This window comes from Bos indicus, chromosome 10, assembly GCF_029378745.1.
Source record: "Bos indicus isolate NIAB-ARS_2022 breed Sahiwal x Tharparkar chromosome 10, NIAB-ARS_B.indTharparkar_mat_pri_1.0, whole genome shotgun sequence".
In the NCBI taxonomy this organism is placed as follows: domain Eukaryota; kingdom Metazoa; phylum Chordata; class Mammalia; order Artiodactyla; family Bovidae; genus Bos; species Bos indicus.
The window spans coordinates 86,412,295-86,483,179 of NC_091769.1; the positions used below are offsets into that span (position 1 = coordinate 86,412,295).

The following is a 70,885-nucleotide window of genomic DNA, read 5'->3' on the forward strand; positions in this document are numbered from 1 at the left end:
GTAGGGTTTGCACAGGGTCGAGCGTAGAGGCCTCAGTGGCTGTGTGCATGCAGTTAGGTGGTTTTTATTTGCATAGTGGTTCCAGTATATACTAGCTGTGTGTCCCTGGGTGAGTTTCTTAACCTTTCTGAACCATGTGCATGCATGCTTAGTCGTTCAGTCATTATCTGACTCTTTGCGACGCTATGGACTGTAGCCCACCAGGTTCCTCGGTCTATAGAATTTTCTAGGCAAGAATACTAGAGTAGGTTGCCATGTCCTCCTCTAGGGGATCTTCCCTACCCAGGGATCAAACCCGTGTCTCCTGCTTCTCCTACATTGCAGGCAAATTCTTTACTGCTGAACCACCAGGGAAGCCCTTAGTTTCTTCATTTACAGACGGAGGAGGAGAATACTGTCTGCATTGTAGGACTGCATAGTTCAGTTTAGTTCAGTTCAGTTCAGTCGCTCAGTCATGTCCAACTCTTTGCAACCCCATGAATTGCAGCATGCCAGGCCTCCCTGTCCATTACCAACTCCTGGAGTTTACTTAAACTCATGTCCATCGAGTTGGTGATGCCATCCAGCCATCTCATCCTCTGTTGTCCCCTTCTCCTCCTGCCCCCAATCCCTCCCAGAATCAGAGTCTTTTCCAATGAGTCAACTCTTTGCATGAGGTGGCCAAAGTATTGGAGTTTCAGCTTTAGCATCAGTCCTTCCAATGAACACCCAGGACTGATCTCCTTTAGGATGGACTGGTTGGATCTCCTTGCAGTCCAAGGGACTCTCAAGAGTCTTCAACACCACAGTTCAAAAGCATCAATTCTTTCGGTGCTCAGCTTTCTTCACAGTCCAACTCTCACATCCATACATGACCACTGGAAAAACCATAGCCTTGACTAGATGGACCTTTGTTGACAAAGTAATGTCTCTGCATTCTAATATGCTATTTAGGTGGGTCATAACTTTCCTTCCAAGAAGTAAGGACTGCATAAGGAGTGATTAAATAGGATGCTGCAGGTGAAGGGCTTAGCCCAGGGCCTAGTGAACAATAAACTAACACCATATAGGGAATCCATACATCTGGGGATGAGGCTCAGGCATCCAGTTTGCATTTTTTTAAACCTACAGGTGATATTGCTGCACAGTCAAGGTGAAGAATTATACTTTGACATGGCCTCTGCCCTCACCTGTTGCCCCATGGAAGATCCAAAACATTAATTCTCTTCACTGGCTTCAAAATCACTGCAGATGGTGACTGCAGCCATGAAATTAAAAGACACTTACTCCTTTGAAGGAAAGTTATGACCAACCTAGATAGCATATTCAATAGCAGAGACATTACTTTGTCAACAAAATTTCGTCTAGTCAAAGCTATGGTTTTTCCAGTGGTCATGTATGGATGTGAGAGTTGGACTGTGAAGAAGGCTGAATACCAAAGAATTGATGCTTTTGAACTGTGATGTTGGAGGAGACTCTTGAGAGTCCCTTGGACTGTAAGGAGATCCAACCAGTCCATCCTAAAGGAGATCAGTCCTGGGTGTTCATTGGAAGGACTGATGCTAAAGCTGAAACTCCAATACTTTGGCCACCTCATGCGAAGAGTTGACTCATTGGAAAAGACTCTGATTCTGGGAGGGATTGGGGGCAGGAGGAGAAGGGGACAACAGAGGATGAGATGGCTGGATGGCATCACCGACTCGATGGACATGAGTTTAAGTAAACTTCAGGAGTTGGTTGTGGACAGGGAGGCCTGGCGTGCTGCGATTCATGGGGTTGCAAAGAGTTGGACACGACTGAGGGACTGAACTGAACTGAACTCCTTTTAGAGACTAGAGCAGAGGGCAGAGGGGCCTGCACTTTGGAAAGGGCGCAGTGATGCCAGAAGAAAGTAATTTCTTTCTCTCTCCTACAGATAGTCACTGACTGTGTATCAGGTGAGGTATGAGGGAAAGATAGACAGACTCCCAGGCATGACTCCTGTCCTTGGGGAGCTACCTGCTCACAGAGGACAGTGTCTGATGACACACACTGTCGGTGAAGGGGCACTGAACTCTTGGGCTCTGGCTCCAGCTTTGCCCCATCTGAGTGCCTCTGGGACTCATTTGTTATGTCTGTAAAGTGAGGAGGATGGACTGGTTGAATTCTGAGGTCTTTCCATCCCTGACATTCTATGAATCCACACTTTCATGCTATATGATAAAAGTCAACAATAAAAAAACAAACTTGATTATAGAATAGCCAAAAGCTCTGAACAGACACTTCACCAAAGAAGATATATCACAATTAACAAAATATCACTACACATTTATTGTGCGTGTGTTAGCCGCTCAGTCATGTCTGACTCTTTGTGACCCCCCCAACTGTAGTCCACCAGGCTCCTCGGTCCATGGAAATGTCCTGGCAAGAATCCTGGAGTGGGTAGCCATTCCCTTCTCCAGGGGATCTTCCCGACCCAGGGATCAAACACGGGTCTCCTGCATTGCAGGCAGATTGATTGGCAGATTGCAGGCAGGTGGTCTGAGCCACCAGGACACACTTATTAGAATGGCCCAAATCCAAAATACTGATGAACTCAAATGCTGGTGAGGACGTGGAGAAATAGGAACTCCCATTCATGGCTGGTGGAAATAAAAATGGTACAGTTTGGTGATTTCTTACAAAGGTAAACCTACTTTTACTGTATGATGCAGCGATTGTGCTCCTTGGTATCTACCCAAATGAGTTGAAAACATGTCTGCATAAAATCCTGCAAGGGGGGGTACTTCCCTGGTGGCTCAGTGGTAAAGAATCTGCCTGCCAATGCAGAAGACACAGTTGGATGCCTGATCAGGGAAGACCCCACAAGCTATGGAACAACTAAGCCCATGCACCACAACTAAGTCCAGAAGCCACAATGCTGGGCCCATGTGCTGCAACGACTGAAGCCTGCTCTCCCCAGAACCCGTGCTCCACAATAAGAGAAGGCACCGCAATAGAAGCCACACACTGCAACTAGAGAGTAACACTTGCTTGACCCAACTAGAGAAAAGCCTGCGCAGCAACAAAGACCCAGCACAGCCAATAAATAAACAAATAAATACATTTTTTTAAAAGCCTGCAAGCAAATGTTTACAGCAGCTTTATTCGTAATTGTCAAAATTAGGAAGCAACCAAGATGTCCTTCAGTAGGTGAATGGATAAACTGTGGTATATCCAGACATTGGACTGGTATTCAGCATTCAAAAGAAATGCGCTATCAAGTCATGAAATGACATGAAGGAAACTTAAATGCATATTACTAAGGGAAAGAAGCCAGTCTGAAAAGGCTACAGACAGTGTAATTCAACTATATGACATTCTAGAAGAAGCAAAATTATGGATGCAGTTAGCAGATTAGTGGTTACTGGTGGTTAGTGGGGAGGAAGGAATGAATAGGTGGAGCACAGAGACTTTTTAGGGTAGTGAAATTACTCTGTATGGTACTATAATGATGGATATATGCCATTATACATTTGTCTAGATCCATAGAATGTACAACATTAAGACTGAATCCTAAAGTAAATGATGGACTTTGGGTAAAGATGTGTCAATGAGGGTTCATCAGTTACAGTGTACCGCTCTGGTGAGGATACTAATAGTGGTGAAGCCTGTGCTTGCAGGAAGGATATGGAAGGATATGGGAAAGGATATGGGAAATCCTTGTGGAAGGATATGGGAAATCTCTATACTTTCTGCTCAGTTTTGTTGTAAACCTAAAAATGCTCTAGAAAATAAAGTCTATTAAGAAGCAGAAACAAATAAAACACCATAATGTATATGGTTAAGGGCATGTGCCTTGGAGCCAGACTATCTGTGTTTGAGTCCTAGGTCTGCCCCCTAACGAACTGTGATCTACAGCAACTGAACATTCTGTGCTTTTGTTTCCTCATCTGTGACATGGGGATAATAATATGCCTGCTTCATATTTGTATGTGTGTGTGTGTGTGATGATTTAAAGAATTAGTAAATTTTAAATCATTTAGCACAGTGATTGTTAATTAATTACTCAATTAATGTGAGCTACTATTAAAAATGTGAATCTTTTTTAAGAGTTGATTTCATTTGTTTGGCTGTTGCCACCACTGACCATAGCAATCCCTTGTACTTAGGAGAGACAATTAGTTGTCTGACAGAATGGAACTCTCTTTATTGTATGTTGGTGTACAAGATCTTTTTCAGAGCCAGAGCTTTCAAGATCACACGTGCTCTGAGATCCAGAGAAGATGCTTCTTAATAGGCCCAAGCCAATGGATCAGGCAGGGAAAAACAGCAAGGTACCTAAATTTCAGATTCCCTGGTGGCTCAGCTGGTAAAGAAACCATCTGCAATGCAGGAGACCTGGATTCAATCCCTGGTTTGGGAAGATCCCCTGGAGAAGGGAACAGCTACCCAGTCCAGTATTCTGGCCTGGAGAATTCCATGGGCTGTATAGTCCATGGGATCGCAGAGTCGGACACAACTGAATGACTCTCAATTTCAATTACCTACATTTCATTTGCCTAAGTGACCTGGCAGATCCCCCAGTCTCCATTCTTTCCTTCACCAGCCAAATACTCTTTGGTCTCTGATATCACTCTGGGGAAGAAAGCTCTGTGTTAGAGCAACAAAGACTGGTGTTCAAACTTGAGGTAATTTCATCATCTTTGACCATCACAAACACCCTTGAGTACTATGACCTTTGAGAGATTAGTTGAGAACAGCTGATGAACTTTGACATTTTTTCACATACTTTTAATGCATTTAATGTTTATTGGACATTCTCCCCAATAGCCCTATTAGCATAATTGAATTTGGAATTTACACATGTGCATTTGCACTGCAATTAGGATTGCTTTTTAAAGGACCTAAGAACTTTAAATGATATATATTGCTTTGGGATAGAGAATGAACTAGGTATTAATGTAATGAAGATCAAGTAGTATATACAGTAGTTGACTTCATTCAAAAAGGGTCACTTAGCCACAGCCTGTAAAGAAACCAAATGAGTGCCCTTAATAGGCAACTCCAGCCACTTCCCCTTCCATGAAGATCCACTTGCATCACCATTTCACTGGTAGTGATAATTGTGATAGAAGCATCTATCTCATGGGATGTTAAAGTCTGCCAGGAGCTTGCATGAATATTAAATTATTTCCTTTGACCCTCACAACAGCCTTGTTAGAGGAACCTGAGGCTCTCGGAGACCAAGGATCCCACTCAACTTTTTTCAGTTGGTAAGAGGCACCATTTGGACCCAGTTCTTTGGCTTCAAAGCCATGCTCCATCTTTTAAGTTTTAACACTTTCTCCCTTTGCTGGAAGTTGCATGTCTAATTCCCCACCTCTGCCTTCTCGGCTGGTAGAGCTTCTGCTTAGCTCCGGTACCCACGCAGCCTCGAAGGAATGAGGCCGATCACAATCAACCTAGCACCCTAGCCAGGGATTGGTCTAAAGATGGGCGTGTGACTAAATCTGGCCAATGAGATGCAAGGGTGGTGTCTAAGGAAGCGGTTTTTCTGACCTTAAAAACTGAGTGCGGAAGAAACCATCTTCTTCGATAGGTGGGCAGAGCGCTGTCTTTCTGCTATTTTATTTTGATTTCTGTTTTACTGCTCATGATGTCTTTTAAAGAGCACCTGACTAACTTCCTTTGACTGGGCCTGTGGGCCCTGGCTCATCTCTGTTGACACAGAGACTGAATCTGGGATGTAATGGCACCTGGCTACTATTCCACACTAGCCCAAGGCAGGGAGCCTTCCCCCAGGGAGAGGGTGCAGCTGTCTCTGCTGGATGAGCCTGGCCAAATGGGAGCCTGTGTGGACTCGGGTCCACCAGTTGCTCTTAGAGGAGGCTGGCAGCCAACCCCCTGACCACACATGTGATTTACTTTGATGCTTCAGTAACAGTGGTGGGGGGAGGGGTGACAGGCAATGGTGCCTCCTTAAGGGAGCTTTCTCTGAGACCATGATTACTAAGCCCTGAGGCTTGGAAAAGCTTTTTCTTCTTCGAGAGGCCAAGTCCCAAATGAGAAATCTCCAAGAACCAGAAACTAAGCTTTTACACATAGATATTAACCCCCTGGGACTTCCCTGGCAGTGGCTAAGACTCGGTGCTCCCAATGTAGGGGGCAGGGGTTCCAACCCTGGTGGAGAGACTAAGATCACACAGGCAGCATCAGTTCAGTTCAGTTCAGTTGCTCAGTCATGTCCGACTCTTTGTGACCCTAGGGACTGCAGCACGCCAGGCCTCCCTGTCCATCTCCAACTCCCAGAGCTTACTCAAACTCGTGTCCATTGAGTTGGTGATGCCATCCAACCATCTCATCCTCTGTCATCTCTTTCTCCTTCTGCCTTCAATCTTTCCCAGCATCAGGGTCTTTTCAAATGAGTCAGCTCTTTGCATCAGGTGGCCAAAGTATTGGAGTCTCAGCTTCAACATCAGTCCTTCCAATGAATATTCAGGACTGATTTCCTTTAGGATGGACTGGTTGGACTTCCTTGCAGTCCAAGGGACTCTTTGCCAAAAAAAAAAAGAAGAAGAATATTAACCCCTTAGTACCTTGGCCAGCTTCTGAAATGGGCTTGGTAAATCTTAACTGGATATGTAACATTAACAGCATAGAATAATTACATGGTGTTTCTGTTTTCAGAGTGAATCTTCTATTGCTTCTTTCATTCTTCTGTGAACCCCTGGAGGAGGGCATAGCAACCAACTCCAGTATTCTTGCCTGGAGAATTTCCATGGACAGAGGAGCCTGGCGGGCTACAGTCCATGGGGTTGCAAAGAGTTGGCCATAACTGAGCAACGAAGCACAGTGCATAGCTGGAGGTAGGTGAGCCCTGCTCAAAACCAGGTCTCAGGGCTCCCTTCTTGTTGCTCGAGCAACAGTCAGTCAGAATGGCCCCTGATTTAGGGCATTGAGATCCCTGAGATCCACACGCCCCAAGTCCAGCTGGCTTCACCGCCCTTGTCTATTTTGCTTCCAGGCAGTCTTCATTGCTGCCAGGATCTTGTCTTTTTAAGAAAGTTCCAAGCTCTTCTCCCATGCAAGCAGCACCCTGAGCCTCTGACCCAAGCTGGGTTCAGACCAAGGCTGGACACCTTGTCAGGGGAGATTCAAACTATAGCATCCAAGAACTCCCTTGCTGAGCCCTTACTGGTGCGAACCACTGTCCCAAGTGCTTTGCAGGCAGTAACTCTTTGAATATTTATATATTTAAATCTTTATAATACGCCTATGTTTGTGTGTTAGTCACTAATTTGTGTCCCACTCTTTGCGAACCTATGGATTCTAGCCTGCCAGGCTCCACTGTCCATGAGATTCTCCAGACAAGAATACTGGAGTGGGTTGCCAGTTCCTTCTCCAGGGGATCTTCCTGACCCAGGGACTGAACCCAGGTCTCTCACATTGCAGGCAGATTCTTTACCATTTGAACCACCAGAGAAGTCCCCAGTACCCCTGTGGGTTGGGTATTATCACACACAGCACCCTCCCCCCATTTTAATGATGATGGAATCGAGCACAGAGCCGTCAAGTAACTTGCCCAAGACCGCACAGTTAGTATGTATCAGAGAAAGGGACAGTCTGGTTCCAGAGTCTATGCTCTTTGCCACTGTGCTCTACTGCCCTGCATGATGAAATAATCTTTGAAGATCAGATAAGTAGATGAAACCCTTGTGTATGGATGGCCACGGGTGACAACCTGAGACCTCATGATGATGGAGATCTGGGAGAGTTAGGGCTGGGCAGTGGAGTCTGAGGAGACCCCCTGGAGCACTGAAACTGTGACCCGTGGGAGCAGGGAACACGTTCCTAGGAAGCTTTTGATAAGACACCTGCTCCTGTGATGAGAGGAAGAGGCCTGGGGCACCAAGCTGATTTGGAGAAGAGGCTCTGACCAGGAAGAGAAAGGCTGGTTTCTCTGTCGGTCCTGTCTATCATTCTCCTTTGCACAGTTGTAATTATTTAGTTAATTAGCTAATGACTTATTCACCAAAGAACTGGGCCAGCCTTGTTCACGATCGTATCGCCACATTCCTGCACCTGGAATGAAGTATTTATTGAGTGAATGAATGAAGGAAGGAATGAATGAAAATCCAGCCCTGTGGTCTGAAGTATACTTTCAGTCAGAGCGCTGGGGAAGGCTCCTGAAGGGGAGGGCACAAAAATAACAAGTTGGCATTTGAGGAAGTATTTGAAAGGAAAGGCAGGCTTTAAAAAGGAGGAAGGGGAGGATTAGGGAGGTATATTTAAGAGATAGAGAAACACTGGTGGGAGGCGAGGGTAGGGAAATGTGGGCATAAAACCTGAAAGGGAGCCTGTGAGGCTGGCCGGGGCTACCAAAGGCTCCTTGTCCGGACGACTCCTCCGGCTGCAGGGCGAGCGGCCCCCCTCAGAGCCTCATCTTGCGGCCAGCCCAGATGTGTCCTAACAGCAGTGAGTTCTATTTAATGACTGTAAATGTTTTCTCCTCCTTGCCCAGGGACAGCACCCCGCCTCCCAGGTTCCAAGTGCGGGGAACTCTTCTGGTTCCTGGGTTGAATTTCTGTGAGCTTGGCCTGGGGACAGGTATGGAGCTCTCTGGAAGGCACCCTTGGGCCAACTCAGGGTGGTGTGCTTAGGAAAGTAGGTGGCAAAACCTGGCCTGGATTGCCTAGAGCTGGAAGAGCTTTCCTAGAAGTGAAAAATCCCATCCCTCCCCCAACACTCGGGCTCACACAACAGCCCAGTCATAGGGCCCCCCTCCCCTTGGCTCCTTCCCACACCTCGGTCTGCCACACCACCAAAATTGTTGAGTGTAAGAGGAAACGCCACCTCCCGCAGAAAACCTCGGGGACGTTTTTTTTTTCCCCTTTGATAAACATTTGCTGAAATAACTTTTTTATTGGTGGTTGTTTTAAAACACAGAGCATAAAAAGAGTCCTGAGAATTAATCCCATCATAACTTTTGTTCAGCTGGATCTATGTCATCAGCGTGGGCCTCAATTTCCTCATCTATAAAATACAGCCCCTTCCTCACTTAAATATTCTACAAGTGTGTGCTGTATGAGGAGTAACTGATCTTTTACATTTGGCTCAGCATCTGTTTGATGAATATGCCTTAAGTGCTGGGAGCCCAGAGTGCTTTCGACATTATTGGGGATACAAAAGAAATTATATTCTGACTCTTGCCCACCACTTATTTAAGTGGCTGTTAAATGCAAACCTCAAAGTCAGTATATGACAAGTGCTATAAGAGTTTTAGAAATGTAAGATACCCCTGCATCTCTGGTAACCTCAAGCACACTGGAATGACACTGTGAATATGAAATAAACAGAACACTTTTAGGGACTTCCCTGGTGGCCCAGTGATTAAGAATCCACCTTGCAACACAGGGGATGTGGGTTCGATTCCTGGTCAGGGAACTAGGATCCCACGTGCTGCAGGGCAACTAAGCCTGCAAGTACCGAGCCTGGAAGCCACAACCAGAGAGTCTGTGTGTCTCAACGAAAGATCTGATATGATTCAACTAAGGCCCAGTGCAGCCAAATAAACAAAAAAATTTTAAAAGAGAGAACAATTTAAAATAGCATATGATTACTGATAGATGGGTGGGGATATGCTACTCAAGGTTGAAAGAGGGAGAAATCTCTCTGGGTTTGACAAATCTAAGAAGGTTACTTAGCAACAGGGCTTGGGTTGGCTAAAACGTAATGAGGATGGTGGTAAAGATGATAATGACGAATACAGGCAAACTTACTGAACTCCGCGTGTGGAAGGTATTAATAATAAGTATCACATTGAATCCTCACATCAACCTTCTAAAGTAGGCACTATTATTGTCCCCATTTAGCAGACAGGGAAACTGAGGTCCAAAGATTTTATGGAGGAATTTGACCAATCCATAGTAACACTTTGTAGGTATGAAGGGACAGGGGTTAAGAAGGAAGGAAAACGTGAAGAAGGGTCCTCCATTTCTCTAGAAGCAGAATTCCTTGGGTGCTAAGTGGAAACATTTTCATAGCATAATGTCAACGCTTTCAGATTAAACTCCTTCTTTTAAAAATGACTTGAGGCCTCTAGAGTCTATATCCCTATATTTATAACGTACTTTCCAGATCTGAACAAGTACAGAGGACTCATCTCAGATCTTCTCTATGTTACATGTGACCATACTGACAACCCATTTTGGCTTCCATGGCAGTGGGGAACCCACTCCTGTGTCAAGGGAGATGAGTTCTGCAGAAACTTGAGGTTCTGTGCTTCTGGGGGTACTCTTTGCTAACTTCTTTGCCTCCTCTTATAGCCCCAGTTTGTTAATTATCATCATCTCCTAAGACTGAGTCCTAGGCCAGCTTCTGTTTACTCATTCATTAACTCAAAATTTGTGAATCACCTACTATCTGAAATTCAGTATTTCTAAAGATCATCTTTAAAGGAGTTTGGTGATTCTACCTACAGTCCTGGTGTCAACTTCAGGGAGCACCTATATATGCATGACTTACACAGAAACATCCCCACATGGGCCTTTCATCTTCTCCCAGGTGTTTTCAAGACATATGCCGAAACAGAATATTCTGGGAGCAGAATGCATCAGCTCCTCCCTAGATCACTTAAGTCCTCATTTCCCCATTTTAATGAATATCATCCATCTTCCTGGTCCTCTATTGTGTCATTTTTATGGGCAAGGATGATATCTTCTTTTTGCTTTGCCCCCTCAAATAGAGTGGCATATGGTGTATGCCTCACAGCAAACATTCAAACAAAGGTGTCTAAATTATTTAAATGACCAACTGAACTCTGAACTGTAATAAGGCAGCTCAGTGTAGTTCTGTATTCGGTCTCAGATGGTTGAGTGGCAACTCAAATTTTCTTCTTAAATACTTCAGCCATGAATATATATACATACATATATATGGGAAATTTAAAAAAATTTAAGGCAGGCACACCCTACCCCAAATCACTACCATGTAGACTTCTCCTCCTATCCTAAGGAAGAGAGTGGAAGGCTCACTTCTCCTGGTCTCTCCTGTAGATATTTCATTGAGCCAGGGGAAAGGAGGAGGAAGAAACTATCATAAACAGGTCTCTGTATTTTGTAGACTATATAACAGCCAGTCTCAACTTCTTGTTTGATTTTATGATACCATCCTGCCCTTCACCTAAGAACTCTTTGTGGCATTTTTTAAGTTTAGCTAATTTTTAAAACCTTGTTTTTGAAAAATTTGTGATAAGCCCATGGATCACTAGGGCCACTGAAAGACTGATATTGACATTGGTTTTATTTATACCAGGAGCTGCAAAATCAAATGCTTTCAGAGGCCAGGCAAGCCATGTAAATTCCCCAGCAGGCTGGGTAGAAGCTGTGGCAAACTGGGGTGTTTAAGTCCCACCCAAGGGGCCAGCTTCAAGTAGGCTGCAGCCCACTGTTGGCATTAGACAGTTTATGATGGGATATATATTAACCGTTCACTAGGACATTGTTCTCTTCTTCTCCTGGTACATAGGAGGACTGAATTTCTCCACCTTTTTGCAATTAAGAATGGCCATGTGTCTTGTTTTGGCCAAAGAGATGTAAACTAAAGTGAGGTATGTTACTCTGGAAGGAAATATTTAACTGCTGCTGCACGGCCCTCTCCACTTCTCTCTCTTTCCATGCCATCTTGACCAGGAACATGTTTGCTGATATGGAGGTGCCATACTGAGCCATCACCTGCAGGACAGCTGCCCTGATTGTCACCTCAATCCACAGCGGTCTTGTGCAGTAAGAATCATCTCTTCTCATGTTAAGCCACTGAGTTTTGGAGGATGTTTACTACTGCAGCATAACCTGTCCTAACCTATATTTCTGTTTTTGGATTTTTTTTTCCAGGAAATAACTTTTTATTTTCTGTTGGAGTACAGTTGATTAATAATGCTGTGTTAATTGCAGGTATACAGCAAAGTGGTTCAGTTATACATGTATCTATTTTTTTTCAAATTCTTTTCCCATTTAGGTTGTTACATAATGTTGAGCAGAGTTCCTTGTGATATATAGTAGGTCCCTCTGATTATTCATTTAAAATATAGCAATGCATACACATCAATTCCAAGTTCTCTAACTGTCTCTCCCCGCTATGCCCCCCCAACCACGTTTCTTCTCTAAGTCTGTGAGTCTGTTCCTTTTTATGTACATATAAAGTTTTATTTATTTATTGTTGGCTGTGTTGGGTCTTTGTTGCTGCGCAACTTTTCTCCAGTTGTGGTGAGTGGGGCTATTCTTTGTCGTGGTGCGTAGGCTTCCCATTGCAGCGACTTCTCTTGCTGTGGATCTTGGGCTCCAGGACATGCAGGATGCCGTAGCTGCAGCCTGTGGGCTCAGGAGTGATTCCCGTGCTTTGGAGCACAGGCTCAGTAGTGTGTGCACTGGCTCAGTTGCTCCACAGCATGTGGCATCTTCCCCGACCAGGGATTGAACCCGTGTCTCCTGCATTGGCAGGTGGATTCTTTACCGCTGAGCCACCAAGGAAGCCCAAGTATATTTCTTAAACTGATTATTATATGTTACCTTTGATTTTTTTCAAAAGCACAGAAATGGAGATTTTTGAATTAAAATTTTTTGAATTTGCATTAGCTTCGCTCTCAGTAGACTCTCTTACATGGTAGCTTCTGGCAGATTCAGGCCCAACTTTTGGTAGCTTCTCTTCCCAGCAGGTCCACAAAATTGCTAGTCTCATCAGGCTCACTTGGGACCCATGGCAGGCTCTGAGGCAACGCACTGACCAGGGCTGGATATATTAACCAGGACTTTTTTAGCTGCAAGGAATAGGAATCCTAAATTTAAATTGCTTTAGGCTGGGTCACTTGTCCATCCCCAAGAGCCAGTGGTAGATCAGTTCCAATAGCAAGGCAAGGAGAAGCAGACCAACGTGAACATAAATAGGCCAATTTATCGTCTCTCCCTCCAGAGACTTCCAGAGGCAATGACTATGTAGAAGAGCCTAGTAGAGGATCATGTGGCTGGAGGTCTGTCAGTAATGCCTAACGCGGCTCCCATTAGGCATTACTGACAGAAGTCTTAAAATTTAAAAGCATCCATATCAAATAATGGAGGAGACCTAATGGATATTATAGGGAGATGGAAGGAGCTAAAGCCCTCCAAGTTACTGCTTGGTGCCACCCCTGTAGTGTATTTTATTTGTGGACGAAGCAAAAGCCCAATTGGCCTGCCAGTGGCCCAGTCAACAGTGGAGAGGACTGCTCTAACCACACAAACTAATTATTAGTCCCACACATAGATCAGCATCATCGACTGAATGGACATGAGTTTGAGCAAACTCCGGGAGATAGGGAAGGACAGGGAAGCCTGGCATGCTACAGTCCATGGGGCTGCAGAGAGTCGGACACGACTGAGCGACTGAACAACCCATAGATCAGTTTGTTTTTCCAAAGTCTCAGATGAAGACGCATAGAGTAACATTCTCCCTGTTCAGTGTTTTCTTCCATATAACTGTCCAGACTTCAGTCTCGGGGAAACAACGTAAGCTGGTTTCACAGTACCCAGCTTTGATCTTTATGCTATAGAAAAGGTGTAGTTGACCTTTCTGTAGCTGAGAGTCATGTTCTTTCACAAGACTATCATATTACCACTCATTTTCCGTTGTATCTTCTTTCAGGGCCTTACTTTCTTTTTACTTGCTAACTTCAATGCTTTGAGGGAGAGAGTTGTCAGTGAAGGTGAAAATGGTCAGTGTCATGGGGATTTGCTCTGTCTTTCCTGCCATAACACCAGTCCTCTGATCCAGAAATACTTTCCTGCACTGGGGCCATAAGGAGAATAGGACCTCACTGTCCTCCTGTTGAAGAGACCTGCTCGCTGGGCTCTGCTCGCTTGCTCCCATCTGTCTCAAGGCTTGTTGTTTCTTTCGCTCTGAGCATCTGCACTCCAAGAAGGCATGAACTTTTTCTTTCACTTCCTTTCTTCTGCGGGTGATGATCTGACATCACCCTGAGAAAGAGGCTGAAGGTCGCCGAATATAAACACTGTCACTCCTCGCTGGGTGAGGCAGAAAGGCAGAGGGTTGAGTGAGCACCCAGGGGTCTGGAGGAAGGGGACAGAAACCACGATGCCAAGGGCTTGGGCGCCACATGTGTGCTTGAGGGCTCAGGGTCTCTGTGCCTTTATACACTGAAGGCACCGGAGAGGACACATTTCCTCTGGAGTCACCCTTAACCATCTGCCACTCTAGGAGGATGCAGGTAGGAGTCCAGTTGGCAATGGAAGTTCTCATGGGGAAGAAGGCCATTTGGGGTGGGCTGAGGGCTGGGCTGCTCACAGGAGTGTCCCTGGGCGGAAAAGACTAGGGGGCAAACTGTGTGAGCCACTGGGACAGGGAAAGGGGTTCAGGTTGCTGCCCAAGGAAGGCAGGTCTCTCGCACTGAACCACCACCCTGGGGCTTAAGGACAGCTGAAGTGGCCAAGTGGGCTAGTGGGTCGGGGGGAGAAGCACCCAACAAACGCCTTGGTCCTCTGCCCATCCTTCTATAGAAAATGCAGCAGGCTTGCGAGATATTTCCTCACTCAGTGCTGAAGTGTCCAAGGATGAAAATGTGTTGAAATCTCTCTCTCTCTTTCTCTCTCTCTCGGTTTGGGAAAAAAAAAAAAAAAAGAGCTAAGGATTGAGGAAGATGGTTCAACACAGGCTACGTCTGCTCTCCAAGGGGCTCTGGACTTGTCCCGCCGCAGCCTCCTCGGCTCTCCCGGCCAGAGCTCGTGTCTCGCGGTGGAAGCCGGGCGGCGGTGCGCGGGGGATGCTCTTACATAATCGCCCGGCCGCGTCCTGCTTCCTCGCGCGCGCTCCGGCACCGCGCGGGCTTGGAGAGCCTGGGGGGAGGGGGGGTGGTGGACCGCGATGGAGCCGGGGCAGGCTCTGCGGGGCCGGGGCCGCCCCCGCAGGGGGAGATGAGCGTGAAGAGCTGCGGGAGGAGGGCGCGAGAGGCGGCGGGGGAGGTGAAGGTCAGTGGGTGTGAAGCGCCCGATGCACACCGCCCCCCCGCCCCCGGTCCTCCCCTGTCCCCTCCTTCCCTTCCTCTCCGTCCCCCTCTGACGTCTGGAGCTGGCAGCCCGGCCGGTTCCGCATTCCCGACCCCTCCCCGCCGCCCAGGGGCCGCTATATAGCCGGGGCTGATGCAACCCGTCCCGCCGCCCGCCACAGCCTGCGGGAGGGACGCTCGGCGGCCGCGACGGAGGGGGGGCGCTGCAGCGGCGGCGGCGGCGGCGGCTGGGCTGGCGCCGCGGCGGCTCCCGGGCCGGGACGGGCCTGGGCACCGGGCGGAGCTCGGCGGCCGGGAGGCAGAGGCGCTGAGCGGGCACGGCGCCTGCAGCAGGGCCCTGGCCCCGGGGGCGCCGCCTCCGCCCGCGGCTTCTGCACGGTGGGTGCGAGGGCGCGCGCGCGCCGGCGGGCGCCGGGCGGGAGGGCGGGGTGGGGCGCGCCGGGCGCGGGCACCTGGGACGGCCGCACACCCCACACCCCCAGTGCGGGCGGAGCGCGCCGGAGCCCCCGGAACCCGAGCCCCGCGGGGAGGCTCCTGCAGCCTTGGGAGCCCGCGCGGCCCCGGCGAGGGGGCGCTCTGCAGCCCGGACCCGCTCCCGCTAAGCGCCCGCGAGCGGGTGGCTTTCTCTTTGGTTCCCGCCCTGGGACGGGAGGCTCCGTCCGCTCCCGGGACGGCCGAGGCGCTCTCTCTGCCTCCCTCCCGCGCGCTCCTCCCCCGTCCGTTTTGCAGGGAGGTGCTCTCGCGCGGCGGGGAAGGCGGGTGAGTGGGGAGAAGACGGCCCTGGGGTGGAAATGGAGGGTTGAAGGCCTGGGAGGTGCAAGGGTGCCGGTGGTGGAGGGATGACAGGGACCTGCTGGCAAGTCGTGCCCGCCCCTCCCCTTCGCAGGGAGGAAGCGCGGCTCCCTGAGGACCTGGAAGAGGGCGCTGACAAGGGCTGGGCTCTCCATACAATGAAGAGGGTTTCCCTCAGGGCCATTGCTCGGGGATTCCCCCTTTCGGAGGGGGGCGTGGGGGGGGTGTCTAGGGGCTGCTGGGTCCCCTTTGGGCTCCCCCAACTGCCAAGCCAGGTTACATAAGGAGTCAAGCCCGCTGCGCTAGGTAACCAGCCCCTCCTCTCCGGCCCAGCCCAGTTTAGACGGCTCTCTCCTGCCTCGCCCCTCAAAAGAGCCTGAAAGGTTAGGACTTAACACGGCCTGGACCCCTGATCCCGGGGTTGCACTCGCAAGTTTTGCCTGGGTCAGTGGTGGGGTCGGGGGTGGGACAGGGAGTTTGCAGACCCGTGTGTGTTCCCAGGTTTAAATCTCGGTGGACTGTCCTCAGGGTCTTGGTTTGGGGAACATGAGAGACTGGAGCTTGGAACTATGCTTGGGAGCCCGCTTATCCTTTAAGACCTTGCAGAAAACTGTGTTCACATGTCATCTGCCTTCCCCCAGGGTTTTTAAAAACACCTCCCATTGCTTTCATCTTCCCTGCCAATCTGGCTGCAGTTTGGATGAACGCCTTATCTTCCTTCACAGGTTTCTAGGGGAGAGTTTAGCCAGGTATCAGGTGTGAGCATGGCTCTGATTTTATATAAACCTGACGACCAGGGAAGAGAAGCATGATCTGTTCTCGTGCCTCGGGCTGGTTAAGATTTCTCCTTGTTTAAAACACGGAGAACTGATTTCTCAAAGACTCTTCTGTTCCCCTTCTACTCTGGCTTTGGTTCAGAGCTGTAGGTAGCCCCAGAATCTTCTTGAAGAGCTGGGTGCTGTGAGATTTGAAGGGCAGCTAGAAAGCATGGATTGGTTGAGATGGTAAAGAACCTGCCTGCAATGCAGGAGACCCAGGTTTGATCCCTGGGTTGGGAAGACCCCCTGGAGAAGGGAATGGCTACCCACTCCAGTATTCTTGCCTGGAGAACTCCATGGACAGAGGAGCCTGGCGGGTACAGTCCATGGGGTTGCAAAGAGTCGGACACGATGGAGCAACTAACACTTTCACTTTCACTCAGAAGGCATGGATGTAGAGGCTTCTGACTTTTCTCCTGGGTTGGTTGCAGCCACCTCCAAGGAGATATGTTGATAACTGGTGACAGTGTCCCCCAAGGAAGAACTTGGACAAGAATCTCTCCATTCACTTGCTGCCTAGCTTTTGCAGCCACCAGCATCTGTCGTTGCCTCTCCCACCTGTTTGCAGGATGTGTAGGCATCTTTTCCAACCTGCCAGACCCTTGGCAGAACCCTGAGATGGGCTAGGCTCTCCAGGCCTTGTTTGTTGTGGGGTTGTTGGTGTTGCAATGGGGCTGTCTCTGACACAAGTGTCTCTGTTTCCAGTTCTGCTCTGGAAAGAAGGGGCCAGTGCAGACTCGAGGTTGGCCTGCTCTGTATTCATTCAGGCCCAGCTCAACTTCAGCAGTCAGAGCCAGGGCTGAGGGCAAGCTACATTCTTTTCTGCTTTTCTGCTGCAGGATGCAGTTTGCTTTTTTTCCATGTGAATGAATTATGTTGGAAACTGAAATAGGAAGAGAAAACTAGAGTGGTATGGGTATGTGTGTGTGCATACCTATATAGGCAGGGGGAAAGCAGCGGGCACATTATTTTTCCATTTTCCTTTAATTAAGGCTCTGTGGAGGTGTGTTTGAAAACAGAGGGTCTCCTATGCCTTTGAGGAGGGTGAGAACACTGTTTTGGCTGCGTCCCGGGCCATATGCAGCGTATGGTGGCCAATGAAACTGGGCCTGGCTCGTTCTGTTGCTTGTCTTGGCAGTAGGTTCCGTGGCTTGTATTACCAGCTCTGGAACTTACAGGCTGCCAAGCTCTGTATGCCTGTGTGTGTGCGCGCACACATACGTGTGTGTGTGTGTATGTGCGCGCTCGCTCTTGTGCATGTGTGTGGTTTGGCCTCTCAAAACTCAGCAGAGACAAATGCCTTAGCAACCCAGGGTTGGAATTTTCGGCCTGTGTTTCTTTACACTCGTGGCTGGCTGTGGGAGGCCCGGCCAGAGCCCACCATTCTGGGTTTTTTTCCTCTCTTTTTTTTTAGTCTGTTTTCTTGCTCCTACCCATGGGATTCCATTTGTGGAGCTCAATTTCTAAAGCTTTAACTGGCCGATGGCATAATTTTTTAAAAAAGGGCCAGAGGATTGGTCACAGGCTGTGTGTGTGTCTGTGCTGTGCGTCAGTATGAACTCCTGGCGCCAGGAACAGGACAGGGTGAGCAGGGAAGAAAGTCTAGGAGGCCCAGAGACAGTTCCTTCTCAGCTGCTTCTCACTGCTCAGAATAAGGATCCAGGCAGAAACGACTTACTGTGTATTTACTGAGCACCTACATTAGGCAGGAGAGAAAGCCCGTGCTTATAGGCAGGGCTTGTCTAAAGCATTTCCCTGGTCTCTGGGGAAGAACCTTTCTTGGGGAGACATTCTAGTTTCTTTCATGGCTGGGTTGGCTACGCAGGGCTCACACTATGTCAGGGGCTTCTTCTGACACCTACCACCCCTCATTTTTTTTTATAAAGATCTGAGGAGTGACCCCTTCTAAGCAATGCAGGGGTACAGTGAGTTGAAAGACACAGCCAATGCTGGCCCTCTTCTTCTGGAGGTGGGCATGGAAACCCAGCCATGGGAGCACCCTGTTGCCAGTGATCTATGTAGTTGTTGTCCTGGCTGGTGAGATGGAGAAGCACTTAGGAGAAACCGAGGCAAAGGGCAGGTGCTGGGTCTCATTCTCATTTCCACACTTTTGTACCCAGCCCCGATCTGCCACCTGTTGTTTCTCTTCTGCAGTAACTGCCTGGATGCAGGATGGTCCTGCCCTCTTGAGGTTTCGAGTTGGGAAGGAGAAGAGCAGAGAACCCTCTGGGCCGGGCTGGGGGTGATGGCGTGGATCCTCTTCTTGGCCGTAGGATAGGGAGATTGGTGTTCGATGGGAACTGGGAACAGAGCAGAAGGGGCCTCGAGGGCTCGCCCAGCACTGGTGTTGCTCCAGGAAGGAAGGCGCTCAGAGCCACACTGACGTCATGCTCACAGGTGCTGTTCCAGGTGCTTTCCAAGCATTAACTAATTAAATCTTCTTCTCAGCCTTACAGGGAAAGTAAGGTGACTAGTCCCACTGTGCAGCAGAGGAAAGGGAGGCACAGAGAGGTTAGGGAACTTGCCCAAGGTCACACAGCTAGTAGGAGCAGAGCTAGGGTTCATACTCAGATGATCTGGCTTTGGAGTTTCCACTTTTAACCTGCCTCACTCTCCTGCCTGCAGAGCTAAGCCAGCCGTCAGAGATGGTCTTCTGCTGCTTGCTCTTGTGCTCCATCTCGGAGCTTTCTCCACCTTTTCCTCCTTGCCTCCTGAATCTCCTTGTCTTTTGGAAGCTGATTGGCCTGCATCATTTCAGATTCCAGGAGAGAGGTCATCCCAGATAACTCCTTAGCTCCAGGGACAGATTTGGTGTTTGATTCTCCAAGATTCATGATTGTTAGTGCTGTGCTCTGTGATATCTGGCCTGGCAACTTTCTGGCCTCTCTGCCCTCTACTTGCTGCCATGGACTTCTGCCCTCCACAGCTTCTTCCTGGGAATCTTCTGAGGCTCCAGCTCCCAAGACTTCCAAGTCGCTCTTGTTGATTTCAATTACCAGGTGCTTGCTCTTAACTTCCAACCCCACTAGTGCTCCTGGGGTCTGACCCTATGAACTCCATTGCTCCTTGACCTGCTCTCACTCACCTCCACTTTCTGCACCAAGCCTTGGGCCAGTGGTACTCATTTGCACCCCTATTTCTGGCTCCCGATGCCTGCCCAGGCCAGCTATTTGCTTAGAAGGGAGCTAACCCCCAGGGATTTTAGAGCCGTCCTTAAACTTTTGTTTTTATGGGCAGAAAGTTCATGAGGCAGATCCTAACCTTTTCTTAACCTGTCTTTTTGGGGAAAAAAAAAATCTGTCTTTGCCATTTTAGATTGAGATGCCCATTATTGGGCACTTTCTAATAAGACTAGCCTTTCAGAAGTTGGGACTGTTGTTTATAGATACTCCCATTAAAAAAAACATAATAATATCTTGCAGGTTTACATACAGTAAACGAGGGAAGAAAATAAGAGGGAAAAACTTATCTCTACACTTCCTTCTTTTGGCTGGAATGACTCTTCATCTTAATGTCTCCCATTAGGGCCCATTTTTGGAACTTGACGTGTTTTGTGGTTTTTCTTCTACTTGTATAAGGCAGTGCCCCCAGACCATGTGCCTACAAGTCCCTGAGGAAGTCAGGATAGAGACATATCAGATCTTTTCTTTAGGTTCTTTTCCCCTTGGATCTACCTGGTCCCTGTTTCTTTCAAGCTGGCTTTTAAGGAGCTGCATCAGACCATCCCAAATCTTAGGCTCAACAACAGCGTAGGATCCACTGTGACCTCCAGAATGTTTTCTGTCTCATTTATGCCTTGCTTGTCTGTCTCATCTTGGATCTACGCAGTACCCAGTTTTTCTCCATTGGCTAGTTTCCAGGTCGTTCCTGGTCAGTGTCCCAAATTGCCAAAGTCTTTTTGATTCTAGGCCTGTCTTTTGAGGCACAAGAGCTATTTGCCAATATGGGTCTTCTGCCAGCATATAGAGTTTGCTCTTTTTTTATGCAACCCAGTTACTAATGAGACATGGAGGATGTCCTCCATGTCATGGAAGGCATGGAGGATCTTGATGTTCCATATGGACCCCTGGGCCCAAAGGGCAACACTCAGTTCTTCCCTTAAATCTTCTGCTGTTTAGTTCTCCTTTTCCCACTAAATTGTTTATGGAACAACCAGTCTGGGAGATGATTTCACCTCTTGTCATCTTCCGTCTGTCTTCCTTGAAGTGGGTCAATTCTTCCTGACTGTTGTGGGTTCCCTGCCACCCCTCTCCCCCTCCCACACACACCTTCTAGTCGATCCCTAAATCAGTGCAAGTTTTCAAATCGCCCAAGTTGCCTTTCAGCCAGGGCTTGTCAGCTAGCTCTTTCCAGTTAATGGGGATCCAATTATGAGAGGCAGCTGCTCCAGCTCCTCCATCTCTGCGCTCCCCCCACCCCGCCCCTGGAGCCATGTAGGATGACTTCTTGCTGGTGGATGTCAGCTGTTGTGGTTGTCTTCTTGGAATGGCATGTGTTAAGGACTTTGTGGTTTGTATCTGAGCATTTAGGGGCGCCCTTGAGGGGAGGGGCAGGAGAGGGAGATTTTTTTTTTTCCACTTTTGCAAAGGAAAGCCTGGTGCCTAATCCCCCCAAGTGAGGCTTGTCCTTGGGGTGTGTTTACAGGGGAGCAGGAATGGGAAGAATTCATGGGGCTGCTGCTTCCAGGAGGTGCTCCCTCTGGCAAGGGTGGGGTTCTCACGGTAGCAGAGAATTCATTATACTTTGGGATCATTTGTTAGTTTCTCATTTATACCATCTGTATGAAAATAAACAGAAGCTGCAAGCTGAGCCTATCGTTCCCGGAACACAGAGGCGTCTGGCTTCCATCTCCTGAGATGGCTTAGGCGAGGAAACATCCAGAAGCCTCTGGCGGATTTTTCTTGGGGGCTACTGTGGGAGCGCATGGTCTGGAGGTGGATGACAAGCGTCTAAACCTCCAGAGACAGATCCTCACCCGACTCACTGAATTTGGCTCCCCCATGAACGTATCCCTCGTTCATTCGTTCAGTCAAGTTTTTGTGGATTATCCTTTCTGTGCCATAAATGATGCAGGCATGGGGTCCCATGGGGCAACAACAGGCATGCCTGTGGCTCACTTTCCACTGGCTAAGTGGCCACATGGCACATTTTGCCACGTGCATGGGTCCTTACGCTCCAGGGAGGTTCTGGGGCTTTGGGCCACGGAGAGGACCTTGCACTCTATTTTGCTTTGCTCCACACCTGAGGCGTGGTGCCTCCCTCCCCTGTTAGGGGTTGGTGTTCAGCTGGAGCACCAGGTGTAGAACATTGTCAAGTTTCCCAGCTCCTGTCCACTGTGACCTGCTCAGGTAAACATCCTTCCTGGGATTGCTGACTCTTTATAGCATCAGTTCAGGTCTAGAAGGGGTGCTGGGGGTGGGGGTGGGCCGCTGTAGGGTTTTTTTTCTTTTCTGAGAAGAAGATATGAGTTTCCTTTGTCAGTTTGGCTCAGGTAGCCTGAAATTGGGCTTTCCAGGCATTGCTAGTGATAAAGAATCGGCCTGCCAGTGCAGGAGACGTCAGAGCCGTGGGTTCAATCCCTGGGTCGGGAAGATCCTAGGTATGGTTTACCCAGACAGGAGTGAGTCCTTATACTGGCCCTTTCTTATTCCCTGCAGGAGTCCCCAGAAGACATGTGACTCACCCACTGTGCCCTGGAGCAGCCTCTGGCCTGGCAGCCTGTTGCCCCCTCTGCACTGCAGGCCTGGCTCCAGAGGGTGGAAAGTGAAAGTGTTAGTTGCTCAGTCATGTCTGACTCTTTGTGACCCTATGGACTGTAGCTTGCCAGGGTCCTCTGTCCACGGGGTTCTCCAGACAAGATTTCTGAAGTGGGCTGCCATTCCCTTCTCCAGGGGATCTTCCTGACCCAGGGATGGAACCTGGGTCTCGCACATTGCAGCTAGATTCTTTATCATCTGAGCCACCAGGGAAGCCCCAGTGGGTGGAGGAAGTGACTTTATCACCAAACCTGGATTCCAGTCCAGCTCAGGCCTAGGGAGGGTCATAGCACATTGACCAACCACATATAAGAGGTCCCAGGGACTGTTTCTTCTATGTCTGGACTTCTGCCTAGCCTGTCATGTAGTTCTTCAGGGAACTTCTTGAACCTGGATCTCCATGGAAAGCAGAGTAGAGGGTCCTCTATGCAAGAGAATGATCCTCCACTGTGGACTGATGTCTGAAAATCCACCATTAGAAGGTCATTCCTTCTGCACTAACATTTCTTGGACCACCGGAGGGGAAATAAAAAGTGTGGGGTGAAAAAGCTTTGGTTCTAAAACCCAGGGCCCAGGAGTCCAGCTCTGTCCCTCTATAGCCGTGTGACGGTGGGCAAGTCATTGAACCTCTGAGCTTGTTTTCTCCTGTACAAAATGAGGATGTGGTTTAGATGAGCACAGGGCCTCCTCCAGCTCTAAGACTATAACTTGATGTGAATGAGCCTGAGATCCTTTTCTGAGAATGGCCCAGGGGACACTGGGTGCTGAGGAAGGGGAGAAAGGATGTGGGGTGGGGAACAGGGGCTGCTGAGAGGCCAAGTGTGGGAGGCAGAGCAGGTAGAGCACAGAGGAAAGAGCCTGGGGCCCGAGTGTAAACTGGGGTGCGAGGTGGGGCGCTGTGTGCAGAAGGCTTCATGGCAGATGTGGCTGGTGCTGAGGATGAAATGGCAGGTCCGCTGTCTGCTCACAAGTGCCTTTCTTTCAAGAAAGTTGATGTCCAGAGGAAGTGTTGGTGGTCTCAGGGTGCAAATCACCAACATGTTTTTCCCCCCAAAGCACAGAACCAATTGAGAAAGAAACACAGGGTTAGATAGGGAACCAAATTTCACCTTTAGAAGTGAAATGGAAATGGAGAAGGTGACTTAGGCTCATGACCCAAATGGCCTCGCTAATATGCTGCTCTCCTTGAAATCTAGACATGAGAGCCTGAGACCCAGACAGCGTGGCCACAGGAGTAACTGCCCAGCAGAGGCGTGAGGTCTGATGGACATCCCGTCTTCCCTGTCTCGCTAAATACACCCCTCTCCGTGGTAGAGAGATGGGCCAGTTTCTCCCCCAGGATTTCCAAGACAGATGAAGTGTTGATTTGATAGCCTTGTGCAGAGATGCATGAAGAGGTGGGGGGGTGGGGCGCAGAGAAATGATTTTCTTTATAGGACTAGAATCCAGAAGCATTTTTGTACTAAAATACCACTTATCAGGCTGCCTAGAAGCCAGGAATGTGTACAACTGATCTCCATACTATTCTCAGTGCCTCTCAGCTCATAGTAGGTAGTTGACAATTGGATGGATGGGTGGATGGTTGAATGGATGGATAGGAGCCCCGTAAGTGACCGGAAAGTCTGGCGTTACTGGCAGACAAGGTTTCTTCGCTGCCATCTGTGCAGCGAAGTGATCGTTTCTTATCCATGAGCTTCCCCCAGTGAAAGGAAGGAAGAAATAAGAATTCCCTGGGTGCTGACCTGTCTAATTTATGTCTTTCTTTCATGCCTGAATCTGTCTTCCTTTGCACACCTTCTGAGTCTGGAGGAGCTAGAATATGTGCTTGCTTTGAGAGTGAAGAGCCCGTGGAGGACTTTTCTTGTCCTGGGCTCCACGGGGAAAGCGCATGCTAATTAATTCCATCTCCTTTGCCTCAGTCGCTTCCTCATAGATGCCAGGTGCAAGAACTCACACACACACACACTGTTAACTTCAATTTGCTTCATCTTGTATTCAGAGTGTCTTAACAAGTAGGCAGAATGGGATGTGTGATTGGAGGGGAGGCACCATGCCAGCCTCAAAATAGCTCCCTCTTAAACATGTGCAAAGGTGCTCGATGTGCCTCCATTCTGATCCATTCCCTTTGGAGGCAGCGAGCTGCAGTCTAAATCCAGCTCTACCAGTTTTAAAGTGTTCAGTCTGGAGTGAGTTCTCTTTCTAAGCTTTCCTTCTTCCTCCATGTCCTGGGCTCTGATCTAGTCTTTTGGGGCTGGTGGAAGGATGACCGCAGTGCTTAGCTCAGAGCAAATACTGAATCCACGTGGCCTGTGATTGGGTTAAGCATTGCCTAGGTGCCAGTGATAACCTTGGTGTGAATTGACTGATCAAGTTTCTCTCGATAACAGAATGGATGTAAGGGCAGGAAGAGCAACTTGGGGTGGAGAAGGGGTGTAGGGGGATACTGATGAAAGAAAGGGTGGGGTCCCAGCAAGACTTGGGACTTAAGCCCCCCATGGAAGCTCTCACCCGGCTGACCGTGCCTGTCCTGCTCTTCTGTCCACTCCAGGCTGGACTGCCACTCCTCCTGCTATGATGCCTGGGCAGATCCCAGACCCTTCCATGACTGCGGGCTCTCTGCCAGGGCTTGGCCCCCTGACCGGACTCCCCAGCTCGGCTCTGACTGCAGAGGAGCTGAAATACGCCGACATCCGCAACATCGGGGCCATGATCGCCCCTTTGCACTTCCTGGAGGTGAAACTGGGCAAGAGGCCCCAGCCTGTGAAGAGTGAGGTGAGTGAGCCTTGTTCCCCCAGGCAGGATCTTGGGGAGGGTAAGATGCCTGGGTTAGCATCCCAAAGTGAAAGTGAAATTTGCTCAGTTATGTCTGACTCTTTGTGATCCCCATGGACCACAGTTCATGGAATTCTCCAAGCCAGGATACTGGAGTGGGTAGCCTTTCCCTTCTCCAGGGGATCTTCCCAACTCAAGAACTGAACCTGGGTCTCCTGCATTGCAGGTAGACTCTTTACCAACTGAACTAGCATCCCAGGTCTACTCTAAACTTGCCAGGTGACCTAAGCTTTGCTGTTTAATGTGGGGTCTGAGGACCAGTAGCATCCGTGTCACCCTGGGGTTGTTAGAAATGCAGAATCTCAGGCCCTACCCCAGATCTTCTGAATCAGGACCTGTATTTTTAACAAACTGCCCCCCAGCCCCCCAACACACACCAGGATATTCACGGCCACATTAACGTTTTAGAAGCACTGGGCTAGATCAGGATGCTAAACCTGTCTCTGGTTCTTCAAGGGACACAGGAAGAGTGATTAATCATGAAAGTATTGAATAATAACATCTGACCATCACTCCGGAGTGTTGAGGGGGGCTGTGGTCAGTGGAGGCAATGGAAATGTACACATGCTTTGAAAAGTATATAAGGCAAAGCCAATATTGGGTTAGTTTAAAAAAATTGTTATCATTGGTCACATCATTGTCTTTATTGCTCTTGGCTCCAGGTTGGAGCTGAAAGCAGGAACTTGGAGGAGGGTGTGGGCTCCCTTCCCAAAGTGCTGCCAGAGCCGGGCCTGGCCTCAGTTGCCCAGCGTCGCCCGCTTTAGCTGGTATTTGCAGAGGACCCACTGTGCAGCCTGCCTTCCTCAGGTCCCTTGCAGCTGCAGCGCTCATGAGCCTTCCTTGTGGAACAGCAGCATTTCCCTGGGGACTAGTGAGAAGCAGAAGTCCCCCAGGGTGGGTGATCATCAATGCTGGGCACGCCCTGGGTCACTGCCCCAGGGCTGGCAATTTGTCCAAAGGCCTGCCCTTGTGAGGTCCCCGTCAGGGCCATGTTTTCAGAGGCCAGACTGAGTAGCTGCCCACCTGGAAGGGAGAAGGAGCTGGTGCTGGGAGCCATGCTAAACATGCTTAAGTCACTTCTGTCGTGTCCAACTCTTTGGTGATGCCATGGACTGTAGCCCACCAGGCTCCTCTGTCCATGGGACTCTACAGGCAAGAATATTGGAGTGGGTTGCCATTTCCTTCTCCAGGAGATCTTCCTGACCCAGGGATCGAATCTACGAATCTACATCTCTTGTGTCTCCTGTGTTGATAGGTGGGTTCTTTACCACTAATGCCACCTGGGAAGCTGGAGAGGTGTCAGACAGCAGGGTCGGGTGGGGGAGCTGAGTCTCAGATGCTGGGCCACTCTCGGGGAGGGAGCATTCAGAAACGTGCTCCGGGATGGGGGCTCTTCCTGTAGGATGGAGCTCACAGGGCTGGACCTCCCAGAGAGGGGGACTCTAGGTGGAGAAAGGTGTCCAGGTACTGGCAGGGGTTGGGGGGGGCAGTTGGGTATTTCATGGTGCTTCTGCTGTGCCCTCTGCCCTTTGTCTCCCCCAAAAGCACCATAAAACTGCACAGAAGATCTGCTGGGAGCTCAGCTGGCAGGGGTGGCATGCTGGCCATTGGCGGGGCTGGCCATGGCTCTCAGGTGTGTTTGGTTTGGCCTGCACCATGTTTTAAAAGAAGCTGGAGCCAACCTTTCACTTGAAAACTTGGATTTTAACCTTTGATTACAAAATGGGGCGATCTGGCCACAGCCGGCCCTGTGCTGGCGTGGCCATAGCTCCCTGAAGGGACCCTCGTCACTTTCCTCTCTCTCGTCTCCCATGGGCCCCTGAGCCTCCCTGTTAACTCTCGATGATTTCGCTTCCCCTTGTTGGCTTGACTTTCACTGCTGCCTGCAGCTCTCATCTACCCTGGGCTACGTGGCCCCTGCTGTAGACTTTTGTACTGGAGACACCTGGGTTAGGTGCCCTGTAGTGGCTCCCTAGAGACTGTTGATGACAAGATAAGAGTGGATGGTAATGATATTCTTCTAAATTGACTTTGTCCGTGTGCTGTGGAATACACTTCCCAGCTTACTCGGTGCTCTCTGCATTCTTCGTGCAAAGACTTGTCTTGGGTTTTTTTTTGCTATTTCACTTCCCCAGAACTTGAAAGTATCCATTTCTGGGTCATTCCACAGTATTTAAAACCATTTAAAACCAGTAGCTGAGCAGGGGGCACTGAGGCTGTTGGGGTTGATGAAGAGCCTGGTGCCTTGGTCTCTGGGATCTGCCCTGGGGAAGGGGGGCAGGGGCTGAGTTACCACCTCTTCCCTCCACAAAAGGCGCCAGAGGAGCTTTCTTTTTTGGAAAATGCCTTTATTTGGATTGCATATTTTTACATTTCACAGCCTCCCCCAATTGGTGGCATATGCCCTGTACCTGACGGTGACGTGCTGTCCTCACAGGCACCCACAATGCGCACCATCCAGGCTGTGAAAATAACAAGCCTTTTTTTAGGGTGTATTTGCATGTCCTCTCCCCCGCTGTCAGACTGCAGTGTTGCGGGGGCGATGAGGCCAGATGGAGGAGCACAGAGGCGCTGGTGTGGAATAAGGTCAGCCCTGCACTGGGAGCCGACCTGCAATGCGCTAAGTCAGACCCAAGGTGGGTGGGGGGGTGCCTTCTGAGAGCAACTGAAAAATAAAGGGGGTTGAGAGAGAACCTTGCCACTGGGAACCTTACATCCTGAAGAGTCATTTGCATATGGCACACTGCCTTTGGGGAATTTTCACAGTAGCACCTTGGACTTGTAAAAGTTTCTTGAATAACCGTAAGATACGAATTTACATCTATGGAGTGTTTAATACGTAGCAGGCCTTTTGCTAAGGGCTTAACACGTATGATCTCTTTTGTTCCTTACCTGGTCCTGGTGATCCGATTCTCCTCCAGTTTAAAGAAGAAGAATATGGGACTTCCCTGGCAGTCCAGTGGTTAGGACTCCATGCTTCTGCTGCAGAGGGCCAGGGTTCACTCCCTAGTCGGGGAACTAAGATCCCTCAGCCCAAGAGGTGTGGACAAAAGAAATTTTTTTTTTTAATTTAAAAATAAAAAAATAAAAGAAGAGGTAGTTGAGATCCAGGGAGGAGGAAGTCAAGTCACGCAGGGTTGCACAGCTGGAGGATGGCAGAGCTGGGAGCTGCATGGGGAAGATACTGCTGCTGTAACTTGCGGGGTGCATCTGGCACAATGCTGGGCATGCTCCGTGAAGTGTCTCACCGAACCCTCTTGAGAACCCTCTAAGTCATTATTATTACTGTTGTTATTGTTATGCCCACAGTATGGATGCCATCAACAAGTCTTGGGGACATCCAAGGTCACACAGCTGGGAAACAGGCCTAAGCAGTCTGGCTTTTCAGCCAAAGCTTTAACCTCATGCTCTGCTGCCCTTTGTGCTCACTGCCTGCCTTCCAGGATTCTAATCAGTGCTCTAGCAGGCTGGGGAGGCAGATGAACCCGGTCCCAGAATGTTCCATTATTTTGATGACGTGGCCCGATTAGCGCTGAGCCCGGCAGTTCTGCAGCCGTCTCATCTCTCAGGCCCCCATAGAGTGGACAGGCCAAGCCGCTGTGCAGGCAGCTCCATCCCAGCCGGCTCTTGGGCTGTCCGCCTTGTGGGGGCCAACAGCCTCTTGGGCCATGTCCAAATACACAAAGCAGTTGCGTAAGAGAAAATCGGAGGAATTAAGTTAAAGGACAGGTTTTGTAATGATAAAGTGCTTCGTGCTGATGTTGTTATTATTATATGGTTGACACATCATGTGAAACTGTTTTCATGCTAGCTGCTTTCCTGCAGTCCGTTTGTCTAGCAGATACTTGCTAAGCACCCAATGTGTGCCAACCACTGGGCCAGACACTGGATACTGAACCGTAAGCCAAGTAGACAAAACCCACCTTCTCTTGGACTATGTATTTGGAGTGGGGACATCTGAGAATAAGCAAATTCACATACAATATAAAAGGCCAGGTAGTGGTCAGTGTCATGAAGACAAATTCAGTAGACCAAGTGGATGGCCAGTGGCCAGATTACGTGTTGGCTAGGGCATGTGGGCATGTTATATTGTGACTTATGGCATTTTTAGAGCTGATGCTTCTGTCTTGCCTCTTTGTTCTTCTTTCCTTTCCAATACTCCTTTTCAAGGCAGCTTTGCTCCCTGGCTTTCTCCAGAGCTTTCCTTCCTTTGTCCATTTTTTTGTTCTGTAGCCTCTTAAAGCTGGACTCCTCCACCAAGCACTCTCTACTGTCCTGGAGGTCTTGGCCTTTCCCAGCTGGGTCATCTCTGACTAGGCTACTCTGATTGTGGTGGCCACACCCTGCCTCTGGGCCTGGAATGCATTTCCGGTAGTGGGGGAGGGAGACTAGAAGCCCTGTCCTTGCAACCGCCCCCCACCCCAACCCCCGCCAAGCACTGCTCTACAGCCTGCTGGATAGAACCCCTCACCCTCTGTGCCACTCTGGGGTGCTCTAGTAGGGACTCAAGTTCGTGGGAGGTTAGCCTGGATGACCTTTTAAGAAAGAGATTGCAAATTGTCATTCCATGGGCAGGAGTCAGCCTACAGATGAATCTTGTTTGGCCTTCACCGTGTGGGTTTTTTCTTCCTTTCTTTTTTTTTTAATTGAAAGAGTTGCTATATTTAAAAGCCAGGAAATGTGGACTTTTTGGCTTCTTTAAAAAACCCAGAATATGTGGCCCCTCTAGGCCCACAGCCTTATATGCACCGGGAAGCTGGAACTGAGTAGCAGACACTCACTGTGTTGGCATGTGGGCCTCAGTTCTCTGCAGTCCCCACTGCCCCCTATTGCCTTCTACCCAGCCCATTTCACACCCTGTCACCAGCCTGCTTTTGAGCCTGTGTCCTGTGTTTAGGTTCCAAGGACGGGGACTACATCTTTCATTCCTTCCTTTTTATTTCCACCAGACGGTGGACAGTGCTTGGCCTATGAAAGTGCTAGTCGCTCAGTCCTGTCCAACTAGTTGTGACCCCATGGACTACAGCCTGCCAGGCTCCTCTGTCCATGGAATTCTCCAGGCAAGAATGCTGGAGTGGGTAGCATTCCCTTCTCCAGGGGATCTTCCCAACCTAGGGATTGAACTTGGGTCTCCTGCGTCACTGTAGGCAGATTCTTTACCGTCTGAGCCACAAGGGAAGCCCGTCTGGTCTATAGATTGTATGTTAAGATATGCTTGGTGGTTTGAACATTAATTAGCTGTATCGACTCGGCAAGTCACTTAAACTTTCCATCCCTTAGTTTCTATATCTCCCAGTTCTCATCTCCAGGCATTTGTCCATTTTTTTTTTTCTGTTTGTGAGCATAAGGGACTTCAGGCTACAGGCAAGAGGACACAATGAAAATCAAACCAGCCATTCCCAAACTTGGTTGATCATCAAAACCACTTGGAAACCTTATGAATCCAGATTCCCAGACGCAACCTTAGGCCCAGGTACTCAGAATCTCTGAGGGTCCAGGGAATCTGTGTATTTAGAGGGCCCAGGGAGTACTTGGCTACATTTGGGAACCTGACTTTCTGTTTGTACTTCTTGTACTCTTCTGATTCCTTAGGAATCAATGTCTTCATTCCATCATGGTTTGCCTTTCCAGCAAAATCCATGTGGTAACTAGATCCTTATCCTCACCATCCTGAAAGCAGGAGAGGAGACTTACCTGTTTGTGGATTTCACATTGGTCACTTCCCAACTTCTCTAGGGGACCCTCAAGAACATTTAGAAGGTTTTCCCCTTTGGAAGAAGTGGGACTTTGAATCAATGAACTATCGTGTGATCTTGGAAGGTGTGCTCACTCTTAAGAGTTTGCTCACCAAAAAGACCAAAATGTTCATCCATGTTTAGCCTGAGCAAAAAATTGCCCCAAACCAGCTGATGTGCTGGGTAAATGTTGGCCTAAGCATGCTTGTGTTTTTAGTGATTTAAAACATAAAGGCAGCCCACTGACATTTTTTCGCAAGCCTTGCATAATTGGTTTTTAATTTGTGGCTCTTTGGAATAGCGTTGGCCTTATTCCCTCTGACTCAGATGCTTTTTCTGTCTCGTACTTGCTTGGCAGAGAGATCCAATCTGTCCCTTCTTGGAATAGAATCTCTCAACTCATCTTTGAAATCCTAAGTTTCCACTTTAGTTCCGTCACTCTTTGTTAGCACATTTTCCAAAGCTGTTAGCTTCCCCCACCCCACTTTAATCATTGAATCGGAGGGCGAATGAGTGATAGCTAAAGATAGCCGTGCATGTGTTTAACTTTGGCCCCTGTGGTATTTACTCTTATTTCATACCATAACCTGAGCATTCACAAGGTTCCAAACTTTTTTTTTTCAAACTTTAAACTTTTAATTTACTATTGGGGTATAGCCAATTAATAATGTGGTAGTTTCAGGTGAGCGGTGAAGGGACTCAGCCATATATACATATATCTATATATCCATTCTCCTGCGGATCCCCTTCCCCTCCAGCCTGGCACATAACTTTGAGCAGAGTTCCCTGTGCTTGTTGGTTATCCATTTTGAATATAGTTTCCCAAACTCCCTAACTGTCCCTTTCCCCCAGCAACCATAAGGTCATTTTCTAAGTCTCTGAGTCTCTTTCTGTTTTGTACGTACATTTGTATCATTTCTTTTTAGATTCCGTATGCAAGGGATGTCATATGATGCTTCTCCTCTGTCTGACTTACTTCTCTCAGTATGACTCTAAAAGTCCATCCCCGTTGCAGCAGATGGTGTTATTTCATTCTTTTCGATGGCTGGATAGTATTCCATTGTATATATGTACCACATCTTGATTCATTCATCTGTCGATGGACATTTAGGTTGCTTCCCTATCTTGGCTATTGTAAACAGTGCTGCAGTGAACATTGGGGTGCATGTATCCTTTCGGATCGTGTTTTTCTCTGAATATATGCCGGGAGTGGGATTGCAGGGTCATGTGGTAGCTCTGCTTTTAGTTTTTAAAGGCACCTCCATACTGTTCTCCATAGTGAAAGTGAAAGTCACTCAGTTGTGTCCGACTCTTTGCGACCCCATGGACTATATATACAGTCTATGGAATTCTCCAGGCCAGAATACTGGAGTGGGTAGCCTTTCCCTTCTCCAGAGCTTCTTCCCAACCCAGGGATCAAACCCAGGTCTCTTGCATTGCAGGCAGATTCTTCACCAGCTGAACCACAAAACGAACTCAAATGGCTTACAGACAAATATATGTATGTGAAAATCTCTTAGTCGCATCTGACTCTTAGTGACCCCATGGACTGTAGCCTCCCAGGCTCCTCCGTTCATGGGATTTTCCAGGCAAAAATACTGGAGTGGGTTGCCGTTTCCTTCTCCAGCTCTCCATAGTGGCTGTACCAATTTCATTCTGACTAGCAGTGTTGTAGTGTTCCCTTCTCTTCATACCCTTTCCAGCATTTGTGGTTTGTGCATTTTTTGATGATAGCCATTCTGATTGGTGTGAGGTGATATCTCATTGCAGTTTTGATTCCTAACTTCTTTTTTAACGTCCAAAGAATGTTATCATAGCACCAGGCCCCTTGGAGAGGTGGTGGTGGGGACATGGCTGGATCTGTATGTTCTTAGCAGAAATCAGACACTTCTGAAAAGTTCAAGGAGTCCCATGCTGCCTTCTTAGATCTCTGCCTTGAGATGGGGATAATAATAGCTCCTACCTTCTAGTGTTGCTGTATAATTAAGTGAACTAATGCAGGTAAAGAAGGGCTTCACATAATGCCTGGCACTTAAGAAGATACACAACAAATGTAAGACATGACTGCAATGACTTTTCAAATGAGTCAATCAGATGGTTTTATCATTGATTCAAAAATTGATTCTTGGGCTTTCATTTGCTTGTGGTATTTTACCCTTGGAGGTGGTGAGTGGCCTGAGTGAGTGGAGGTGTCCAGGTGTCAGGGGAGTGGGGCAGCAACCTGGCTGCCTAAGCAAACAGGCTGCTTCTTGGGCCTAGAAAGAGCTTTGGGCTTGGGTTCAAGCTTCTGGCTTCAGAATTGGCTCCATTGCCTACTCCCTGGACAACTTTGGACAAGTCAGCTGATCTTTTTGAGTGTAGTTTCCTTGTCTGCAAAAGGAGGAAACTAAAACTCTTGAAATTTCCTGGTGAACTTAAAGTGAGGTACTGTGTGTAAAGATAGCCTGACTATAGTCATCACACCCTTACATCACCTTTACTAGGGACTGAGTCCACTTGCAGTGAATCACACTAGAGTTTCTGACAGCAGGGGTCTTTCCAATGTGTTGTATCTATGGCCACGGTTTCAGAGAGGCAAGCTGACCTTCCTGTTTCTGGTTGTTTATGTTTAAACGCAGCCAGAGTTTTAGTTACCATCACAAACTGTGAATGAAAAGGCCCTTCAACCCTCAGGTTTCCACTAAGTTGCCCTGAGTGACCTCTTATCTCATTTCCTGTGGTGTTAAGGGCATTGCTGGTTTCCCAAGAATCCTCGGTATTTTTAGCAGCTCTGTCAATGCTGGTCATCTTACATTGGTGTCCCCAGACCCGCTGGCAATATGGACTCAGAGTTGGGAAACTGAGTCCCCTCAAGGGTCCTCCTCTGGCTGAACAATTCTGCAAGTGTATAAGTGAAAGTGTTAGTTGCTCAGTCGTTTCTGACTCTTTGTGACCCCCTGGACTGTAGCCAGCCAGGCTCCTCTGTCCATGGAATTCTCCAGACAAGATTTCTGAAGTGGGCTGCCATTCCCTTCTCCAGGGGATCTTCCTGACCCAGGGATGGAATCTGGTTCTCCTGCATTGTGGGCAGATTCTTTACCACCTGAGCTGCCAGGGAAGCCAACTCTTAAGCCAGCCAGATCTCTTTCCCCTCTGCTGCTGCTGCTAAGTCGCTTCAGTCGTGTCCGACTCTGTGCGATCCCATACACGGCAGCCCACCAGGCTCCCCTGTCCCTGGGATTCTCCAGGCAAGAACACTGGAGTGGGTTGCCATTTCCTTCTCCAATGCATGAAAGTGAAAAGTGAAAGTGAAGTCGCTCAGTTGTGTCCGACTCTTAGCGACCCCATGGACTGCAGCCCACCAGGCTCCTCCATCCATGGGATTTTCCAGGCAAGAGTACTGGAGTGGGGTGCCATTGCCTTCTCCAGTCTACTGTGCCCCAAAGATACAAGACAACTTCAGGAGAGCTTGAGCTCAGAGACCTAGAAGGACATTGGAGCAGATTTGGGCTGGCTGCAGAGATACTTGGAATGAGGTTGGTGGGCTAGAACCTGTGTACATGCTGGCCTCTGTGGGGCTCACTGGCTGTGCTCTGCTGTTTGACTGCAGTGTCCTCCTTTACTAAGTACTGTGCACGTGCATGTCCTGGGTGACAACTTCTTCTGTGGCTTGCCTCCATGCCACTGCTCCCTGTCTCTCCCCCGAACCAACCCCAATACAGAACCTTGGCTCTTTGGAAGCCATGTAACCAAACAGGACAGTTGATTGGAACAGTCTGGCTCTAGAGAGGTTACTAGACATTTGAGCTTCAGCTTCCTCCCTGTCTCACAACAGATACAAAAATTAACTCAAATTGAATCAAAGACCTATTGTAAGAGCTAAAACCACAAAACTCTTGGAAGAAAAAGCCACAAATCTATGTGACCTTGGATTAGATATGACACCAAAAGCACAAGCAATGAAAAATAACTTGGACATCATCAAAATTAAAAACTGTCGTGCTTCAGAGGACAAAAAGTGAAAAGACAGTCCACAGAATGAGAACTTTTGCGAATTATAGACCTGATAAAGGATTTGTATCCAGAATATATAAAGTGATTAAAATTCTTATTAAAAGACACATCATATCATATCATATCATATCAGTCGCTCAGTCGTGTCCGACTCTTTGCGACCCCATGAATCGCAGCACGCCAGGCCTCCCTGTCCATCACCAACTCCCAGAGTTCACTCAGACTCATGTCCATCGAGTCAGTGATGCCATCCAGCCATCTCATCCTCTGTCGTCCCCTTCTCCTCCTGCCCCAATCCCTCCCAGCATCAGAGTCTTTTCCAATGAGTCAACTCTTCGCATGAGGTGGCCAAAGTACTGGAGTTTCAGCTTTAGCATCATTCCTTCCAAAGAAATCCCAGGGCTGATCTCCTTCAGAATGGACTGGTTGGATCTCCTTGCAGTCCAAGGGACTCTCAAGTGTCTTCTCCAACACCACAGTTCAAAAGCATCAATTCTTCGGCCCTCAGCCTTCTTCACAGTCCAACTCTCACATCCATACATGACCACAGGAAAAACCATAGCCTTGACTAGACGGACCTTTGTTGGCAAAGTAATGTCTCTGCTTTTGAATATGCTATCTAGGTTGGTCATAACTTTCCTTCCAAGGAGTAAGCGTCTTTTAATTTCATGGCTGCAGTTACCATCTGCAGTGATTTTGGAGCCCAGAAAAATAAAGTCTGACACTGTTTCCACTGTTTCCCCATCTATTTCCCATGAAGTGATGGGACCGGATGCCATGATCTTCGTTTTCTGAATGTTGAGCTTTAAGCCAACTTTTTCACTCTCCACTTTCACTTTCATCAAGAGGCTTTTTAGTTCCTCTTCACTTTCTGCCATAAGGGTGGTGTCATCTGCATATCTGAGGTTATTGATATTTCTCCCAGCAATCTTGATTCCAGCTTGTGTTTCTTCCAGCCCAGCGTTTCTCATGATGTACTCTGCATATAAGTTAAATAAGCAGGGTGACAATATACAACTTTGACGTACTCCTTTTCCTATTTGAAACCAGTCTGTTGTCCCATGTCCAGTTCTAACTGTTGCTTCCTGACCTGCATACAAATTTCTCAAGAGGCAGGTCAGGTGGTCTGGTATTCCCATCTCTTTCAGAATTTTCCACAGTTTATTGTGATCCACACAGTCAAAGGCTTTGGCACAGTCAATAAAGCAGACATAGATGTTTTTCTGGAACTCTCTTGCTTTTTCCATGATCCAGCAAATGTTGGCAATTTGATCTCGGGTTCCTCTGCCTTTTCTAAAACTAGCTTGAACATTTGGAAGTTCACGGTTCACATATTGCTGAAGCCTGGCTTGGAGAATTTTGAGCATTACTTTACTAGCGGGTGAGATGAGTGCAATTGTGCGGTAGTTTGAGCATTCTTTGGCATTGCCTTTCTTTGGGATTGGAATGAAAACTGACCTTTTCCAGTCCTGTGGCCACTGCTGAGTTTTCCAAATTTGCTGGCATATTGAGTGCAGCACTTTCACAGCATCATCTTTCAGGATTTGGAATAGCTCAACTGGAATTCTGTCACCTCCACTAGCTTTGTTCATAGTGATGCTTTCTAAGGCCCACTTGGCTTCACATTCCAGGATGTCTGGCTCTAGGTCAGTGATCACACCATCATGATTATCTGGGTCGTGAAGATCTTTTTTGTACAGTTCTTCTGTGTATTCTTGCCATGTCTTCTTAAAAGACACATAGCCTAATTTAAAAAATGGACAAAGTATCTCAATACACATTTCTCCAAAGAAGATATATGAATAGTTAATAAGCACATGGAAAGATGCTCAACATCATTAGCCATCACAGAAATGCAAATCAAAACCACAATGAGATACCACTTCACACCCACTAGGATAACTGTAATAAAAAGGACAGATAATGACAAGTATTAGTAAGGGTGTGGAGAAGTTGTAATCCTCATCCACTGCTGTTGGGAATGTAAAATGGTGCAGATGCTTTGGAAAACAATCTGGCAGCTCCTCAAAAGGCTAAACATAGTGTTACCATGAAATGAAAGTGTGTTAGTCGCTCAGTCGTGTCCGACCTTTTCAACCCAATGGTCTGTAGCCACTCTCCTCTGTCCATGGGATTCTCCAGGCTAGAATACTGGAGTGGGTTGCCATTTTCTTCTCTCTATGACCCAGCAATCCCACTTCTAGGTATATGTGATCAAGAGAAATTAAAACAGAAACTTATACAGGAGTGTTCACAATATCTCAAAAGTGTCAACAGCCCAAATGTCCATTAGCTGATGAATGGATAAAACGTGCCATATCCATATCATGGAATATTATTTGGCCATAAAAAGGGATAAAGTACGTACCACAACGTGGATGGACCTTGCAAACCTTACATGAAAGAAGCCTGTCACAAAAGACCACATGTTGTGTGAGTCCATTGTTATGAGATGTCCAGAAGAGGCAAATCTGTAGAGACAAGGAGGAGAACTGGTTCCCTGGTGCCTAAGGTCGGGGGAGATGGGCGAAGTTGGAGTGATGGCTCAAAGGTATGGAGTTTCTTTCGGGGGTGATGAGAATGCTGTAAAGTTAATTGTGATGGCTGCACAAGTTTGTGAATCTATTCAAAGCAATTGAACTGTGCACTTTAAGTGGGCTGAACTGTGTGGTATGTGTGAATTTTATCTCAAAGCTATTGTAATACAGGCAAGAGTAATATCAACCTCACTTGGGTACAGGGAGGATTAAAAGGGATACTGTATGTTAATCGTATAGCATGTGTGATGCGGCGGTGCCATAGCCGTGATGCCACACAGCGTGTATCGATGCTCCAGAATTAGTAGCTATGATGATTAATACCCCCGCCACTGGCCCTTTTAGGTCAATAGTGGCAAAAAAGCCAGGGTCTGGTTAGGGATATTTTCTCTCTCTTTTGTTGCTAGAGGCCCTGCAAAAGCAATGGGAGCAGCCTGGCAGGGTTTTGTATGGAACTTGGGAGGAAATATGGCATAATCCTGCTTATTCATTAGCATCCCCTGGTGAGTGTTTAAAAAACAATACCGAAATTCATCCCAGTGATTCTAGCTCAGTTGGTCTGGGTGGGGCCGGCAGGTGGTTCTGATCTGTAGCCATTGGTTGAAACCCACGTTACCTTATAAACTGGCCCAGGTCTTTGAAGGAGTAAGGACATTTGCCTTCAGGACAGAAGGATCACATGAGCAGTGGATTTTATGGTTTGAAAACTGCTTTACATAGATTATCTCCTTTGATCTCTTCAAAAACCTTATGAGCTAGATGTTTTTTTAGTACCACTAGTTGTTAGGGAACCAGCAGCTCAGAGAGATTAACTTGCCAGAGTCTCATTTTTAAGGCATAATTTTATCTAATCTTTTTTTTTTTTTTTTAAAGCAAGTTCTACACCCATGCTCATACCTGTTAATGATCAAATCTGACACTTTGGAGAGCACTGCCAAGGTGACATCTGGTGCCAGGTGGGTCTGTTTTGTTCAGAACAAAGGTCTTTCTGCTACTTCTCTTTACTGCTGAGCCTTGAGAGTGCAGGGCAAGCTGGAAGACCATTATTTATGTATGTATGTGTGTGTGTACTTATATAACACATACACACCTGTTTGCAACTACCGATTTATGTGTGCAGGGGAAACATAAGACAGGAATAATTTGGATCCTGAAGCTATCATAAACCTTCAACTTTCTCCCATAACCTCTGAGTTAAAGATTTTGCATCAACCGGAACTCATTTTTATATTCTTATTGAATGACTCTAATAAGTATATGATACAATTTGAGCCCCTTAATAAAATACCACCTTTATCAATTTAGTATATCGTTGTTGTTGTTTAGTTGCTAAGTAAGTCTTGTCCAACTCTTTGTGACCCCATGGACTGCGGCACACCAGGCTTCCCTGTCCTTCATGATCTCCCGGGATTTGCTCAAACTCATGTCCATTGAGTCAATGATGCCATCCAGCTTTCTCATCCTCTGTTGTCCCCTTCTCCTCCTGCCTTCAATCTTTCCCAGCATCAGGGTCTTTTCCAATGAGTCAGCACTATTCAAAGTCAGGCGCGGACCCAGTGGCATCTGGGAGTGTGTGAGAAGCACAGACTCCTGAGTCTCACCCTAAACCTACTAAAGTAGACTCTCTAGAGGGTGAAGCCCTTGAATCTGTGACATCAGAAGCCCTCCAGTAGGTTCTGATGTTCTCAGAACTGAACATTGCTTCCAGCTCTGACTGGTGATGGTTCTCTCGGAGAACGGCTACAAGGGCTTGAAACCACATTTTTCTTCAAACCTATCTCAAGTTTCCTGGAGGAATCTGCATGCCATCATGTGGTATCTGAGTCTGTGTAAGGCAGGGTTGTTCTCTGAGTCTGCAAACACCTTAGCATTTCCAAAGCAGTTATTTCCAGGTCTTGAGATGTTCCTGCTGCCAGCATTCACACCCAAAGGGACTTCCCAATTAAACTGCTGAGCTTGTCAATAGGCCGGCTCCTTTATTGTTGTAGAAGGGAGAGAATCAGATATACTGTTCTGATGCCAAAGGAGCCTTCACTTGCTGTATCTGGCCCAGAGTTCTCAGCAGCTCTGGTCTGATAACTGGGGAGTGGGGGCTTTCAGCCCCCGTCATCTGTCTAGATGCTACGAAACCCTGCCTTCACCCACTATGAACTTTAACTGCAACCATTTCATTGTATAAGTCATGCATGGTGAAATCACCCTTCCAAGCTCCAGGCCAGGCATCCCTGGCTGTCAGTTCCTTTGACCACTGTCATCTGGATGGGATTTTTATTAGCTGGCTTTCTGTTTCCTCAAAATAGAGGTCTCCGTTTCACTCAGTGATTTCTTATCTGTGCCTCGTGTCTGAAAGAAATTGGCTGAAATCTGTATTTCAGCTGCACACCCTGCATACAGATTAAACGGAACTGCGTTGGTGGAGAATAATTAAGCCAAGGACCTTGTTTTTCACCTTCATGATGAAAGACGAATGACTTCCAATGCTTTAATAGGATGATGGCACTTGAAATGTTCTAGTTTGGCCAACTCGGGACTTTCAGAACAGACCTGTTCATAAATATTCTTTGCAACAGCTGCATTTTCATTTAATTATAGACTGTCATTCAGTCACTTGCAGGGGCTCTTGTCTCTCTCTCTTTTTTTTTGCCCTGTGCAATCAAGGTATATTACACAGCTCGTTGTTATTGCTATTGTTAAAGACCCAGTTTCTATTGTATGATTAACTCTTTTTGTGAAGAAAATGGATTTTCCCCTGTCGGTATATTCTGCTTCTGACCATTCTTTTGGGGGTGGGGAGAATCTCATATGTGGAGGCTACTATTTCTGTCCTTTTCTCATCTTTTTGAAGTGAATGTCAATTGGGCAACAAAATTGATTGATTGCCTAGTGGGAAACCAAACCTCCCTAAACCATAAATATGAAACAGGCCTGGAATAGACAGATTTCAACAACAAAAAAGAGCCATCATTCTTCAAATAGCTCTTGTCCGCAAAAGGATTTCCCGGCAACCTTTGTCCCTTTTCTCTTCCTCTGCCTGAGCCAAGGTGATTATTGCCTCTATCTCCCAGCCTCCCCCTCACTTTCACAGTAACAGAGTTTGCCCTTCACTCAGCAGGGCCATCCACAGATGGGTGCCACCCTGCCCAGCTGGCTATTTCAGGCTTTGTTCCAAACACAATGCTGCCTTTTCTTAGTGGTAGAAACAGGCTGTTCTCCACTGCTTTTGAGAGAATGGCCCTTTCCTACTCTGTGCATAAACCAGCCTCAGGCCTTGGGTGGCCTATTTTTTTAGAGGTTCTCTTAACCCTGGAGAAGGTTTTGACTGAGGCCCATGAGGCAGGGGTCATGAGATGCTTCCTCTTACTGAGATGCAAGACCTCAGAGAAGTCTGTTTGATTGGATCCCCTATGGCTTTAATGCAACAAGAATAGGAGCGGGCTTTCATCCTAAAGAGGTATTCCCTGCTTCTTTCCAGAAAGCAGTGGGGTTCTGGGTGGTCTCACCACTGTCTGACCCAGAGACCTGCTTGGACTCACTCTGTTTCCCTGAACTTGAGTTTCCAGCCTTCGGATGCGGCAGGAATCAAGGATCTCTAGGTCTTCTTAGTTCCAGAACCTCAGGATGGAGAGTAGCTTGCCACCTTGCTGCTCCCTGCGCTTTCGTGCAGAGGCCCAGTGCCCTGAGCAGTCACCTCTCCACCTGCGCTCGCCCCCAGCCAGGAGAGCTGCGTACAGTGAATTGGCAGGTGCAGCCATTGCCTCTGCCAGCTCCTGTTCAGAGCCTTCACCTGGTGGTTGGCTGGGCTGGAGCTTTGAGTGAGCATGGCATCCAGATGTGTGGGTTTGCTTATAGGTGAGAGTGTTGGATTACAGCCTGACAGTGGGGGCAGTTGGAAAGGGCACTGGGTTGGGAGTCAGGAGTACTGGGTTCTTGTCCAGGTCCCCAGCTCTGGGGATCAGGCCTCCCTTAAGCAAACGTTTATTGAGTGCTACTGATGGCCATAAACTCTACAAGGTGTGGGGCACACAGAAAGTCAACAAAATACAGACTTTGCCCTCACAGAACTCCCATTTTAGTGGAGGAAGAAACTAGGGCTAGAATACAGCACAGTAGAGGCCAGGATAAACTCAAAGTTCTCTGGAAGCCCAGAGCAGAGGAACACCTCCCCAGCTTGGACGGGATGAAAATCAGGGAGGACTTCCTGTAGGAGGTCACACTTGAGCTGAATGTACAGCAATGAAACCAAGGGGACAGCAGAGGCAAAGGCATGAGGCCAGGGAAGTGTGAGGTATAGTAGAGGCTCAGTGTTGCAGGATGAGGGTGTGTAGGATAGGGATAGATGGGAGGTGAGACCAGGGCAGGTGGGGCCAAGTCACCAGGTGCCTTGTTGGGTGTATTAAGGAGCTTGGGCTTTATCCTTAGGGTAATGAGGAGCCCCTGAAGGTCAGTAACTGGATCAGATTTGCATTTTAGAAACTTCCCTCCAATGGCTGGAGTAGAGGATGGTTGTACACGGTCAGGAGGCCTCCCAGGAGGTGGAGCAGAAGAGAGAGAGATGGAGAGACAGAGAAACAGAGACAAGAGAAGAGAGAAAACCTGGAAAACGGCAGGGGGGTAGAGAGTGGAGAGCAAGTCTGAGGATGATATAGGATGTAGAATTGGATGGCTTGTCTGGTCAAACCTGGAGACAGAGGAGGGACAGGTGAGCGGGCGAGGCCTGTAACCAGGTGGGCAATGGTGCCAGCTAGGGTGGAGAAGAGAGATAAAGCCAGCAGTTGAGGACAGTCTGGATCGAGCATCCAGCAGATAGTGGATGTTTTGCCCTGAAAATAAAGACTTGGTTGGCATTCGAGAAGAGGTGGTGGCTGAAACCACTCAGTGCATATAGAGGGTCCTTGGCAGGGAGGTGGGCAGGGCCCACAGCCCCTGGCTCCCAGCAGCTGTGTTTATGTGGGAGAATGTCTGGTATGTTTGGTATCTGGGTGTTTACTTCCCAGGGTGCTCGTGGGCCCCTGGTGTTGAAATGTGGTTCCTCCACGGAAGGGGGAGGGTCCCAGCAGGCACGGCCAGGGCTCGACTTGGAGGCTTGAGGGCGGTCACTCAGGCCTGCCCACTGACAACTTGTGTGCCCTGAAGCACCCCCACCCTGCAGTCGGCCCCCAGCGCTCCTTTTATGCCAGGTTCTCTCTGTGTGGGAGGTGGGCCCGGGGCAGCACTGGCTTCACCTAGAAAGACAGGGCAGCTGGAATTTTCAGAGCCCTTCCTGTGTCCCCAGCTCTGGGATGAGACTTAAGTCGTCATGGCAACCCTGTGCGGCACGGCTCAGTATCCTCCTTGTACAAGTGATGCTCAGACAGGCTGAGGGACTTGCCCGGAGCACTTTTTAAAAAAATGTTTATAGAGAATTTTATTCAACATATAACATCTTCCAGCAAAAAAAAAGGCAATACACAGGAAGAGTTGGTGTACAGAGCTGCTAGGGTAGACCCAGGCCTCTCAGACCCCAGAGTTCATGCTGACAACATTGATGCCCCAAGTCTCAGATAAGCCCGCTTCTCTCTGCCTGGGAGAGTTTTCAGTCTAAGATAAGTCTTTCAGCCCTTCAGTACTCTGCTTAGCACTGCGGGTTTGACTTGATTTTTCCCTCTCGGTTTCGGCTGGGCACCTGCCTCACTGTCCTTTTCTCTATTGTTTTGTCCATTGAGAGTTTCTGTGTTTGCCATGCCTGGGGTTACCAAGTGTCACTGCTCTTTCTTATCCTGATTCTTTGAGGGTCTGTAAGAAAAGACCCTGATGCTGGGAGGGATTGGGGGCAGGAGGAGAAGGGGACGACAGAGGATGAAATGGCTGGATGGCATCACTGACTTGATGGACATGAGTTTGAGTGAACTCCGGGAGTTGGTGATGGACAGGCAGGCCTGGCATGCTGCAATTCATGGGGTCGCAAAGAGTCGGACGTGACTGAGTGACTGAACTGAACTGAAGATACATATTTGGAAATGCTTATGAAATGTCAGGATTCAAAAATCACATCTGGGTGACTTGCCACCGTGTGAGAGCCACGTGGCTGGCAGACAGGGCCTGAGAGTCATGACTGGAGCGGGGTGGGCCCCCCTGCTGTAAACTATGCTGCTTTCGTGCTACACTCTTGTGTTAATTGCGCAACAAATATGCTTTACTTAAAAATACCCAGGCAGATATATGAAATAAATAGCCAATGGGAATTTGCTGTGTGACCCAGGGAGCTCAGGCCAGTGCCCTGTGACAACCTGGAAGGGGTGGCATGGGGAAGGAGATGGGAGAGGGATTCGGGGCGGGGAGGGGATACATGTATACCTGGGGCTGATCCATGTTGTTGCATGGCAGAGGCCAACACAATATTATCCTCCAGTTAAAGCACTTATCCTTCGATTAAAAAAAAAGAAATACCCAGGCAGGAAAAAATAAAACGGTCATTGTCCTCACAGTTAGATGCTTAATAGTTCCATCCCTGGGCACGGAGCTGAAAGGCTCAGTCGGGGTCTTGTTACCAAGACCACCCGCCCTTCGAAGAGCAGGAGATGCTCGGGCCCTGGGCCCCAAAGGCCTGGATTCGAAGCTGTCACTGCCCTTTGGGCAGCCTTGATGTCTTGATATCAAGCTTGATATCATGAGTTTGCACATCTGTGAAAGTGAGGAAGATAGTAGGCCTGTCCTGCTTGGCTTCCTGAGACCATTTAACCCCCAGGGCCCCGAATCCCCAGGGTTTCCTTCCTGCTGAGGTGACCCACCTCTCTTTGCTCAAGAGCTCGTCTGCATCCAGGCTCTGCCGCTTTCCCAGGTCTTCTAGAAGCATTGCTCCTGGGTAGGCCTTCTCTCCTGGATTCCTGGGGACCACCCTCTGCACACCTGGCATCACCTGACTTCACAAGAGCGGGACCCTGGTATCACACGTATCTTTCAGTGGCAAGAGGCAGAAACCTTCTCCAGCTCCCTGAAAGCCAATGGAGGAATTTCCAGGGTAGATTCAGATTCATCATGGACCCCGAGGAGACGAAGCACAGTCAGGCCTCTGCAGGGGTGGAATCAGCGTTCCTGTCTGTCTGCTGTCTGTCCCTCTGTCTGTCTGTACCATCGGCCTGTGGCCATGTCTCTGGGTTTCTCTCTTTGTGGCTCTGCCCCGTACTCTCTGTCTCTCTCTCCACCCATCTTGTTTCTCTGTGTTCTCTGTCTTCCCTGTCTGTGTCTCTACCTTTCTCTGTCTGGAGCTCCCTCTGTCTCTCGGGGTTTGGACAGGATGCGGCAAGCCAGATGCCCAGCGTGTGACATTTAAGGAGACACCCACCCTCCGGGTGCTGACCCTGCCCTGGCACAAGCTCCAGAGATGAGCACCTCCTTAAATCTGTGCCCTGGGCCCCTTGCTCACCACACCCTGTCCAGGCTGTGCTTCTCTCACTCTCTCGCCCATCCCCTCTCTTTGTTCGACTCGCTCCTGTAACCGAATGTCTGTTTCTGTCTTGCCGGGTGGTCTCTGCTCATCTCAACACATCAGCAGCCTGATCCTTCTGCTTCTCTGGGTTGAAATTGATTGTCCAGCCTGCATACCCTCCGGCCCAGCAGTTTAGTTTCAGATTTCCTCTTGGTGAATACAGCCCAGCTCGGGTTAGCCACTCATACCACATACAGTCAGCTAGAGCAGGGGCCAGGGTTGCCCTGGGCTTCCTCGGGGGACTTGAGAACAGGCTGTCTGAGGAGGGACTGCTCAACAGTGAGGGCCTCCTTGGCTGTGATCCGGACCCCCAGGTCTGGCCCTCCAAGGTGGAGGATGGTGGAAGGGCCCGCCACCACCTCCACCCCATCACTGCCAGAACACAGACAGCTTTGTCCTCGGGCCGCCCTGGGAATTGAAGAAACCCAGAGCCAGAACCCAGCTGAAGGACAAGGAACGATCTGCTTGCTCCACCCGCCTGTCCCCACTCACCCCACCCCGACTATGGTTTTTCAAAGTCTTGAAGCTCAAGCTGCCTCCTCCTCAAACACGCTGGATCCTCCAGCTGTGTCTGCAGAAAAAGTCATCATCTCCCGTTCAGGGTTCCGGTTTTAGATGTTGGAGTCGTGTGCGGCGAAAACACGGCACTGTCTCTCACCCACGCGGGACCAGATGCCTAGAGGATCTAGGAGAAGGCAGCGGCCTCAAGCCCGGGGGGAGGGCCGAGCCAGTCTCCAAACAGCTCCAGGCAGAGGGCGCAGCCCATGCAGGCCCTGTGAAAGGAGCCAGAGTGAGCCCATGGGGATGCGGGCCTGAGGGCACTGCCCAACCCTTGTCTTCCTTCAGGCAGGAACTCAGCTTCTCTTTTCTCTGAGCCCTCTGGGGGGCTTTTAAAGAGCCGCAGGAGGACTGGGGGGAAATACAGCACAGTTTCAAAGGGGGAAGTGTGGCGAAGGGGTTGTGCAGCCATTTCTTGCTTTATTGGGTCGTGTGAGCCAAGGCAGGACACAGGCATGGGAAAGGCCCAGGTGTGGGCTTGGAAGCCAGCGGTGCTATGGGTACCGGGATTTTGGGGCTTAAGTACACATAGCCTGGTGCTCTCACGTCCTGCATGGGATTCGTGCACTCGCCACAGCCATAGGGAGCTTCCCTGATAGCTCCGTTGGTAAAGAATCTGCCTGCAATGCAGGCAGAGACCCCGTTTTGATTCCTGAGTCGGGAAGATCTGTTGGAGAAGGGATAGGCTACCCACTCCAGTATTCTTGGGCTTCTGCTGTGGCTCAGCTGGTAAAGAATCCCCCTGCAATGCGGGAGACCTGGGTTTGATCCCTGGGTTGGAAAGATCCCCTGGAGAAGGGAAAGGCTACCCACTCCAGTATTCTGGCCTGGAAAATTTCATGGACTGTCCATGGGGTTGCAAAGAGTCGGACACGACTGAGTGACTTTCACTGTCTTTCACTTTCACAGCCATAGGTGGCCTGCATCCCAAATCCTGACTCCGTCTTCAGGCCAGTGTGTTTCTGGGGAAGGCAGGACGATTCCCAAGCTTTGCTGGCCTCCTGCAGACAGAAACATGAGGCCATCCCTGGTGGAGAAGGCTCCTTAGAAGCCCTGGAGCAAAGGTTATGCAGATACAGGCAATAAATCACTTTTGTAATTATAGAATTTAAGCCTGTGGCATCTTTCTCTGAATCTTTCATTCCATTCATTCATTTGACTAACATTCGCTGTGCCCCTCCTAAGTGCCACGTTCTGTGCCAGGTGCTGGGGTTACCCGGGTCCCCCGTCCTCCAGACTAGCAGGGAAGGCAGCTACCTATGGAAGCTGAGAATTACGGTGGGGTATGATGGAGGTTCTTCCAGCAGGGAACTCAAAGGGCTGTAGCACTGAAAAAGCAGTTAATTTTTTCTTTTTTTCTTTTTTTAACCAAACTTTAGACTTTTTATTTTGTACTGGGGTATAGCCGATTAACAATGTCGTGGTAGTCTCAGGTAAACAGCAAAGGGACTCAGCCATACATATACTTGTATCCATTCTCCCCGAAACTCCCGTCTCATCCAGGCTGGCACATATTGTTGAGCAGGGTACTGTGTGCTACACAATAGGTGCTTATTGGTTATCCATTTTACATGTATCAGGGTACACATGACCATCCCAAAGTCACTAACTACCTTTACCCGCTGGGTACCATAAGTTCGTTTTCTAAGTCTGTGAGTTTTTCTGTTTTGTAAGTAAGTTCATTTGTATCATTTTTTTTCCCACATATAAGGGATGGCATGTGGTATTTCTCCTTCTCTGTCTGACTTACTTACACTCAGTATGACACTCTCTATGTCCATCCATGTGGCTACAAATGGCATTATTCCATTCTTTTTAATGGCTGAGTAATATTCCAATGTATATATGTACCACATCTTCTTTATCCATTCTTCTGTTGATGGACATTTAGGTTGCTTGTATGTCTAGGCTTCCTGGAGGAGGGCATGGCAACCCACTCCAATATTCTTGCCTAGAGAATCCCATGGACAGAGCCTGGTGGGCTACCATCCCTAGGGTTGCAAAGAATTGGATATGACTGAAGCAACTGAGCACAGCACAGCATGTCTTGGCTATCATAAACAGTGGAAAAAGCAGTTAATTCAATCTGGGGAGTCAAGGGAGCCTTCCTGGAGGAGGTGGCGTTTGCTCTTGAGGGTTGTAAGAGTTGACCAATAGGAAAGGAAGGTTATCTCAGGAGGCCTGGCAGACTTGGAGAAGGTGAAACATTTGGAGTCTAGGGTGAGGGTAGGAGGGGACCGATGTGGCTGCAGAGGGCAGGAGGAGCAGCCCCCCCATCTGGGTGTCATCCTGGTTCAACTGATGTCTTAAACTTCCAGCGCTGAGCCTCTTTGTGTCTGCTGCTTGCGCGGCTTCCGTTGGCTTCCAACTTTATGTAGGATGAGGCCCTGCACAGAGGTGGAGGAGGGAGCCAGCTCTTGAGGGACAGAGGCTGTATCTCCCAGGTTCTGCCAGAACCCGGGGTTTGCTCTGGGAGAGGGGCCGGAGGCCCTGTGCGTCTGGCAGGGCCCAGGTTGCACACATCACCTTGGCAGTTTGTGGGCAAACCCTCTCAGCCGAGGGGAGGTTGCACTGCCAGCCACTTCCTCCAGTTCCTTCCCTCTGCCTGTCGTCACGGTTACCTCGGCCTTGTTGGGGGTGAGGTAGAGGTTGGGCGGAATCAACTTTGTCCGGGTTTCTATTTCCCCAGATGCGGGTCAGCCAGAGGAGCTGTCACTTCTGGTTCAGTTTCAAAGGAGGCCAAGGGGCTGGGAGGTGCTTGGGTGCGGCCGTGTTGACAGGGCACCTCTCCAGCCAGCCTCCCAGGCCGGGAGGGCGTGGGTCAGGGAGAAGCTCCAAGGTGGTGAACCAGGAGATGGGGCGGCCCCTGCCAGGGCCTATGCCGGGGGCCGTGGGTGCTGGTCTCCGGCTCACCCTTTGGTCCTGAGTTCCCGGAGCATGCCGGGAATGCAGGCAGGGAGGCTGTTTATTTTCCTGGCCTGCAGCCCTTTTGGGCCGAGACCTTGTTCCAGGCCTCAGGCTGCCAGAAGCACCCCCACTGGTTCCAGAAGTGAGAGGGTTGGCAGGCCCAGGCTGCCCGACGACTTCTCCAGTGGCCTCAGACTCTGGGCCACGTCCAGCCCGGCCGATCCTGTGGGTCGTCCAGAATCCCCTAGCAAGCAGTGGACCACGAGAGGCTTCATGTCCAAGTGATCCTGATGGGCTGGGGCTGTGGTCAAGATCAGGGTGGGTGAAGTCGGAGAAATCAGAGTGGGAAGCCTGACTCTATCATCTCCTTGCTGGAGGGGCTTGGGCAGACTGCGCAGGTGAACCTTAGTCTCACTGTCTGTGAAGTGGGGCAGTCAGAGAACTTCCTCATCAGACTGTGATGTGAGGATTATAGGACCTATGTTGAGAGCACTGAACAAAGAGGGCAACAGATGGCAGCTCTTGTTATTATTAATGATATTAAACAGTAATAGCCACAGCTCTGGAAGTCCATATTGGCGGGCAGTGAGCCTCTTCTCTCCCATTCAGTGGGCCCTATTTCACACATGATAAGATTCCTAGTGTGTGTGTGTGTGTGAAAGTCACTTAGTCATGTCCGACTGTTTGTGACGCCATGGACTGTACCCAGGCTCCTCTGTTTGCGGAGTTCTCCAGGCCAGAATACTGGCGTTGGTAGCCATTCCCTTCTCCAGGGGATCTTCCTAACCCAGGGATCGAACCCAGGTCTCTTGCATTGCAGGCTGATTCTTTACCAACTGAGCCACCAGGGAAGTAAGTCTAGAGATTCAGAAGCCTCCTATGTCTAGGTCCTGAGAAGGGCACTTTGGGGAGCCCCTGCAATCTTGGGGTGCAAGTGGGTATCCTGGAGAAAGAAAATGCAGAGGCAGCGTGCGTGTGTGACCAGTTGCTCAGCCGTGTCTGACTCTTTACCATGCCAGGGACTGCAGCCCACCAGGCTTCTCGGTCCATGAAATTTTCCAGGCAGGAATACTGGAGTGGGTTGCCATTTCCTTCTCCAGTGCATTGGCAGAGGGAAGGACGAACCTGGTGAGGGGTGGGAAGACTGCTCCATCATCAGGATAGAGCTGAGGGTTCGGAAGGACCTGAGAGGGAGGACAGGGAGTGAAAATGGGTGGAGCAGAAGGTAAAATCAACACTCATGCTCAAGGTGTTTTGAAAGGAAATGCCTGGGAACTGCTGGCCTGGAAAACAGTGCCCAGAGGCTCGGGCCAGGCCAGAGAACAGACCGCCTGTTGGGTGTCACCTCTGAGTGAGGCGATCGCCAGGCTCCAGGCCTCCTGAACTCTGGCAGAACCCATGTGGCCCTGCCCTCCTGGGATGCTGATTCCTCCCCGGGATGCCCACCTGCTTCGTGAGCATCCTTGGGACCAGCTGGGAACCACTGCATCCCACCTGCCGAGAGGCCAGTGGGCTGGCAGGGCTGCTCACTCATGGTTAGGTCATCCGTCTGTCCATCTATCTGAGTCTTGGGAGGGCAGCCAGCCGCCAGGCTTGCCTCAGTGTCTCATCTGTGGCTCTTTGCCCCCACAGCTAGACGAGGAAGAGGAGCGGAGGAAACGGCGTCGGGAGAAGAACAAAGTCGCGGCGGCCCGATGCCGGAACAAGAAGAAGGAGCGGACGGAATTTCTGCAGCGGGTGAGGCGAGCAGTGGCCACGGTGGGCCCCGGCCTTGTCCTTTAGAGGCTTGTGTGCTGGTAGCCCAGGAGACAGCATCCCGGGCCTGCGGAATCAATGCATGCTCACTGGCATCAGCCCGGGCGGCCACGACCCCTCTGTTCCTACCCTCCACTCCTATCCAGTGCCCCCTCCCTGAACTGAGATGACCCAGGGGGCAGCCTGATCGCAGGAAGGCCAGAGCCTATGGAAGGAGCCAAGTTCCCCGCCTCCAGCTGAGGTATAGATCCTCGGCGCTGAGGGCCCAGGTGGCCCAGGACAGGTACTCCCCATGCTGGTGCACCGAGGGCTCCCAAACTTGTCTGGCGTGGGTGCAGATGAAGTTGGTGATGGCTCCCTGCACGGGGGCAGTGCATGCAACCATGGGGCAGAAAAAAAACCCCTCCCTCAAGTGCAGAAAGCTCTTCTGGCCCTGACTCCCATCAGCCTGGACTCTGTCCCACCAAAGCTGACATCCCCCTACTCACCCCCAGCTCTTGGCTGCTGCCTCCAGGACCACAGAGGTCAGCTCTGCACACCGAGGCGAGTGGAAGGCTGCCTTGCCTCATGGCCCTCAGAGCACACCCCTGCCCTTTCATTTGGAATGTGTCAAACAGGCATTTGTTCCTTCTTCTGTCCCTTAGGATTTCCCTCCTATTTTTGTTTTTCAGAAATGGTTGATGACTTTGAAGGGACATGACCAAAATGCTAATTGGTCCCAGCCAGTGGTCTCCAGCCTCCCCACTCCCAATCTGTTGTTGGTTTCTAAATAACAATAGTGACAGTGCAGAAGAGTCATGTCCCAGGTCAGGCTGCCTTCTACAGTGAGCCGCAGTTAACAGTGGCTGCTGACGTTTGTGACGGAAAAGGCAGTGGCACCCCACTCCAGCACTCTTGCCTGGAAAATCCCATGGACGGAGGAGCCTGGTGGGCTGCAGTCCATGGGGTCGCTAAGAGCTGGACACGACTGAGTGACTTCACTTTCACTTTTCACTTTCATGCATTGGAGAAGGAAATGGCAACCCACTCCAGTGTTCTTGCCTGGAGAATCCCAGGGATGGGGGAGCCTGGTGGGCTGCTGTCTATGGGGTCGCGCAGAGTCGGACATGACTGAAGTGACTTAGCAGCAGCAGCAGCTGACATTTGTGAAGTGCGGCCCTGTGCGAGGCGCAGTGTGCGTTTTATTGCGTTACAGCTGTATGAGGTAGGGGCCTGCGTTATTCTCAGTCTGCTGATGGGGACACTAAGGAAGGCACGGGGGTTAAGTAACTTGCCCAGGTCACTCAGCAGTGACCTGGGAGAACTGAGATTCGGCCTGAGGCTAATTTCAGAGCACCTGTCTTCAGCACTCTGCCCTACTGGCTCTCATCCATTCATTCCTGGGTTTGCTCATTCGTTCTTTTGCTTGTTTATTGATGTGTGGACAAGCAGTGTCAAGCGTATACTGAGTGCCTGGTCCTGTGCTGGGTGTGCTGGGCACACACCACCCAGGACTAGTCCTGGTCCCTCCTGTGGGAGCTGGAGAGGCGAGGCCAGGTTGGCCTGGGTTTTCTCTGGAGGTCGATGGGTCTCTTCTCATTCTTGCAACAAACAGAGAACAAATCGGAGGTCACGGGTGTCAGTGCCTTGGGGCTGTGTGTGCACCTCCGGCTGTGAGCGTTTCAGCAGGGGAACAGTCAGTATAGGTGGGACTTAGACTCTGGAGCTGGAAGCCCCTCAGAAGGGATGGTGGACCGACACCAAGAAGGAAGGTTTCAAGAAATTTCTAAGACACGGGTCTCACATAAGCCTTTAAGATGGATGGAGTGTCACACACCTCATTTCCAGCCCTGAGAGCCTGCAGAGCTGGGCAGGGCACAGAGGGAACACTCATATTCCAACCCCGCCTTCCAGGGCCTGTCAGACAGCCAGCAGGCAAGGTGTGCCAAGTGAATGCACACCAGTGACACACTAGTGTCACCAACGGTCAGTGCCAGATGAGCGGGCAAGCTGCTCTGTGCATTCCAGTGACATGGTCTGAGCACCTACTGTGTGCCAGGCATTTCCTGGGTCCCGTTTATTCTCATTCCACTGAGCACCCTGCCGATCCCCCTTTTAGACACGTACCTGTAGCACAGAGAGGTCAAGTTCCTTGCCCGAGGTTACCACTGCCAGCGTGCAGTGGAGTCAGGGTTCATCCATCCGTTTGCTGACCCATCCATCCTTCCTCAGTGCCGAGTGAGTGCCCGCCGCACAGTGGGCCCGCAGGCCGTGGCTGCAGGGGTGGCAGGGGAAAAACAGGGATGGGATGTGTGCTGAACATGAGGTTGGGCGAGCCCGGGGCGGGGGGCGGGGGGGGCTGTGAGCACAGATGGGGGCGGGGAGGGGCGGCTGTCCAAGTCGAGACTGCAGAACGACTCCTGATGGGTACATAGACCAGGGGCGGGAGCCCACTTAGGGAGGGACAGTGCTGGAGGGGTCACCACCAACAGCCAAAGCACAGGCCAGAGGCTGAGGTGTCGTTTAAGGTTGCGGTGATGGGATTGAAAAGAACGCCGGTGTGGCTAGAGTGCAGGATCCACGGAGAGAAAGGGGCCCAGAGCCTTCACGTGTGAGGTGGTCCCTGTGCCGTCTTGTCCGGGGCAATCCCGCTTTAACTAAGCCTGTTGTCCTGGCCTGGTTATTAAGAGCACCCTCTTTCACTCTCATGCCCTGTCCCTTTAGGATGAAGGAGTGTGCAGTGCAGAGAGCCATGGGAGGGTTTCAGGAGGAGAGGGACACACCCTGTTGCTGTGGTTACAGCAAGGGGCGTGGACTGGCCCCCCCTCCCCCCCGCCCCCGCGCCCGAGTGGGCAGATCGGTTACATTGCTGTGTTATCCCCCAGGGAGGAGAAGGCAGCTGTTGACCAAGAGAAGTGCATGGCCTTGGGGTCTGGGAGGGGGGCCTGGACAGTTCTGTTGGGGCCCACGCCCAGCCCCTCACCATGCTCCCCTCCTCCCCTCTGACCATGGAGGCTGAGGCCACGTGTAAGGGTTAAGGCCCAAAGGCGGAGGCTGTGTGGACAGTCCGTGCCTGATGACATGAGGGATTCTCTTGTCGTTTATTTTTTAACATGTCAAATATATACAAGGCTCAGAGGTACAAAGGTGTATGTGTGTGTATGTGCACACACGCACACACACACACGTGCGTACACACATATGGGCTTCTCACGTAGCACTGGTGATAAAGAACCCTCCTGCCAACGCAGGAGACGTAAGAGACGCAGGTTGGCCCCTGGGTCAGGAAGATCCCCTGGAGGAGGGCACGGCAACCCACTCCAGTATTGTTGCCCGGAGAATCCCATGGACAGAGGCGCCTGGCAGGCTGCAGTCCAAGCATCGCACAGAGTTGATGTGACCGGAGCGGATGTGCACACGTGCACGCAAACACACGTATATGTACAATATCACAAGTCACCCTCCCATCCTTGACCCCTGGGGACTCATCCAGGCTAGGCTATTTCTGTGGCATCTCACATGTCATCTGCCTCGACCAGGCAAGGCCCTGAAGGAGGCAAGAGGCAGGCCTTTGGGTCAGATCCCTTGCCCTGCAGGTCCCAGGGCCACCTGAGCACCTCTGCTGTCCACGGGCAGGAGCAGTGGCTGCTGTGGGGCCGCCTCTGCAACTCCACTGGGCCGGACACGGTTCCCTGGGAGAGGGCAGCAGTTAACACCATCGCACGCTCCCCTGGTGCTCGTGGCTCTTCAAGGCCCCTCTCTCCTTGACGGCCACAGTGACTCTGGGAGGAGGCAAGGCAGCCATATCCACTTGCTCAGATTCTGAGACTCGGAGAGATTCACACAGTGGCCAAGTCAGGATGGGGACCCAGAGCTTCCTCCCCTGCCCGGCCCTCTACTCACCCTCCCCCTGAGGGTCTTGTTCACAGCAGCCTAGCTGGCAAGCGGCAGAGTCAAGATTTTAATTCAGGCAGGGCTTTGGGGCTCAGAAGTCTGCATCAGGCTATTTTTTTTTTTTACAGAAAAAAAACGTTGGGAAGTGGAGCTGTATTTTAAGTACATTAGGGTAACTTTGAAAAATAAGAGTCAGAGAATCTTCATGCTGAAAGTACCCTGGGCCAATCATATTTTCTGTGGGGGTGGGGGAACTGAGGCCCAGAGAAGGGAAATGACTTGGCCAAGGGCACACTGCTGGGACACCTCAGCCCCTCACCCTGTATTTTCTCTACTGCCTTCACTGACTGCCACAGAGGAGACAGAACCTCCTTCACATGCATTAATTCCATTCTGAAATGACAAATGGTTTCATTTTCTCCAAGGCAGTAAATATCTACCAGAGGCAAAACGATAAACAAAAATGCAAGCAGAGTTGTTCACTTCCTAATTAAGGTGTGAAGATCCTAGCCCATGTTGATTGAATTAATTAGGAAAACAGATTAGGTAATCGTTGTTCTAAAACCACAAACCACTTCTACAATCACGGCTAAAAAAAAGATTTTTCAAAACTCAGTTTATACTTACCCAGTAAATAAGTATGTAGCATCAACTAATAAAACAGAAGAAAATCAAACAACAGAGCAGCTAGTTACAGCCTGACAGTCAGACTGTCAAAGCGCAGGCTATTCCACGATGTACCCGTACATTTTCAAACCAGCAGAATGTCATGCCATTGCTATGATAAATGCATGGGGAAGCCAGTTAGGCACCCCACTTGGTCTTTTTGTGTGATACAGATGTGAGGTGGGTGTGATGTCTTCTCAAGGGTGAGGATGTGTGTGCAAGCCTGCCAGACCCTGCCCCTGGCATGTCCCATTCTAACTTCCATTTCCAGCACAACCCAGCCCTTCCTCGTCCTGCCCACTGCCCTCCAGAACTGCTGCCACCTCCCTGCTTCCTTGGACCCTCCCCCATGCTCACAGGCTGCTGTCTACCCACCGCCCACTCTGCAGACGCAGGCAGTCTCCCAGACCTGCCAAGTTTTCTTGGAAACGGCCTCCTCCTCTGCTTCTCCTCCTTTGCTTCTTCATCCCCGCTTGCTTGTGGCTTAAAGCAAAAATTCCTTAAGCCTCCCTAACCCTTGGTTTACAAAGTACCTTTCCCACTTGAAGTCATTTAATCCCCCACGATCATCGTTTTTTTTTTTTTTTTGCAGAGGAGATAACTGGGGTTCAGGGAAGTTAGGAAACTTGCTCTTGACTCTTCCAAACCCCGGGTCTGGCTCTAAACCCACCTTCCCAGCTTGGTGCCCTAATAGGTCCAAACGTGACGTGTGGCCATCCGGGAGGATTTTTAATCTCTTAAATGCGTCTGACGCGCTCCCGTGTCTGCATCCTGGTTCACTCAGAGCTTGCTTCTTGAAACATCTTCCCACTCTCCCACTGACTTTCTCTGCTCAACCAGAGTCAACCCATTTCTCCAAACCCAAGATCAGACCTGGTCATTCAGCCCACTCTCAGAAGGTCGTCTAGACCCTGGAGGGCTGATGGCACTTGATAAGCTCTGCCTGGCTGTCTGGATCCTTCTCCCCCTTGAGTGGAAGCTGCACACGATCCATGTTACGGGCTCATGGACCTCGGGGCCCCTTAGAGGGTTCACTGCACAAAGCAGGTTCTCTGCACTTGCTCCTGGGTGGGTGGATTGAACCGAGACTCCTAGAGGCAGCAGCTCAGAGGATTTGAAGTTGGAGCTTAAATTGTGTCTGGGGGGAACCAGACGGTCAGAGACATCCCATAGGCACCAGCTTGTAGACCCAGTGAGCAGGCAGCCCCTACCTGCCCCAGATTCATGGTTCCACATGGGGTCTCTCCTGCCCTCAGAGGCTGTCTGCTTGGGGTGTTAGGAGAACAGTGGACCAGCCTGGCTTCCCTGTCGCTCCTTGTCCCGCTAAATCCAAAACCACCCTAGCTGGCTTTCGGTATTTTCCCCCCCTGAGCATTTTTTCCTTCTTTGAGGCTTTTCTCCCTCAGCGTCTTGTCCCGAGGACTGCACATCTCAGCAGTTGTGAGTCCCCAGGCGCTGTGCTGCTTCCACAGATATGAGTACAAGGAACAGCTCAGTCAGCCTGGCTGGTGTGGGGAAGACAGCAGCCCTGAGGCCAGAGGGCCTGGGGATCTCTCAGCCCCGGCAGGGAGGGGCCACTCAGCCCATCACAACCACAGCCCATTCTTTGTCTGATGCGGGTTGCCTGGGCCTGGCAATGGACCGGATGCTCCTTGTGCGCTAAAGGATGTCTAGGAGCATCCCTGATCCCTACCCTCTGAATTCCAAGGGCACCCACCCTCCCCAGTTGTGACAACACGAAATGTCTCCAGACACTGTCAAATGTCTCCTGGGAGGCAAAATCGCTTCTAGCTGGGAATGACTGGTCTCAACCTTTGCCAACCTTTGGGTGAATTCCAACCTCCACACTGGTTATATGTTTTTAGATAGAGTCCAGGAAATACCAATTCAGGCGCTTCCGTATTTTACTGTGTTGACTCCCGAGCATTGAACTGGTGTGCCCATCACCTCTCCACATCACAAACTTGTAAGTAAGTAAGTGAAAGTCGCACAGTTGTATCCGACTCTTTGCAACCCCATGGACTGTACAGTGGGAGAAGGCAATGGCACCCCACTCCAGTACTCTTGCTTGGAAAATCCCATGGATGGAGGAGCCTGGTAGGCTGGGGTCCATGGGGTCGAGAAGAGTCAGACATGACTGAGTGACTTCACTTTCATTTTTCACTTTCACACATTGGAGAAGGAAATGGCAACCCACTCCAGTGTTCTTGCCTGGAGAATCCCAGGGACGGGGGAGCCTGGTGGGCTGCCGTCTTGGAGTCGCACAGAGTCGGACACGACTGAAGCAACTTAGCAGCAGCAGCAGCAGCAGCAGGACTGTACAGTCCATGGAATTCTCCAGGCCAGAATACTGGAGTGGGTAGCCTTTCCCTTCTCCAGGGGATCTTCCCAACCCAGGGATCGAACCCAGGTCTTCCGCATTGCAGGCGGATTCTTTACCAGCTGAGGCACAAGGGAAGCCCAAGAATACTGGAGTGGGTAGTCTATCCCTTCTTTAGTGGATCTTACCAACCCAGGAATTGAACCAGGGTCTCCTGCATTGCAGGCAGATAGATTCTTTACCAACTGAGCTCTCAGGGAAGCCCCATGAGCAAGAAAACTCCCCATAAATCAAGTCAACATCCTTTCCTCACCCTGGAGCCTCTCCAACTGAACTGGAAGTTCTCTGGAAATCTCACTTGGGGTTATTTAAAACCACATTTTGGATCCAGAAGGGTGACTATTGATTGCCTCCCAGTGGGCAAAGATTCTAGCTAACAGGGTATAAGGAAGAGACTCCTTAAATAATCATAGACCGATAACCAGGAAGCACATGTTTTAGGAGAAATTACGTGACCACACTGGGCTTGTGGATGCCACAGGCCAATATATCCCCAACATGCATTTATCACACATAAAGCACTTTCTGTGGCACTGCCATCGTGGGCCACCTCTAACCCCTCTGTGGACCCTCCACGCATCTGCTCTGGATCCACTTGGCCTCCATTCTTCTCCCACCCTTTGTTTCTTGTGCAAAGGTCCTGAGGCAGAAGAGTGTTTGCTATATTTGAGCAACAGCAAGGAAGCCCCTGGGCTTCCCCAGTGGCTCAGTGGTCAAGAATCCACCTGCCAGTGCAGGAGATGGGTTCAGTCCCTGGGTCAGGAAGATCCCCTGGAGAAGGAAATGGCAACCCACTCCAGTATTCTTGCCTGGAGAATTCTACGGACAGAGGAGCCTGGCAGGCTACAGTCCATGGGGTCACAGAGAGTCAGATACGACTGAAGCAGCTAAACAACACCAGCAACACAAAGGAAGCCACTGTGGCTGGAGTGGATTGAGTAGGGGAGGAGAGGGGAACATGAGCCAGGCTGGCCCCAGGATATACCCTAGATTCATCCCACTAACAACACAGGCCAGTGTCTGGTATGACGGGCAGGACCTGAACAAAATCAGTTACTCCAGGGGACTCTGTAGCAGATTCTGTGCTTCTCCAGGGGGAAACTGACAGAAAATAGACAAAGGCCAGCCTGGAGCGCCCTGTGACTACCTAGGTGGAGAGCTTCTCCTTGGAGCTGGTCCCCACTGAAAGCTTAAAGCCTCATCTCTGTTTTTGCATGCAGGAATCTGAGCGGCTGGAACTCATGAACGCTGAGCTGAAGACCCAGATCGAGGAGCTAAAGCAGGAGCGACAGCAGCTCATCTTGATGTTGAACCGGCATCGTCCCACCTGTATCGTTCGGACCGACAGCGTCAAGACACCTGAGTCAGAAGGCAACCCTCTGCTTGAGCAGCTTGAGAAGAAGTGACCGTGGGCTGGGAGGAGGAGGACAAAGGAAGAATGAGGAGTAGGAGATGGCAAGAGGGAGGAAGAGGAGGAGGGCACCAGAGGGCTCTTCTTTGGTGTGTGAAAAACTTTACACCAGAGGCTCAGCACAGCCAGTAATTGGCCGGGCCTTTTTTTTTTTTTTTTTTTGTGAAACTCAGATCAGCCACACAAGGGGAAGAGCCGGCTGATGAAACCCAGAAGGACCAAGCGCTGAGACCAAAGTAGACTCGAGGGTGGGGCTGTCCCGCTGGGGCCCAGCTCCAGAGAGACAGGACAGAGGCACCTGGGGCTGGAAAGCAGCCTCAGGCACTTCTCTGGGCTCTCCACCAGGGTACCCACTCCAGGGACCTCCGAGCAGCCAGGAAAAGCCATGAGTTGCAACCAAACACGCGGCTGAGGATCGAACTGAGTGACACGGCCATCTGCCTGACGACCCTGATGCAAGGCTGGAGAGAGAGGGTCGAGATGCGGGGCCCAGCGGGGCCCTGCTGGGGAGCGGCAGCTGGGTGCACCCTGGCCGGCCCTGCTGGAGTTTGCTGTGGGCACGAGGCGCAGGCGCCCTTCCAAAGCACATACTCACTGAATGTTTACAGACTGGCTGTCCTGGCAGGGCTTTCAACTGCACATGTTTTTTATACTTTCTTTTTTTTTTTTTTTTTAATATTTTTTACAAAAAAAAAAAAGATTTTATACAAGCAATATATATATGGATTTCTATAATCACTCGATGTGATACAGTATAAATATGCTATGGTTTGTTTGTTACGAACAAATATCCAGCAGTTATGGTCATTGTGTGTAACTTCTAAGTACTGTAGTCTCTGGGTGTTAGGGGGTGGCCGGGGAGGGGGTGGGGTGTGTTTCCATCCTGGTAAACCCTTCATAGTACTCAGTCCTGTATCACTCAGTAAACGTTACTCTTACTTACCCGGCCACCTCTTGTAGTGTCTGCCTGGGGAATGGGGGTACAGGGAACACTTGGTCACCTGTGGTGTGTAGTGTTAGAGAATGTTTGGAGCATCTATCATGGGCCCTTGGTTTTCACAACAACCCTTCCCAGGTAAGTCTTTATATGCCCATTTTACAGATGAGGAAGTCGAGGCTCAGAGAAGTTATTATATATATATACACAGTACTTCATGTATTCACTCAACACACGTTTCCTAAGTGCCAGCCGGGAGTGTGCCAGGTACTCTCACAAGGCGCTGAGTAGTCGCTGGGCCCTGCATTTATGGAGCTGACGGTCATGAGCTAAATCTTGTATGTGCTCCATATACCGTTCATTTTCACAACAGCCTTGACAGGGAGCAGCAATGGTCCCAATTGGTAGATGAGGAATTCGAGGCCCAGGGAGTTTAAAACTTGCCCTGCTGAGGACTTAACAGAGTAACTAGCATATATAGTCTCATTCACTTCTCTCAAAACATGAAATAGGCATCGTTGCCCTTCATTTTGTAAATAACTGAGGCTCAGAGAGGGTATGTGACTCATCCAAGGTCACCCAGCTAGTGAGGAGCAGAGCTGATGCTCGAACTTTGCTTCCCAAGGCCCGTGACTCTCCCGCTGTGGCCAGCTAATTGTGTGATTGCCCCCGTGAGGGAACATCTCACCTGATTAGAACAGGAGGCCTAGGAGGCCATGGTTACAGGGCCAGTTTCTGGGAGGGCTGGATGGAGTTCCAGGCTGTGCCACGATCGTGGAGTGGACCAGTGATGTGAGCAAATGGTGTGGCTGTCTCAGCCATGCCCTCACCTTCACAGCTGAACACCCGCCCTGAAGAGCAAGAAGGACTCGATGCCATAGGCAAGAGCTGCCGTTCACGTGGCACCTGATGGCTCACAAGGCACTTTTATGCGTGTTACTGCTGCTGCTGCTGCTAAGTCACCTCAGTCGTGTCTGACTCTGTGTGACCCCATAGACGGCAGCCCACCAGGCTGCCCCATCCCTGGGATTCTCCAGGCAAGAACACTGGAGTGGGTTGCCATTTCCTTCTCCAGTGCATGAAAGTGAAAAGTGAAAGTGAAGTCGCTCAGTTGTGTCCGACTCTTCTCGATCCCATGGACTACAGCCTACCAGGCTCCTCCGTCCATGGGATTTTCCAGGCAAGAGTACTGGAGTGGGGTGCCATTGCCTTCTCTGTTTATGTGTGTTGCTCATCTGATATTTCAGCTCTAGGAGGTAGATGGGATAGGGGTTTCAGTTCCATTGTACTAGCTGTGCAAGCTGAAGCTTACAAAAATTAATGTTTGAGACTTCCCTGGAGGTCCAGTGGTTAAGACTCTGTGCTTCCAATGTAGGGGATGTGGGTTAGATCCCTGGCCAGGGAAGTGAGGTCCCATATCCTGCATGGTGTAGCCAAAAAAAAAAAACCCAAAAATAATGTTTATGCAGCTGGAAACAGGTAGAACCAGGAGCTGAAGTCTCCTCTCCTACTGCCTACTGGTGTGCTCTCTCTCCTCCATCACCGGGGCTAGATAACTAGCTGTTGCTGGTCAGGCTTCATGACAAGGATAACAGTGAGCTTGGGTTGCTTCTCACATCTTGAATGAGGACTTCCAGGATGGACAGGAGCCAAGAAAAGGTCATTAAAATGCCTTTGGTCCCTAACTTCCTCGTCTCAGGTCCCTCTACCCAACACACTTGGTGTGCCACCCCTACCCACTTGGCAACCCGCTCCAGGCTTCACCTTAGAAGCAGGGCCTGTCAGCTCCCTGGCAGTTGTGGTGGCACACAGCAAACCCCCAGGCTGTAATCCTTTGACACTCGCCAAGCCTTAAGAGAAACAAAGATGTGGACTTGCAGGCCCCTCACATGAGCTGGTGCCCGTTTCAGCAGGACCACCTCCCACCCCTGGCTGTGGTTCCTCTGGTCTTGTCCAGGGAGCTGCCAGCCTGTACCTACCAGCCTGTATCGTCCTTCGCCTCCGAGGACAGGCTGTCTCCCAGATTCAGTGGCACGTGCTGTGCCGAGACACACCCTTTCTCACCAGGACCCCTGCTCCCTGCTGTGGGAAGCCAGAAGTCACAGTCATCTGTCTCATAAGAGCTAACGTGCTTGGGTTTCCTGTGCACCTGGTGTGTTAGATGCACTACCGTGGCCAGTCTGCATGACCTTGTCAGGAGGTAGGTACCATTGTCCCCGTGTTGCAGATGAGAAAACCGCGGCACAGAGAAGGAACTTGCCAAAGGTCACAGTCCTTTGAGTGGCAGAGCCAGAATGTTCTTCTAATCTGACTCCAGGTGTAAAAAGCTGGACGGGGCTTCCCCCTGGGGGAGACGCTCTGTGTTTTTGCTGTGACCTCAGTTTTGTGTGTGGAGGCCAGGGGAGATGGCATGGGTCCCAGCTCTCAGACACCCATCTCCAAGTGTAAGTACAGAAGACCCACTTTAAAGGCTAATAGGTTCACGATCCAATCTTCTACTGACTAGCCACGAGCCTCAATTTTCTTATCTGTAAAGTGGGAACAGTAACAATCTAAGTCTTTTTTTTTTTAATAGGGTTGTTGTCATGGTCAAATACGGAATGCGTGTAAAAATGTTTTCAGAAACACAGAGCTCCACAAAGTGGCAAGTCTCTTGCTTTCTGTTAGCATGAACAGTTGTTAACTACTACACAGTACAAACCACTTGAATATCTTTTATTCCCTAAAGGTGGCTGCAGCGTTAGTGTTCTGGCCATGTATCCAGTTCCCATAGCAATGGACGCTGGGATACGAGAGTTTGCTTGGCTCCTGAACAGTCACAGCCAGCTATATGGGATTCATCATCCTCTCCCTGGGCTTTCTTGTGCCTTCCTGCCCAGTGGTCATAAATGAGATGTGTACCACCTCTGCCCAGGGTTGCTATGAGAATCAACTGGGCAGCCTGAGAAGGATAAGACCCATTAGCAGATGCGCAATAGCCAGCAGTGCTGGTCAGGATTCAGATTAAAGGGAACTAAGCTGTGCTGCCAGTGGGAAATTGGTGCGACTGTGCAAAGCAATTTGGCAATAACCGGTGGCACTAAAGCTAAACCCATCCTTTGACCTAGCAATTTCCCTTCTAAGTGTACATTTTTGGAAGAACTCCAGCATAGGGGCACAAGGAAAAGTACAAGCACGTTCAATGAAGCTTCATCTGTATTTAAGAGAAGTTGGAAACAACCTAAATACTGATGAACAGAAGAGCAGATAAACTGTGTTTTCCTAAAATTTAGTATTGTTCTGCAGGTAGCTAAAAAGGATGTATCAGAACTACAAGCATCAGTGTGGATGAACCTCAGAAACACACTATTGAACTGGAGGATGGGAAGCACGTTGCAGAAGAATATATATGGTGTGCCATTTATGCAAAGTTTCCAAACATGGAAATTGATCCTTTATTGTTTATGGGTACACACAGATCTGGGTGATAGAGGTGTAAAAGCATGCATAGGAATGCTATTAATATCAGAATCAGTAACAGGGAATTACTCCTGGAGAAGGGGAGGAAGCGGTTTGGGATGGTATCTGCAAGGCTATAGAGGACACTGGGTTTCAATTGTATATGTAACATTTCATTAACTTTTAAAAATCTGAATCAAATGTAGAATAATGTTTACATTTGTCAGAGATGGGTGATGGGCACACACATGTGGGTTATCTTTTCCAACTTCTCTGTATGCTTGGTGTATTTCCTAGTAAAAAAAAAAAAAAAAGAACAAGCCACAAACAACACCAATAGAAGGTTTTGTTTTTCCATCCTTTCCTTGGTAAGCTCAGGAAATAAAAAAATCTGAAATTACAAAGCTGTAGCAGCATATGCTCTTTGAATTTATGCAAATTTTAATTGCATGCCTTGAGGGAGAGAAAGTTGATACAAAGAGTGTGATTTGTTTAGCTGGCCCTTCTAGTTAATAAGCGGTGTGCCTGGTGGTGAGGGTGCCCCGGGGTGAGGGCACCTTGGGGATAGTTGATCTGCACCACTTCAGTGGGCCCTGGTACCTGTTCTCTACATAATGAGCCATGGAAGGCATGTTCAAGGTTAATTCGGACTCTAACTTTTCTTGTTAGGTCCTGAATTGTCAACCCAATCCCTGTGTAAAATGCAACTCCACCTTTAAAGGCAGCTTTAAAGCAAAGGGGGAGCCTTTTGAAGACCCAGTTGCCCAGGGTATTGGATTCCTATTGCTGCTATAACAAAGTGCCGCAGATTTAACACAAATTTTCATACTTTAGAGCTCTGAAGGGCGGAAGTCCAAAATGGGTCTCGCCTGGTTAAAAGCAAGGTGCCAGCAGGCTGTATCCTTTTTGCAGGCTCTGGGGAAATCTATTTTCTAGCTTTTTCCAGTTGATAGAGGCTGCCCACCTTCCATGAGCTCATGGCCCCTTCCATCTTAAAAGCCATCACTGGCTGGTTGAGTCTTTCTCCTGTCAATCACTCTGACACTGACATTTCCTCCTTCTCCCTTCCATCTTTTAAAGACGCTTGTGATTATATTGGGCCCACGTGGATACTGCAGGATACTCTTGTTTTAAGGTCAACTTTAAATTTCATCTGCAACCTTAACATTCCCCTTGCCGTGTGACATAACATATTCGTATGTTCAGTATTTGGAAGGCATTATTCTGCCTATTTGGAGAAGGCAATGGCACCCCACTCCAGTACTATTGCCTGGAAAATCCCATGGACAGAGGAGCCTGGTAGGCTGCAGTCCATGGGGTTGTGAAGAGTCGGACATGACTGAGCGACTTCCCTTTCACTCTTCACTTTCATGCATTGGAGAAGGAAATGGCAACCCACTCCAGTGTTCTTGCCTGGAGAATCCTAGGGACGGGGGAGCCTGGTGGGCTGCTGTCTATGGGGTCACACAGAGTTGGACACGACTGAAGTGACTTAGCAGTAGCAGTAGCAGTATTCTGCCTATTACAATAGGAATCTAAGAGTTGGAGATTCTAAACGCCAGCCCTCCTCCTTCCCTAGCAAAGAGAGGCTGTTTTCTGTGTAAGTGCCGTGAGGATGGCATCTCTACACAGGCAACCCCAGTGCCTGGCACCTAGAAGCAGTCCTAGAAATCAGACCCTCAGGGACATTTAGGATGGGATATTCAGACCTGAGTCTGTCTGCAGTGACAGTCAGTGCGGTGGCGAGAATCCCTGACCTGTTGTAGTTCCTCAGACTCTTCTGTGTGGATCGAGATGTCATATGTGATACGGGTAAAAAGGCAAGTGATCTCTGGGGCAGCTGGATGGTATGGGGATAAGTTAGAAAGTTCGAGTCAGTTGCCCTTTGTTAACCATTTTGAAAGCCTCAGAAAAAGAAAATATAAAGCTTGAGTTCAGTTCAGTCACTCAGTCGTGTCTGACTCTTTGTGACCCCATGGACTGCAGCGTGCCAGGCCTCCATGTCCATCACCAACTCCTGGAGCTTACTCAAACTCATGTCCATTGAGTCGGTTATGCCATCCAACCATTTCATCCTCTGTCGTCCCCTTCTCCTCCTGCCTTCTATCTTTCCTAGCATCAGGGTCTTTTCAAATGAGTCAGCTCTTCGCATCAGGTGGCCAAAGTATTGGAGTTTCAGCTTCAACATCAGTCCTTCCAATGAATATTCAGGACTGATCTCCTTTAGGGTGGACTGGTTGGATCTCCTTGCAGTCCAAGGGACTCTCAAGAGTCTCCTCCAGTTCAAAAGCATCAATTCTTTGGAGTTCAGCTTTCTTTATAGTCCAACTCTCACATCCATACATGACTACTGGAAACACCATAGCCTTGACCAGATAGACCTTTGTTGACTAAGTAATGTCTCTGCTTTTCAATATGCTGTCTAGGTTGGTCACAACTTTCCTTTCAAGGAGCAAGCTTGAGTTAGGCAACTATAAACTGAAGATGCGCTGTGAAAATCAGAGTGCATTTTTTGGTAGTATTTAAGAAGATACTTGTCTCAGTCAGGTCCAGATTCTAACTGTAAGGGTGGCAGACCCATTAAGAAGAACCAATGTCCATCCTGGAACTGGCAACCCCCTCCAGTACTCTTGCCTGGAAAATCCCATGGACAGAGGAGCCTAGTAGGCTACAACCAATGGAGTTGCGCAGAGTCAGACACGACTGAGTGACTTCACTTTCACTTTTCACTTTCATGCATTGGAGAAGGAAATGGCAACCCACTCCAGTATTCTTGCCTGGAGAATCCCAGGCACGGAGGAGCCTGGTGGGCTGCCATTTATGGGGTTGCACAGAGTCGGACACAACTGAAGCGACTTAGCAGCAGAAGCAGCAGCAATGTCCATCCTTGAGAAATTTTCAGTCTCAAAGTCAGGATGCTAAAAGGGAAAAATGTAGAACCTTGAGACCTGAAATGGGACCTTTGGATAAATGAGACTCTGAAACTCTACAATCCCTTGAGCCCTCTGGACTGGCAGAAGCAGTCCCCTGCCCCTTAAAATCAGCCTCCCCTTGCTTGGAGATCATGGAAAGATTGCTCTCAGAGCAGCATGATGTTTACCCTCAAGATCCACCTCTGCTACACTCATTACTGCCAGGCAGATAAACAAGGTCACCTCTCAGTTCAGTCCAAGCGGGGAAAAACAGTCCCTGCTCCAGAAGGACATCACTTATCTGTTGAAAGAACTTCAGGGCATGGCTGATCTGTATTATCAGGCATCAGGACTGATAATCTGTATTATCAGTCTTTATAAGTGATTTAAACAGCCACAAGGGCATGACTCAGCCATTCTCTCTCTGAGGCTGCCTGTGTCTATCCGTCCATACTGTACTCTTTTTTCCTTCTACTACTACTACTAAGTCACTTCAGTCGTGTCCGACTCTGTGCGACCTTATAGACTGTAGCCTGCCAGGCTCCTCTGTCCACGGGATTCTCCAGGCAAGAATACTGGAGTGAGTTGCCATGTCCTCCTCCAGGGGATCTTCCTGACCCAGGGATCGAATGTGCATCTCTTATGTCTCCTCTTTGGCAGGTTCTTTACCACTAGTGCCACCTGGGGAGCCCATAGATGATATGAACCTACAGTAAATGAGGTAGAGATGCTCAACTTGCCTTGGCAGAGAATTAAGGAAGTGTCAGAAGGTCCTAAGGTCCTGGGAGGGGGCCGTGGTCAGATGAACTGATCTGTTGTAGTCAGATGAATTTGTTATGTGAGATGTCACCTGACCATGCTTCTCAGGAGGGCTGGAACATCACTAAGATAGTGATGACATACTGGAGAGAGGGCCACTGGCATCTTGGAGAAGCCCTGAATTGGCCACCTCTATAAGCCAGGCTGGACAACAGGAGATGCTGCCATAGAACTGGAGTTGCCTAGTGTCAGTGGAGATTATGGAATTCCAGAGTGGTAGAGGTCCTAAAGGAGACCAGTCCTGGGTGTTCACTGGAAGGACTGAGGCCGAAACTTCAATACTTTGGCCACCTCATGCAAAGAGTTGACCCATTGGAAAAGACTGATGCTGGGAGGGATTGGGGGCAGGAGGAGAAGGGGACGACAGAGGATGAGATGGCTGGATTGCATCACTGACTCGATGCACATAAGTTTGAGTGAACTCCAGGAGTTGGTGATGAACAGGGAAGCCTGGCGTGCTGTGATTCATGGGGTTGCAAAGAGTCAGACACGACTGAGCGACTAAACTGAACTGAACTGAACTGAGAGGCCAGATAAAGGCAATTAACTGGTACCATGGACAGCAAGAGCCTCGTGTACTTTCTAGATCTAAGTCAGTTTCCAGACCCAGAGCCCACTGACTGAAGGATAGGCAGGGTCCCCTTGAGGAAAACCCCTATGTTACCATCACATGTATTCAATAAACATTTTCCCAATCCTTCCTTAAAGAGTAACTATACAGGAGGGAAGGGAATTCTCACATCTCTTGAGGACCAATGAATCAATCCCAGCACCCGCATTAAAACTAAGGGTATGAGATGACACTGATGCCAGGACACCTGCTATCATGCTTTTCTGGCTGGAGATGGGTTTATGGAGGACAGGGGATAAGAAATGTCCTGGCCCATGTCTGCCTCCAGTGGGTTTTTGGGCCCACAGACCCTTCTTATGGCTCCTTCCCCAGCTCCTGACTGATAAAGAGTGTTTTGGTAGGAAAAACTGAATGGGAGTGCTTGAAACTATAGCATCCCCAGCCAAGATAGGAAATCAGAAATGACACTACATCTTAGGTGCAACTGCAGGAAACAGCACCACCAGCAAAGACTTAAAGGATGCAGAAGGGTGGTGGCAGTTTATATCATATTCTTGTAGAATTCACTTGTTTGATTCTGTGAAATCAGATGGATGGTGGTGAGTGATGATGGAACAGCGTAAACCTGACCAAGTGGTATTCCCTCCCTCAGCTGCCATGCTTGGGGTGTTATGATTAGAACAGGTTACACCACTCCTGGTCTTTGGTAAGTGAAAGTGAAAGTCGCTCAATTGCAAAGTCGCTCACTGTTTGTGACCCCGTGGACTATACAAGTCCATGGAATTCTCCAGGCCAGAATACTGGAGTGGGTAGCTGTTTCCTTCTCCAGGGGATCTTTCCAACTCAAGGATCGAACCCAGGTTTCCCACATTGTGGGCAGATTCTTTACCAGCTGAGCCACCAGGGGAAGCCCAAGAATACTGGAGTAGGTAGCCTATCCCTTCTCCAGCGGATCTTCCTGACCCAGGAGTCACACTGGGGTCTTCTGCATTGCAGGTGGGTTTTTTACCAACTGAACTATCAGGGAAGCCCCAAGCAGCTATTAATTGATAAATGCATTCTACTCAATTCCCATCAATAAGCAAAATCAATTAAACCAGCTCACTTTTACATGAGAAAGGCAGAAGTGCCCATGTACGGCCTAGCCCAAGGGCTGTATTAACTCTCTTGCCCCCCAGCAGAGTCTAATCCATAGGCGCTTTGATCCCCTTGTCATTCCAAAGAGTCCAGTTGCTCCCGTTGTACAGTTGGCACAGTGCTCATGGGACCTGCAGAGCAGACAGTACTCTAGATGCCACTGAAGGTGCGTGAGCACCGGAGGATGGGAAAGAGTCCCGCTCATGAGGATTTCGGGATCTGCATATGGGTGGTGTGTGTTTGTTTGTTTGTTAAGATTTTTTTTGATGTGGACCATTTTTAAGTCTTTATAGAACTTGTTACAACAATGTTTCTGCTTTTTATGTTTTGTTTTTTTTTTTGGCTGCAAGGCATGCAGGGTCTTAGCTCCCTGACCAGGGATCGAACCCACACTCCCTGCATTCGAAGGTGAAGTCTTAACCACTGGACCACCACGGGAGTCCCTTGGGATGGTGTTTTCAGTGGTCCTGTGGTCGGAGGCATTTGGAAGTTCCCCTTCAAGATTCCTTGGTGGCTCAGCTGGTAAAGAATCCCCTTGCAGTGTGGGAGACCTGGGTTCGATCCTTGGGTTGGGAAGATCCCCTGGAAAAGGGAACAGCTACCCACTCCAGTATTCTGTCCTGGAGAATTCCATGGACTGTACAGTCCATGGGGTCACAAAGGGTCAGACTCGACTGAGGGACTTTCACCTTTAAAATTAAGGATAGATAATTGCCCCTGGCACTCCATCACTAAGAGGCACAGGGCCTGGTAGACTGCTTCAGAATTTTGGAGGCAATACATATGTACACCCCACTTAGGAATACTGCTCTAACCTATTTATCAGCGGCTTAGAAAGCTGCTAGTCTTGAGTGGTGCCTGGAGCAAGAAAGTGCTTACAGCAGGGCCAGGCTGCAGCACCAGCTACTCTGCCACAGATACCATATCGCCGTATATGCTGCCACCATAGCAGCTGGCAGATCCAGTGAGGCTAAGAGGTACCATGGACTGAAAGGTGCTGGCTATTGTGAATGCACAGCTCAAGCTAAATTAAAATACAGCTTACTATGTTATCTCCCATGATCTCTTTGAAATGTATCCAAGAAGGATCATCTTTCCTTGCCCCGGGGTGAAAATTCCAGCTGGCCTGGGGCTTTTCCGCTGATTCTCAGGTAAGAGACAGTCCTGTGCCATTTTAAGTGTCAACTTGTTCTTTAGAAACCCCAAGCTTCATTGGCTCAGGTCTTCTCCCTGCACAGCAGCACAGGCCTGCTTCAGGCTGAGAGCGGGCAGCTGGGAGGCACAGCTGGGGATCTCTTCTACGCTTCTCCTCGCTGTCTTCTCCCTTCCTTCACCCCAGGTTGGCTGGCCAGTTTCTGACTCCTCCCAGGGATGGAGCCCAGGGTTAAGGCACTGATGAGGGGTTAGGAATGGGCTCTTGATCTAGAACTATTACGACCCTAAGCTGACTTTGGGTGCACTGGCAAATATTTAAAGCGAATTCTTTCTTCCTAGGTTATGTCTCCAGGGAACTCTCCATCTTTATGTCCCTCCACCTGGGCAAATATATTTGCAGGAAGCACTTTTCCTGGGGCCCAGGAGACTGTCTCTCACCTCCAATTTCTTGCTGGTACATCTAGGATTTTCTAGATGGCCTTATTAGACAGACCAGGCCAGCCCACACCGGCCTTAGGAAGATCGCAGTCATCCCTTGCTCAGAGACACTGGGGCACACACACCTAGCCCGGCACAACTATTTCCTCGAGGGGCTCCAGGGCAGCCCCCTCTTCAGCTGGCTTGAGGAAAAGGAGGCAGCAGTCCTCCCTGCAGCCTGGTGGAGAGGAGGACTCGGCACCACAACAAGGTTTCTTTTCTCCAAGAACTGGCTCTACAAATGTTTTCCCCATTTCTCCAAGCCTAAAAGCCCCCTTTATATTCACAAATTGGATAAAGGTCCAGCTACCTTGAAACCAGTTCTTTAAAATGTGTAAAGTCTGCACTTGGTGATGTGCAGATATCACCAAGTATTATGCTTTGGTGTCTCAGTCAAAACTTGAGTTTTAGTATCTTGATACACTGTTTTCTGAGTTAATGGGTGCATGCGTGTTAAGTTGCTTCAGTTATGTCTGACTCTTTGTGACCCCATGGACCATAGCCCGCCAGGCTCCTTTGTCCATGAGGATTCTCCAGGCAAGAATGCTGGAGTGGGTTGCCATGCCCTCCTCCAGGGGATCTTCCTGACCCAGGGATCAAACCCATGTCTCTTATTTCTCCTGCATTGGCAGGTGGGTTCTTTACCACTGTGATTATAAAGTTTAACAGACTTATGATTATGTAGCTGTGAAAAAGAAATTATCAAAGGCTTGCCTGGTGATCCAGTGGTCAGAACTCCAGGCTCCCAATGCAAGGGGGCATGGGTTTGATCCTTGGTCAGGGAACTAAGATCCTGTCTGCAACAGAGCGTGGCCACACAAAAAAAGAGATTACTACACAATTGCAGCCGAGAGTATGACTTCACAATGAACAAAGGACAGATATGTTTATTGAGTATTTACCATGTGCTAGCTTCTTGTTATAATTTTAAGTTGCATTTTAATGATGAGGAAACTGAGGCAGTTAGCA

The 70,885-nt window shown here is 49.4% G+C and overlaps 1 protein-coding gene across 2 annotated transcripts; it reads left to right on the forward strand.

Moving 5' to 3' along the window:
- The first annotated feature begins 14,005 nt into the window (after positions 1 to 14,005).
- Positions 14,006 to 59,412, forward strand: JDP2 (Jun dimerization protein 2). Of its 2 annotated transcripts, none has more exons than XM_019969265.2 (4): positions 14,006 to 14,197; positions 24,907 to 25,130; positions 50,018 to 50,122; positions 58,280 to 59,412. In XM_019969265.2, the coding sequence occupies exons 2-4, from the start codon at positions 24,930 to 24,932 to the stop codon at positions 58,463 to 58,465; spliced, it is 492 nt and encodes a 163-aa protein (XP_019824824.1). In that variant the 5' UTR covers positions 14,006 to 14,197; positions 24,907 to 24,929; the 3' UTR covers positions 58,466 to 59,412. The 2 variants fall into 2 exon arrangements, with proteins under 2 accessions (XP_019824824.1, XP_070653992.1); XM_070797891.1 differs by lacking the exon at positions 14,006 to 14,197 and adding an exon at positions 15,173 to 15,370.
- Positions 59,413 to 70,885: the final 11,473 nt, after the last annotated feature.

Coding starts and splice junctions, on each gene's coding strand:
- JDP2 (XM_019969265.2), top strand. CDS start 24,930: ATGATGCCTGGGCAGATCCCAGACCCTTCCATGACTGCGGGCTCTCTG. Junction 25,131..50,017: donor CCCAGCCTGTGAAGAGTGAG/GTGAGTGAGCCT, acceptor TTGCCCCCACAG/CTAGACGAGGAAGAGGAGCG. Junction 50,123..58,279: donor GGACGGAATTTCTGCAGCGG/GTGAGGCGAGCA, acceptor TTTTGCATGCAG/GAATCTGAGCGGCTGGAACT.